This window comes from Aythya ferina (genome assembly GCF_964211825.1).
Source record: "Aythya ferina genome assembly, chromosome: Z".
In the NCBI taxonomy this organism is placed as follows: Eukaryota; Metazoa; Chordata; class Aves; order Anseriformes; family Anatidae; genus Aythya; species Aythya ferina.
In genome coordinates, this window is record NC_140299.1 from 80,539,170 (window position 1) to 80,611,258 (window position 72,089).

At 40.1% G+C, this 72,089-nt stretch overlaps 1 protein-coding gene across 4 annotated transcripts; it reads right to left on the reverse strand.

Annotated features, from left to right (window-relative positions):
• Positions 1-7,814: 7,814 nt before the first annotated feature.
• TMEM161B (transmembrane protein 161B) lies at positions 7,815-50,382 on the reverse strand. 4 transcript variants are annotated; one of them, XM_084503018.1, is made up of 13 exons: positions 48,811-49,125; positions 44,528-44,823; positions 41,940-42,043; positions 38,173-38,253; positions 33,447-33,544; positions 31,999-32,155; positions 25,746-25,897; positions 25,191-25,251; positions 23,354-23,494; positions 19,934-20,047; positions 19,078-19,252; positions 16,845-16,941; positions 7,815-15,993 (listed from the first exon to the last, which is right to left on the reverse strand). In XM_084503018.1, the coding sequence occupies exons 3-13, from the start codon at positions 42,011-42,013 to the stop codon at positions 15,716-15,718; spliced, it is 1,428 nt and encodes a 475-aa protein (XP_084359144.1). In that variant the 5' UTR covers positions 42,014-42,043; positions 44,528-44,823; positions 48,811-49,125; the 3' UTR covers positions 7,815-15,715. The 4 variants fall into 4 exon arrangements, with proteins under 4 accessions (XP_084359144.1, XP_084359146.1, XP_084359143.1 ...); XM_084503020.1 differs by lacking the exons at positions 44,528-44,823; positions 48,811-49,125 and adding an exon at positions 50,275-50,382; XM_084503017.1 differs by lacking the exon at positions 44,528-44,823.
• Between the last annotated feature and the right edge of the window lie 21,707 nt (positions 50,383-72,089).

Here is a 72,089-nt window from a genome sequence, read left to right on the forward strand (position 1 = left end):
TAATTATGTAAATACAAAACTCTTATTAAGAAAAAAAAAAAATAGTAAACTAAAATAGAATAAACAAAACTAAACTAAACTAACTTTTTTTTTTTTTTTTTTTTTTTTTTTTTTTTTTTCCAGAGGTGTGAATGTGACTGAAGTATATTTTAGCCCCCTGAGCAGTTTGACATTTTTGGCTATTATTCTTTATTAGAGCAGGCTTTTTCTTGGGCTGCTCGCTGCTGAAGCACAAGCAGATGTTGCCAAGTGTCTGCACTTCTGCATACGCTGTTACTGCAAAAACTTCTCATGCCTCTGAAGAGAGACATCCCGCCAAGGCTTGTTATAATGCAGCAGCACAATGTGGTACCCAGGCACCCTCATGCCTAAAAGATCCGAAGCAACAGGGATCGCTGCGAGGAGAACTGAGCACCCTGCTAGGACTGGAAGCAGAGATTTTTATTTTCTTTTTTCCTTTCCAAACGAGCACAGTGGGCCAGCTACAAACTAAATGGGTGCAGCAGCTCAGAGGGCACACCATGAACCCAGGGAGGGCTCAGACCCCTGGGGAACTGCTCCATGTGGTGCAGATCAGTTTCTAATGGGATCACCCTTGTTATCTACAGTGAGTTTGAAGCCAGCATTTCACAGTAACATGGGGACTATATTTTACATCAAATGACATGATAAACCCATCACTAAATCATAATAACTAATAAAGGTTTCAATTCAAGTTTCCTTTTGAAATTAACCAAAATCCATTCCTTTTGAGTCAGCAAGGACTGAAAAAACACTGACACCTGGTCTGCTCACAAACCTCCCATCTGCCTAGTGTGTAGAGCTACATTTTTTTTTATCAGTGAAATGCAGGAAGCTGGTGCCAGAGCATGCTGTCGGTGCTAATTCACTCAGAGCACAAGAAAACCATGGGAAGAAGCACGACCAGAACAGGAATCCTGCAGGAGACTGCCTAAGAGAAAAACAGGTGCATGACTGAGCAAATAACATTCATCAGGTGTCCCAAGAGTTTAGAAACAGTGCTGAGACAGGCAGCTGCTCCAGGAATCAGGACAACCAAAGTAACTCTGACACAGACGTGGGGGATTTCATGCCACCACCCCCATCTTGACCATGAGGTGTGTGTGGGGGGGGGGGAATCTGGCATCTCTTGGGCTGTTCCTCGTCCTTGGGGCAGTGTCCAGCCTGAGATAAGGGGGTGGATTTTGGTCTTAGCAGCCTTGGAAGTCACCTTGGGGAGAATTGGAGCAGGAAGCTGGAATGGGTCTGACACTGCCATGCCTGAACATAGGACCGATCTGTGTCTGATCTCCCACATTATGATCTGGGTATATACCCAGGTTTAAAAGTATTGCAAATTGTGACTGGGCCTCAACACAGATTTACAGGCTTCTCCCGAGGTAGGCAGCTTTGACAGCTTTGCTCTGTGCATCTCTGTCTTCTAGCTATGCAGTGGTCTAATATTTGCCCACTAAAAAATACTATTGACATTGCTAATTCAGATTAATTGTGAATGGAAACTTTATTTTCCATTCACAGCAATGGAAACTTTATTTTAAAACTTTTTTTTTTTTTTTTAATTGAATGCCATGATAGAAGTATATTAAAGCATGTTAATTATTTTAAAATTTTCTAAAGGAAAAGTCATTTGCATAGAAAGGATTTTTCATGTGCAACAGCAGTATTGCTGGTTCCTGTCCAGCCTGGTGTCTAGCAGGACCCCAGGTCCTTTTCTGCAGAGCTGCCCTTCAATGGGGTGTCCCCTGGTGCCTGGGGTTGTTCATAACCAAACACAGGACTCTGCCCTTCTCCCTGTTAAATTGCATGAGGTTAAATTTGCCTCCATGCTCCCTTTCCTGCTGTAGGTGACCACTACACTGTAAGTGTCAAATTCATTGCCTCGTTGCTAATCCTGGAGATGAAATGGTGGTGAAGATAAATACGTACATAGATGTAAATTATTACACATGACCAGCTAGGAAAACTCCTCTGAGACAGAAGGTCACTTACAGACACAAAATTAAACCAGGATATTACTCTTGTACATGCAACTTCTGTATTACTTTTCCAGAGGCCTTTCTTTGTAATCCCAAACCATGAAGCAAGCTGCATGTCTCGCTACAGTGTGATGTCAGCTCTGGGGGCTGCCTCCTGAGAAGAGGTGTTTTGACTGTTGCTCACACCAGCAAGGATTTGCAGGAAAAAAAAAAAAAAAAAAAGAAAAAAAAAAAAAAGGCTGAGGAGCTGTCTTTGCCCATGGAGATGCTCCAGCATGTGGCTAGATTTCAGCCCACCATCCCCATCCTCTTCACTTCATCAGCAATTTACCCGTTCCTCAATTAATTTGTATTCTTCAGGCTTTGATTTTCTTATGTTTCACTTACAGCAATCAAAATATGCTTCCCTGGTGCTGCTTCTAAAATCCAGTATTTTCACGCTGGTGCTGCCACATGCCACTTGTATCTGAATACAGAATGATGAAACCACCAGTAAATAAATATGTTCAGTCTCTACCAGTAGCACTTTCAACTACAGCAGAACATGCTTTGAAACACATAAGCACTATCAGGCAAAATTTATTTCAACATTTTGACATTTTTATTTTTTTTTTGTATTAAGTATACAAAACATTTGTGTGAGAAAAGCTTACTGTAGTCATTTTCTCAGACGTAATCGTCCTCTCACAGCAAAGAGCTTGCAAAATAATAACAATAAACCTTTTACACTTTTATGCAGTTGAATCAAAAGAAATAAAGTGGAAGTAAAAACAGAATTATAGAGTGACTAAAATAGAAGGATATTTGATGTAAGTAGCACATGCCCTGACCAGTTCAAAATTTATTTCTCAGTATTCTGGAGGAATTTTAATGTAACATGACTTGTTCGTTAAGAAGCAGGAATGCTACTGAATTAGTTAAGCAAATCCACCAATTGCCAGGGCAGTTTCTGACTTGCAAGGGCTACTTCCTTCTCTGCTCCAGGTCTGCAATGGAGAGAAAAATACCTACAACTTTTCTATGGTGCCAACTACTTTGGAGAGCACATTGAAAACATTATATTCATCAAAATCTTGTAAAAATAAAGAGCATCACTGAAGGCAACTATTAGTTCTGTCATAAGACAACTTATCTTTTATCTTCTATAGTTTAGAATAGCTTTCTGTTTGCACAGACAAAATCAGGAACTTTTGGCATGGACAGACTGAAGGGTTTTACAAAAGGCAGCAACATGACTTCACACACATTCTCAAAAGGATAAATCTGTGTTGCAAGATGACTTCAGGACGTTTTGAATGTTGCAGCAGCTCTCTTCTCTTCCATGTGTAAGAAAAGTGCCTTCTCTAGCAGGAGTAAAGAGAGGATAAATAACAGCACCACAGAAAGGAAAAAGGAATCAGAGAAAGCCACAAAGCTGGAATTCATCGCCAGGCTTGAAGCAGACATAGCCATGCAGCAGCATGTGGCAATGAGGAAACATGAAGAGCTACAACAGGTAGGCTGGGATAGAACTGAGAGAGCTAATGGTATCCCCGGGACATAGAAAATCAGGACAGAGTAGATATTGCTTCATAGGGAAATTAAACAAGCTACTGGGCTGCTCCTTATCATTTTTGTTTATTCTTCACAGTGTCAGGCCAGAGCACAGAATAAAGACTATGGGACACCAGCAGGCGTTACATGCAGGTTGTAGCCAGGAGAGTCCAAAAAAGCTCCCCTGGGTGCTCACAGCATCACCTCTATTAGGCCTCCTCCAGAAAGCTCATGGAGGCTGAGCAGCTCCATAGGGTTGAAGGCAGGGAAATATAGCAACAACTTTCAAGTGTGGGGTGACACACAAAGAGTCACATGGATTGTCAACCTGAGAGGGTTCAGCTGCAAGGGAGCTAGCATGGCTTTGCCAAGGGCAGATCATACCAAACCAGCCTCATGTCCTTTCTTGACATAACTCGCCTGGTAGGGAAGAGGAAAGCAAGAGATGCGACCTTTCTTGCCTTTAAAGTCTGTGAGGTAATCCAGCATGAGATTTTCTGAAGGAAAATAGAACATATGGATTAAGAGCATGAAGCAAGTAAATGTTTCAAAAGGACTACTGTGAACATTTTGCTATTAAGACATGGAGTCTAGAATGGGGGTGGTGTCTATATGTAAAAGTACATACCCATGTACATACACGTTTATATGCATAAATACATAGAAGCATGCACACACATACATGTATGCATGTATATGACTAATACACATACGAATATAAGTCATGATATTTGAGTTTCTCGAGCATGGTTCTGATGAAAAGATGGGGCTGCAGGGAGAGATTTGAGGGCACAGATCCAAAGTGGAGTTTCTTGACAGTGGAACAACTGTCTCAGTAATATAGCCAGTAATATAGCCATCAAAAAGCAAATAAGCCATACAGTAATTAAATAAATTATTATTATTAAGAGCAACAATGAAACCGGGGGGTGGAGGGGAGGAGGGGAAAACAAATGTTTCTCACCTCCAGGTTTCTCACTTCCACTTAATAGAAGCGGAACCTAAGTTACCAGATCAGATTTGAGGTCAGTGACCACAACAGCAATACCTGTCCTGCTAATGAGGTCTGCCATGTAGAAAGCCCCAGAAAAATCCAGCTGGAATCTAGGTGCCAGTCCTTGGTCACTCGAAGATCAGAAACTCACCTGCTCTACTTTTAGCTGAGAAGTTCAGGTTGTAAGATTGGAACCTCAGAACCAAGAGTCGAAGGCTTACACTTTTAATGTTGTAAAGGAGATGTTCTGCCTCCACTCTTCTCATGCAGGAAGATTCAGCACCTTTTAGAGGAAGAATCTCCAGAGAAAACATTTTCTATTCTCAGATACCAGTATCCTACTAGAGAGACAGCATGCAATATACATATGGCTGCACATATTCTGTGTTTCAGATGTGTTAAAGTAATACTAAATCCACATGTCCCCTCTCTGCCCTGTAGCAATCGCACTATAGCAGTGCCAATGCACTGTGGCAATCCCAAACTGTAGAAGAAAACCAAACATTGTTTTAACTGTCTCTTTTACTTTTGTTGGCTATCTCTGCATGGAGAGCAATAACTTGCTCACCCACTGCAGCTCACAGAGGTTGTCCAAAGACAACCCAGTGGAGAACTGACCTCTGCCGGTCGTGATGTAACTAGTGATGCTGCTAAAACAGCACTGTTTACTGTTATAATTTATCTACCATCAGGTTCTAGTCTCTGGCTCCCATCTGTCCCCTAGGATGAAAGAGTTTTTACTCCACAGCGAGGTGTTGTAACCCCTTGGACTCCTCCTGCATCCCACAGGGAGCTCTCCCCTCTCTGAAGGCTGCGCTTCCCATCCAGGCCCCTCCATCTTTGTGCAGGCCGCACCTGGCGCAGCCACCTCCATCTTGTGGGTGGAACAGCACGTCTGAGGCAAGGAGGAGAGGATTGCAGGGCCAAAGCTTGCCATTACCTCCTCCTAGATCAGCTACATCCAACCCCAACTAAGAGCCTACCTCTTTTTAATTTCTGACAAGTGTAGGACTATTCATACCATACATACCCATAAAGATGTAAACCACACGAGTTACACCCTCATGGAAAAAAGTGTGCTCGAAGTCGACAGATACAAAGAATACTGGGCATGTGTTTGTTATCCAGAGTGACATGAATTTCATAATTCAAGGAGGGTGTTTTATCTTCCTTTCAGCTGTCAAGACAGACAGAACTGGTCTGCGGCCCCACCTTTCAAGAATGGAGAAGCCCGTCCCCCAGACTTTCCCCACCAATGCTGCACAGCTAGGAAGTAAAAACACTAATCCTCAGCAAACCATGCTTTAGAGATGTCTTCAAACACTTAGTTCCTTTGAGTGGCACACAATATCGAAGAGTTCACTCACTTCCAGAGCAAGGACAATACATTACTTTCTAACATGAGACATAGATTAATTAACATGAGACTCAGGGAAAGGAAAGGGCCCTCTCCTTCTCTGGAAAGGTGACTTGGTAACAATGTCTTAGAAACACTGCTTTAGCAACCACTCTGCCAGATAACATCCAGAAAATGAATGCTGTACACGACTGCAGCATTTCAATTAGTGACACACTTGTCACGGCCATTGCCCTTTGTCTACATAGATCATTTCTCCCAGTTCATGGAGTTGTGTAGTCCCCCAGCTGTTCTGTGATGAACAGTCCATGATGCATGCTCGCTCGCACTTTACAGCAGGAGTCAGCTTTGCCCACTTTCCTTGCTGAAGGCTGTTTGGATCAGCTGGTTTTCAGATATATTGCAGACTTTCTGGGTTCAAAAGCAGGACTTCACCAAATGCTTGAAACCACAGGTTCCCTCCTGCTGCAGGAACGTGCTGCCAAGACTTGGAGAGCTTCTTACTGCCGAGCAGATGAAGAGCTAGAAGAGCAGAGCACATGCCTTCACAAGACCCAGGGCTGTGTCTAGCCGATGGATGGGAGGACTTTCCAGACAACTGCTTGGCTGCCTGAGCTATACAGCACTTGAGCACTTATCGTGGTCATAGCACACAGATTATTTGGGCTGCTAACTCTACAGCATCTAATCTGATTTTGCTCATGTCAAAAGGACATTTCAGTCCTTTTAAAGGTTAAATACAACAAACTTCATAGGGCACTGAAACCTAGCCTGGAATAAACCTTGAGAATCACATACCCTGCACTGACACCCGCTGATTAACTTGAACTTTGAAGTAGCAAAGTAGAATCAATACACTCTCTGAACTAGAATCACAGACTATAAAAACTGTTGAGTTTATACATGCCAGACTAAACAACCATTCTACTGCAAAGCTTAAGGGACTGCAGAGTCTCAAGGCAGACAGCTTCAGGCTGCATGGAGAAAACAAGTGGCTGAGAGTGCTGTTCTCAGCTTGTGCAAATAAAACCAAACCAAATAAACAAATCCCACCACAGCTCATTACCTTATCTTAACTGTGATTTTAACTCATCCTACTATCTGTAATGGGTTGATCACTTTCAGGAGGAGGTCCCACAGCTCAATTATCTTAAACACTTTCAATCCCCACTCCCAACCCAAAGTTTAAGATTTTGTTCCAATTTTTCTCTTTTCCAAAGCTGCTGGCAGTAAGGTATGACAATATGACAATATTACAAAATTGCTAATAAGACACATGGCTTTGGGAAATGGATAGAAGCTTTCACAGTCTGCCGTGCATTTTGATGCTTGTAAACTATAAAAATATCCTTGCTCAATAGGCAAGGTTATGGCTTGTCCTTGGGACTGTGCGGCACCTTCCTTTCTCTGCAGCCAGACTTTCCTTTATAATACAAGTGGTTGTGTTTGTTTTTTAAATACAGTTTTGCTTGTACATGAGCAGTTTTTGCTTCATCCATCTACTGTGTAGCAATGTACATGCCCAGAAAGAAAAGCCATGCATAACCAAGATAAATATTCCAAAAATCATTTAAAAAAAGGTTACTAAACACTTTTTTTTTAGGCCTATTGCTTCTTAGCGCTGTTAGGATGGCACAAATAGAAAAGACCATAATAGTTTTAGAAAATCTGTAAGTGGTTCTTTGTCTTAATCATATGAATAGCAATTTACTCCCAGTCTGCATTTATACTGGAAAAAAAGTGATTATTCTGCTGTACCCCAGCAAGGAGGGGGAAACAATCAACACAAGTATTTCTAAAAAAGATAATATAGGCTAGTACAAAAACTGGGTGGATAAAGTTTGGTTACCATGGTTCTCATCAAACCTGGAGATATTGTACAAGTTCATAACAAATGGGATGTATTAATCAAAATAGGAAAAAAACACACTGGTAAGACAATAAACATTTATTGATCTTTGGCTTTAGAAATTGTCCTAGTTTGGATGTGGGAAACACTATATAAAATAATGGATTTGGTTTTTAAATCTAGAGTAAGTATTGTAAAACAATTTATCCTTCTACAGTCCACAAATGCAAGACATGCAGAGTACACGTAGGGATACTAAAATACTATATCAGCATCACTGTAGTAGACAATAAATGTCTCATATGGATCAATGCTTTACAAATGCAAGCAAGTTGATGGGGCAGTTGATATACAGCAGGTATCACAGTTCCTCTTAGATTTGCTGTGGTATTACCACTAGTACCTCATAAATACAAATTTATCAATGTGTGCATTACTAAAAAAAAATATGTAGCATTTCACCAGAATGACTAGGGGAATAAGAAAGTATAATCTTTTTTCACTTAGCAGCATTTATTGATGTTAAAGGATTTAGGTTTTTAGATGACAAACCAATTCTTACTATTTTGACATTAATAAAATGCTGCCGCATACATACTAAGACTTACCAAACAAGACTATATAAAGACAGCTTTGTAAATGCTCCACAGTCAAATAATAAGCAACAATTTCTTACACACAGTGTAAGGAAGCGTTTAGCACACTTACTGGAGGAAGCGTTCCCAAACAGTGTACTACATACAGTATAGGTTGCTAAAGCCACTTTTTAGAGCTAAAAGCTCAAAATGGTTTCATAAGGCTTCCTTGGAGGAAGGCTTCCTTTGGTAGATTTAAACCAGTAACACCATTTCAGTTTACAAGCACTTCACATTTAGAGTGCATGATCAACGCAGGGGTAGGCACCTACTGTTCCTTCACTTCCCCCCCCTCCACCCGCTGAATATGACCAGTCTTGTCTCACCTTGAGTGCTCACCATGCTCAGAGGCAGGGAAGTACCTTACAGGTAAGGATGACTTTACTACTCTATACCCCAAAAGCACTCTATGAAATTGGTACACGTAACTTGTGCATTTTCTTTGCTCGGTCCCAGACAGCCACGTTACAATGCAGCAGCTTCTCTTGTACTCCCTGCACCCCAGATCCACAAGGATGTGGCGAACCTCAGTGGAGTCTTTCTGAACTCAGGCAGAACTACTTACCTGGCCAAAGTTTGCTGCAGAATTGGGGCATAAGTAATATCAAGGGTGTCACTAAAAAAACTTTGTTATACTGTTTCAAAGATGAGCACGCATCCCTTCCTTCAATCATAAAAAAGGAAGAAAATAATGCATACGTGGCAGTGGGGTGTTACATTACCCATCAGGTAGTAGGCAAAGCTGTTAGAATATCACTGAAGTAATGCAAATGGAAAAGATTTCTACAAAATCTTATTTGCCTCCAGTGTTTAATAACGTTTACAAACACATAGACATTCTACATAACAAAAGCTTTATGGAAATAGTTTTATAGTATATCCCCTTTTTAGGACTAACAGTCCTTGCATTTTCTTTCCAAAAGCTGACCTTCTATTATTTAGCAAAAGAACCAGAAAAGTAGATGCAACAAATTTTAAGCATGCCTTTTACAGACCACCCATGTTTAGGCACTTCAGTCTATGGTGCACAAAAAGAATGCAATATTTCTGTACACTGTTTATTATTTGTAATAATTGCACCTAGGTATTATCCACACTGACTTTAAACAAAAAAAAAAAAAAAAAAAAAAAGAAAAAAGAAAAGGAAAGGAAGAAAAAAGCCAACAAAACCTCAAATACTCTTCAGCTTTTCCAACTTGTGCTGCACTCTCCTGTCCGTAAGTCCCAACGAACCCCTAATGCACACAGCAAATGCAATAATTTTTGACGCAGGTGATGCAACACTGGTCAGGAGGTCTATGTAATGCAACTGTCATCTAATACCACCTTCAGTGTGAAGCATGCCAATCATAATACTTACAAAGCTCTAACTATAAAAATCACCTTGTATCAGTAATTTAGCAGAAGTAGGAAGCTAAAACGTACATAAATAATACCAGAGCCTCGTCCATTTGGCAAATACTGAAATGAAGGATGGGGAGTCCTCTGCTTTGAGGTTTGTTGTAGTGTAGGCAGTATTATGTGCTTTTCTCTTAAAGACTCTTAACAAAGCAACAGCACTGAATTTATGTCTGGTCCCAGCAACAGAGACATTAATTTAAAGTATTTACAACTTGGAGGATGTTCCTTGTGCAATCTGTAACAAGTTTATCTATGAGATTTTTTAGGCTTAGATAATTTGATAGCATGTTTATATTAATATTTGCTCACATAAATGGAATGACTGAAACATCAGACAAAGTTTCCTAAGATCACTATTACAAAATATTGCTCCATGTATTCTTCCTAGAAAACCTTACAGACTAAGAACATGTAGAGTGTTAACAACAGGACAAAGGAATGACTGAAGACAGGGAAAACTAAAAGCATCTGTTAACATGTCATGACATGGGTGTGAACCGTACTTTATGAAGTAAAATTTTTGGAGTGTTTTTTGTTGTCCTGGCTTTTTATCAAAAATACTTTAAATATGCATTCTTGAACGTTAAAATAGACATGGGAAGCAGAATTTGATTTGTGAATAGAGTAAGTGAGCAAAGGAAAAGAGAACAAAGGCTGACTTTAGCAGAAGATACTTTAAGCCAGGTTTAAAAAAAAAAGCTCATAAGCATAATAAATAAAAATGGCCTACTACTAAAGAGTTTCTAAAAAGCTACTTGTAAAACCTAGTTGTTTTTTGTTTATTTGTTTTAATAGCAGAGTCACAAGGATAATATATTGAAATACTGCAAACCTGGACTTCCTCCCTTATTCTGGATTGATGTTGTGATAACGTGAAAAAAAGTTTGGTATTTACAGGTGGATTCTACAAATCAATATAAAACTGCGTATGTGTTAGCACTCCAGCCTGGACACCAAGTTTTTAAAAAAAAAAAATGAGTATAGAAGTATTTGACTTCTAGTTGCAGGCAATGGTATTAATGACAAATGAAAAGATGTTCCATGGTAACAGGATTAAAAATAATTTCCATTAAAAATGCCACTGAAACCAAAGTAATAAAAACACAAATAGAGTGGCATGCAAAACAGTGTGCAGCACAGCGTAACTTTGTAGGCAATCCACAGCGAGAAACCTGAAAAAGTTCAGCATATACAGACTTCAATAGCAGCAGCCTTTAAATAACATGCTGGTCTCACTATCTCTTCCAGAGTGAAAACTCTTCTGTCTGGTATTGATTACATCCTCAATAATTAGATACACCGTTGATTTTAGTACGTGCACTGCCAAAGACACAAAGCATGGCAGACCTTTCAAGAAATCACTCTGCAGCACAGACTGACTACTCTGCATCAGCTTGCTCAACTAGATCAGGTATTTGGTTTCAATACTTGTTGTCTAGATGCTCTTTGGAGCAACTAATAGTGAGGTCAAAATATTGTTCTTAATTATCATTTGGGATTTAGGACTTGGGCTGCAGGTACTGGAAAAAAGTCTTGTTTACTCATAACGGTAAACATTTACTTTTAGTATTTCACTTAAAATCCAAGTTACCTGCTTTCACCCTCCGCTGCTAAGATTTTGCTTAGCCATAAAAGAAAGATTTCTCCAAGAGAAATCCTATTTCCTCTGGCCTTACTTCCCTTCATGATTTCCCATTTTTACTGCGCACTTAGTTCTTCAGTCACAGCCAGAACATTCTAGTTACTTTGTAGGGACAAAATTATCTGTGGGATGATTTTTTTTGTGGCTAACATACACAAATTGTGTCACATGGCAAAACTGAAAGTATAACTTTTCAAAACCATCCAAAATCTCTCATGAAAAACAAGCTAGTGCTCAAAAGAATAGTTGTTTTTTTTTTTTTTTTTTTTTTTTTTTTTTTTTTTTTAAGAATAAAAACATACAGGGCATTTAACCTTGTAGGGCCTTCTGTAAGATTCCTATAGGTGTTAAGATACTTTAAATTTTCTATGCACTAAATCCAAGACCTCTGCTGCCATTTAGCTGTAGTTAGCCACAACACAGTAAACAAACTTGTAATTATTGAAGTTACTTGAAACCTCTGTACTTACTACCCATTCTGCACATTGAAATTATGCTACCTAATTGTTGTGCTGATGTACCTTGATGGCACTTTTGTTTGTTGGTGAGTTTGACTTTACAATCCAGATAAGGATACATCTCTATTCACTTGTCTTCCAGTATTTGCAACTAACAGAAGGGAAAGAGCAATTGCCACAGAATTTCTTGTGTTGATAACACCTGTTTCTCCATTATTACTATAGCTGTTGATTCTCTTGGAAGAGAATCAACATGAAGGAAGGAGAAAAAGAAATAAATACTTTGCGTCCTTCAATACCTGGAAAATCCCAAAGCAAGAGAAGGTATCAAAGGAGGACAAGTGCTGCCTGAGAACATCACCTGCAAAGTGGAAGAATAGGCTTGTTACAGTCCTATCTCCTTCCTAATCAATTTCTCTAATCTTAGAAATAGAGCAAGTTTCACTTGGAATAGAGTAGAGTTACACTTGGGTTTCCCTGAATCTTGCTGGAAGACCTGGATTTAACACTATCTTAACTTTGTCTAAAGGGATTTCCATCACAGAAGTGCAGTGTTTAACCAACTGGTAGCAAGTTTGTTTGTATTTCAGCTGGACTTCGGAGTTATTTAAACTATTTAAAGGGACTTATCCTGCAATGATAAATAAACTTCAAACCAAAAGAATAAAAAATCAAAATACAAACAACATTAACTAATTTAGCTAGATCATTTCTGTGTGGGTAATGTAGGAAAAAGCTGTGGACAGATGGAAAGAAGTGTCAGGCCAAAAAGTCATGGTAATGGAGTGATAAAGGGAGTTCTGAATTCAGGAAAAAGGAAGAAAAAAAAAAGTTTACTCTTTGTGCAAAGAATCTTTCCTTCTAAAATCTCTCAGAAATGTAGTAGACAGTGAGGAAAAAGCAAGGATTTAAGAATCCTGAATAAAAACTACTAACCTCTCTGACAGGTTTTACCTGCTTTTCCATTTCTGTAAGCTGCTTTTTTTACCCCAAGCCGCTGATAAAGCTCTCCAGGGAGCGGGTATGGGGACTGGAGGAACCATTTGCCAGCTGCTGATTTAAAAGAGCTTCCTGAACAAGTGAGCAGATACTTCTTGGAGGTTCAAATAACATTCATGGAGGTGAGGACTATCAAGACTGCTGTTTTACTTTAAAAGTCATTTTTTGAATGTATCAAGTAGTTGCAAAATGCACTGCTCACAACTATGGCAATATGCTCCCTCTAGCTTCACTGTCACGTTTCAAAGATGTTTATTGCTGTATGTTAGTTTTTAGTAAACCTCCTAGACTTACACAATGATTAAATGAAACCAAAGACCACCTCCTGTTCAGATTAGATTGCTGACCAGAAGGTTGTCCTGTTCTCTAGAACAACAAAATGTGGAACAAGGGACAGAAGTGCTGATTCTAATGCTAGCAACATCCAGGTGCATATTTTCCATGTGATCTGTGCAACATCTGAAGAGTAAGACAGTGTGCTTCCTCAACAAAAGCTCTGCTGATATAATTACAGTTCACTTTTACGAACTACACGCTTTGAAAATATGTAGCTATGCCAAAGGAAACTGTTATCTAACATTATTTTTAAGTCTCCTCCAGTACTGGAAGTTCATTCCTGTCATTCAGATTGCAGCAATAGGATACATCTCATCCACGTAGTGAGCTTTTTGGACCAAGTTCACAATCAGAATCAAACTGCACTGTATTGTTTTAGTATTCTCTGGAATAAAACATCAATATTGGATGCCTACCTATAAATTAAAAAGCTGACCTTACTAATTTTCATATTAATGATATATCTTGAACTAACAGATACAATACTTTCCCCAGTGCTATGATTCGTTATTCTATTCATCTGAATGACACTTCCTAGGAGCGTTTCAAGACCTGAATCTATGAAGTCAAATGTTTTTTATGCTAATTCACACAGTTGAGTCTTTGTCCCTGTTAATTCTGAAAGGTCGGTGTGAAAAAACAAAGCTTGCAGCACCAATAGCACTGAAATACTACACTGCAATGAAACCGTTTGAATCATGCAAGGTGTTTCAAGACATCCCAAATGCATGCAGTAGGTACTAGCTGGTGTACATAAATCTTCTCCTAGTAGCAGTAAATGCAATTTAATAAACTAATAAATAACTTAAAAGGCATTCAACATAGCAAGACAATTTATCACCAGCTTAAATTCTGAATTTTCTGCATTCATGGACATTTCGCTTTCCCATATGGCAGGTTTGCAACATATTAAATATTTAAGCTTTTCCATTTATAAATGCTTATATGCCAAAGCACAAATTCAAGAGAAAAAGAACAGTAACAGAAAAGTAGCCAGTATTAGTTAAAAAAAATAAAGCACTGAACTCTGCAGTGTAATATTAACATTTTAAAAAAGCTACTACATATGAATCCCCATTTTTGTTCTCCAATTACACAAAACATCTAAAACATTGTAATTCATTGTTTCACAACAGTTTTGATATGTAGGGTCTAACCCTCCACTGAAGCAAAACTTTTAAAGTTAATGCTTTGCTCCTCCTCACAATAACTGTTTATTACACAGAAAAATATTATTTCTGAGAGATATCACTTGTTACTATACGGCCAAGTTAACACAGATTACACTGGCTAAAGGAGACAATCTGACAGAGCTGGTATTTCAACGTTAACAGATGAAGTTGATCTCTTCTTGCAAAATAGCTTAAGTTCTTTAGTATAGCTAAGTACCTTTGTAGAGGCACCAAAATCAAATAGCCCTTTCAACTGAACTTTCAACGAATTTAATTTTCATTTCAAATGGGATCTTGAATTAACTAGATACACATGTATACCTCTCCCATGGCCTTGTAATATACATTCAACAATTTAAAATAAAGGTTCCGTATTTTGTAACTTCATATATATTATATATTTGATATATAATATATATTTATATGTACATTACAGATACATACACTCTTAGTCAGCAGGATTAAAGTGTTTTGAAATGTTTAAGTGGTGTCACTAATCTACATCTATTATTTTGTGAATTCAATGGAATTTATCTATTACCTAAAAAGAAGAAATTTAAAAGATCCAAATGGAATCTGTGGATCAATATTAGCACCAATACAGATGGCCATTACTTCAAAATGACTGCAGGGACTGTATTATATATATATTTATATATATATATTGTTTATTTATTTTTTTTTTTTTTAATAATTCCCCTCTCACTGTGCAAGCATTTCTGCATAATATTTAGGCAGCAATACCTGCCAGGTCCACACGTTTATCTTATGTTAAATTTAAATTTTATACAACTTTTCTTACTGTAATATACAGTATCTCTGTTGTCCTGTTGGATTATTTCATTTTTCATGGAGAAAAGTGATCAACAGCTATCCAACAGAACTTTTTAAAATCCCCTTTCATATTCCATTGTATGGCTCAGTTTCAAGATTTTACTGAATAGGCAGCCATCATCAGCATAACCAGTGCCTACTTCCACAGTTCAGTCACTGACAGCTGATTCTTAAAACACAAAGTGTTGAGGGTGACATCTTCTCAATGGAAACCAAGATACTCGGAGGTTGTATCTTTTCAACATGCCACCAACACCTGCCACACAATAATGTCGGTCTCGTTACTGTAATTGAATTAGTTACCTACCATCTCGGTAACAAAAATAACAAACCCAGTTGTAATTTTAAACATTTTAAGAATATTCACCCTGAGAACACAGAGGAAGAGTTTTTTAAAAAATCTGATATGTTTTCTCTTCATATATAGCTTTCTTCTTTTATCTTCATCTCCTCTTGGGCACCTGGGTTTGTATCTAGAATTTGACGTTGTACTTATCAGTTGATCTGTTCATGCCACAGTCAGGTACTGGTGATAGAAAAGCCCAAAAAGGCTTGTAGAAAAGAGACAAGCAGCAACCCACCAGGTAAGGAAAGACAGGAGTCCCCGGAACAGGAGAGGAGTGAAAATATTCTTTAGGCTTCCCAAAGCCATTGTTATTTGTACTACAGTTACTTTCATCTTTCCATCGGTGGGTGGAGATTCAGAATAAACTGAATTGGGAAGCAGATTGTTTTCTACTGGAGTGTCGGAATTCAGTTCCGGGTAGATGCCCCAAGAATAATTACCTGTTAAAAAGTAATGAGTAACAGATTTTTGTAAAATTACATTCAAGTTCTGCTCTAACTGTATCTCTCTATACATCATCTTAAATATGCTTCTACACAAACAAAATTGTAACTAAGTAAATACTAACTGTATTCATCCACATGACTTCCTGATCTAGTAAGCTATTACTTCCATACTAGTAAGCTATTAGGGTAGAATTCATCCTACATTTTCACATCCTAACATCTGCATCTGAAACAGTTGTCTTGGGACCCCTGTCAGTGCTGGGTATGATTAATCCTACCATATGTAGATGTCTCCTTCAAGATGGGATGAACTGCAGCCTAATAAAGTCTATTTCTGCTGAAATTTTGCAAAAAGATTGCTATGATTGCACGGCAAGCTGGGAAAGACATCCCTCATAAGAAACACAGTGACATCAGGTATCCCAGAAATAAAACAAACTCTGTATCTTACATTTTCTTTTCAAAAAAAACTGCTGATGATTGTAGAAATGGAAAAAAAAAACAAACCTTTAACAGATATTCATATTCCAGTCAACAGTGCTTTATATAGCTCATTCAAAATACTTTGAAAAAGGTGAATATTTCAATGGAAATAAACAGCTTAGTTTGTTGTATTACACATTTTTTTCAGAAATAAACAAATTACCATATCATTGACAGATGTCAAAAGCTGGAAGAGCAGAGGACAGCTTAACAGCCACATACCAGAAAACTTTAAATGGCTGGAAACCACAACCGATTTCTGGATTACAAGTACCCAAACAATCTAACTCTCCGCAGTAAACTGAAAATACAAAAGCCCTGTAGAGGACAGAACACGTTTTTGTTCATCATATTTTGCCTACCTAGTGTTTTCAGAAGCAGAGTTGTGTGAAGGAGCATCACCAATGGTGCAACATACTGCAGTGCAATTACACAAAGGTAATAGAATACCCGAGCCACCTGGGAACATAAAAGTTATTGGTGAGTTCTGGGTGATCAGACCAACCCTTTATGAACACATTCAGGAAAAACAAGCAATTTATTAAAAAACAATGCTTATGCATAAATGCTGTCATAAAAGTTTTCTAGCTTATTTCAGTACATGACATATTATCTGAAAAAAGACCTAACAAACCCCTAGCTGATGAACTGCTGTTTCAGGACACATCAAATCCTGAGATGGCACACTGAAAGGAAATAATTAAAAGCATATGTTCTGTTAAAACTAGCAGAAACAATTTTGCCTATGAGCACTGCATATTACTGTTCAAATACTCCTATTTCAATACACAACAATCAAAACTAAATATATGATTAATTTTTGAAGTCCCCAGTGCTTTACAGACTAAATCCTGCTGTATGAATGAAGTAGTAGTCACAGTCCAAGACTTCAACAAAAGTAAATGAAAATTTGGTAATCATTGCAGTTCCTTTTAAAAAGCAAGTTCTTCTAGTTTTAAAAACAATGACAAGAGGACTTGTCATTAGTAGATGATCAATAACAAAGCATTTAAATGGAAGTTCTTTCGGATATACATTACGGCTCTTTGAAACCCACTGAGAATATTCCTGCACCCTGGTCCTTATTTCTTTAGACTGTTGCATTGCATATTTTATATAAGCTATTGACCTAAAAGACTAGATCAAATAAAGAAGGGAAAAAGTCATAAAATCAAGCGATCAATGAAATAAAGCTAACTGGATTTTAGAGAAGAATAGAATACAGGGTGGCAAAAAAAAGATGAAGGTAGATCTGACAATTTTGGAAATACATCAAAACCTCAAAAGGGCTCTGAGATGAGCAAGCATCAAAAAATTAACATGAGAAGAAAATGTAGCAAAACACTGACAGAAGAATCATAAGAAATATTGTAAGATATCTGACAGAATATGATAAAAAAGTAATGATCAGTGCTGGAAGACACGTAGAAAAGACTTTACTGACAAGAATTACAGGAGAAGAGAAAGCAAACTTGGCTAATAAAACAAGACAGAACTTAATTTAGTAGCAATGTCTTCTCATGAAAAGAAGACACAGACGTATTGGATAAACAGACTTAGGAAACACCATGTACGGAAGACATTATTGTTTTACAGATAGGACTAAAGATCCCAAAACTAAAGCTGTGCATTCACAACAGCCTTCTGTCACACAGTTCTGTCATAACCAATTGTTGCTATCTCTATTTCCTAAACTTTCCTCTGAAGCCAAATACTGGTCACTGCAACTACAAATCTGAAGATGATACAGCACCGTCTTCTTATGGGTGTAGGATATTTGGCAGAGACAAGGATGGGATTATAGGTAACAGTGACAACCCTAGAAGAAAAGTCTTTGTCTTATGACATATTCCTCCGGGAATAAAACCCCAAATCAGCAAGATCATCAAGCAGCACTATCACGCAACACTAGAAATCTAAAGTTTACTTCGCAGGCAGCATGCGACACCTTACAAATTCTACCTTCTTAATTCATTGATGGTTTATTTTATTATTTTTTCTTTAAAAAATCCAATCTTTCCTATTACTTGCACCAGTATCAAGATGGGCAGTTTTGTAGCTAGGCTAGCTCATTTCAGGGTGGCCTTACAGAACTAAATGTGTCTTATTTAATCCTGAAATATAACTAGCCTATCTTAAATTTTGCTGCAATTTAAAAAGCACAGTTTGATCTAGGTAACAGTATTTTGCCCTTCTATCTAAACCAGACTGTCCCGGTCTTCCTCCCCTTATATTGTAGCAACAAATCGCCACACACTCTGTGCACTCACTCCCCAGTTTATTCTTATGCCGAACAGTAATACACCGAGAAGCAAAATGCTTGCCACAGTATTGTAAAGAACACTTCATGAAGAGGTATCTTCCAACAATGGATGAATAGCTTAAGACAATGTGTTTGCATAAAACAGCTTATACATCTCTCTATATTTCGGTTTACAGAATTTCTCAGTAACGATGCTTTTCTGATAGGAAATATAGTCTAGGCACCAGAGCTAAATATGAATGAAAATTCCAAGGAAGACACAACAAACAGGAAAAAACAGAATCTGAACAGAGCAATCTCTCCATTCCAAACCGTAGTCCCACTACACTTACCATTTTTTGTAAATCAACTGTACTTATTCTGCCAGCTTCCTTTTTCATCTGATCCACACTTTTCTGGGCTAGATTCAGATAGGCCTGCAAATGACTGCGCATCATAGCCAACCGCAGAGCACACAACAGGATTATAATCCACAACCTCATGGTGTCAAATGTATCTTCTGACATTCTGTAGATTAAAAAAAAGGGCAATGCTGTTTTCCAGAGGAAACCTACTGCTGCAGTTATTTGTTTGTACCTTCTGTAAAGACAGCTTCAAGCATATTGTCAAAAATACTTAACGCACATGTCCACAGTTATGTAGATCATGTGCAAGTAATATTCACTTCCACCCCTGCTGATCTCTTTAATGTTACTTCTTAGTGGCCCTTTTACCACATTAAATCCAAACTAGTATCCATCTGTTTGTAAACAGTAACAGCTCTTAAGTACTTGAATTTGAATATGAAGACAGGACACTACTAAAAGCAAACTCTTTCATGTAACTGCAGTCTTTGAGATGCACAGTTCTATACAGCAAATGTGTACTTCAGATGCCTTAGACACCTTGTCGGAGCACAGCCCTAGGTGGTATTTCAGCCCTATGAAGAACATCGCCTTACTCTGCCAAAGAGGTGTGAGAAGACAGCAGCTCTTTCAGAACCACCACCTTAGCATTCAATACAGTGACTCATTTTCTTCTAATACAACAGAAGCCTTTTAGAGCTCAGCAGTAATTTCCACAATACCTTTAATGAAGGATGCTATTCAATTTTCAGTCTTTCACCTTGCTAAAACATTCACAGGGCACTACTTAGACTTACGGCTTTGTCCTCAAAACCCCAGAAAGAACTTTTAAAGGGAATCTTACAAAGGTATGCTCTCTTTGCCCAAAGGCGGGTTCATAATGTAGTCCTTAGTGATTGGTTTCACCCACAGAAGAACCATAACTAGAGGCGCCAAGAAGTTTATATGTAGCAATGTTCTGAAATAAGAAAAAAAGGGGGGATGTTATTAAATGAAAACCATTACCATACTGTTGAAACTGGTGATAGATTCAAAAGGATTAATCCAAACTTTAATATAGATGGAAAAGATAACTAATAAAATTACTTCCCTATATTTAGAAGTATGACATATTTCAAAAAACAGTAATATTACATACTGTGAAATCACACTGACTGTGATTTTAAAAGTTCTCTTTGGAATAAATTTCAGATATCCTAACAATCTAACCAGAAGAACTACATGCATTTTATTATATCACACTATAGTAAAAGACAGTTGTTGAAAATTTCCATACAATAGCATAATGCCAAACTGCAGTAGCTATTAGTTTTAATCTAGACAGCCAATATCTCAGATGGATAATTATGAAAATATGCTGCTATATTAAGATTTTTTTATTTATTTTTTTTTGCTTTATTAAAAAGGCACTCGGATTAATTTCCATTATCTATGCAGACCAGGGGAAAAGTTCTCAGAGGTCAGAATACCCAGCTTAATGAAGAATTTTTTTAGGAACCTTGACTAAATGAAACTTGGTATTTACATTCAATTAAAGATACTCCTAAAAAAAAAAAAAAAAAAAAAAAAAAAAAAGCTACTCCATTTAACAGCTCTGCATGAAACCACACTGTTAATGTAAAAGGAGTTCTCTGAGTACAAAATAGACAATAGAATTTAAATGTGAAAAGTAGAGATTTTCTGGAGTTTTTCTTGAAATTAACGACCTTCCTTAATTCCTCCCCTAGAAACAGTCTGAACCCCATTATAGTAAGTTTGCATTATTCAAATAAAACAAAAACAGTTATGAAACTGTTTACAGTGTTGTAAGTCTGGTAAATTTGTTAATGCAACACTTTCTCGCTAACAGAATCCAAAGTTATTCTGAAAACACAATACTATTGATTTCAAGCAATCAAACTTCCTAAACCCATTAAAATGTTTGTGTTTCAGAAGATGTCACCTCACGATTTAAACCATTAGTTTCAGATGAAGAAATAAGCACTGAGAGTTATCCAGTGTTGCTAGGGAACTCGACAGCACCTAAGAGGAGTCCAAAGCATTTCAGTAAGTTGTGAAAGGATTTCACCTGAGCTTCTAGTTACTTAAGGCATCCTACTGGGTTAATGGATTGGAACGTGCCAAATGGTGGCATGAACCCTGATCTGTTTATCTGAGGGAGAAAGGCTGAAGGACTCTCAAAGTAGGCTCTAGAGAATGAGTGAACGTGTAGGAAAATGGTACAAATTGATTAGGACAACTCCAAAATATATACAGGGAAGCATATTTCTGCTAAACTAAAATCAAACTGCTAAAATTAAAAGTGTCATCAGACTATTTTTCTTCTGTTCTTCCCCAACATTTACTCCTTCTGTATATACAGAAGAATCACGTTAATCATTTTGACTACGCTGTTGAAGTAGCAGTTCACCATTTACATTTTTGGGGGGTGGGAGTAAATGTTTTCTCTAAGTTTCCCATTCTGTAATTACAGCTTGTCCCCTGTGTTTTCTTTGGCAAAAGTATAAGCTTATATTTTACTGCAGAAAAAGGCATTGTTTTCCTGCACCCAAATTAGAGAGCTCTGTATCAATGACATGTCATCCTCATTTACTGTTCCCCTTTAGTCACTGCCAAACAACTGCAAACAGTCAATAACCTACCCACTGCTACAAACACATTGCTAAGGACAAATACTGATCTCTTCAGGCCCATTCGAAGGTACCTCTCAGGGATGCTTCTTTGTTTCTAATTGCATTACCTAATCACACTGATGTCTGACCAAGTTTTAATCCATTCAGTGGAGTGGTTTGTTTTATATTGTTCCACTTGAACAGACAAAGTATTGCTAGACTTTTGAAAATAATTTGCTTTGTGTTGCACAATGTTATCTTTAATGATCAGTTGAATATAATCCTGTCTTGTTAGACAAGATTTATTTTTCACAACCCCATACTAGTGATTATTAATTAACCGTTTAGTTGTTGATTAATGATAAGACGTCTTGTTTCAGATATTTCATATTTCTGCCTAGAATCTCATGTCCACAGATCAAGGAAGACTTTGGAAAATTATAGCATAGTCACAGAAAAGGCACAGAAAATTTTAAAATATTTATACATATAAAAATGAAAAACTGAGCACTTTATTTAGCCAAAAAAGAATAGATTAAGAGCTAACTTGGTCACAGCCTACACATAGACAGAAATTTAACAGCAGCTAAAACAGAAGCCAACAGCCTGCAGTTCTAACTGGACGTATTCAAACTACAGTGAGCTTAAATCCACCAAAGGGTACTTAGTTAACAATGCACCAAGAGAGAAGGACCCACTTTAAACAAAGATTAATTTTTTAAGCTGGGCACTTTTGGGGAAAAAAAAAAAAAATCTAAGTTTATGCATAAATAATTTTCATTTCAGAAAATATAATCATTTTCTTAGCAGTGGCCAGACTAAATAATCACAATAACCCATGCCATCTATTAAATATCAAATGTCAAGATCCGTGAAAGGCATTTGGAGTTTTCACTCAACCAGAGAATGCTGAAGAGAAATAGTTAATTCTGAGAAAACATTTTACTACCAAACTCCAGAGCCGTTGAAAATTAAAATATTCCTTTAAAATGGTATTAAAGTCTGACCCTTATTAAATATCCAGGTCATCATAATGTAAGAAGCCCAGAAATAATGAAAAAACAAATTTTAATTTACTTTCATTTAAAGTTATAAAAATTCAACAAATTTCTGTATGCTGCTGTGATTTCAAACTTTATTAACAGAATTTTCATTGAGATTTAGATTCTCTCTAAACAGCTATTTTTTCTTTCATTTTTTTGGGGTTTGCGTGTTTGTTTTGCCTCATATCTTTCTTGTCTTCCATAAATTTATTAACAGAAGCATGATGCCATTCTAGTTGGGGAGGGGTAGGAATGAAAAAAAGTCTAGAGCTGCATCCCTTTTTCCAGGCATTTATCTGAACTTCCAAACAGACATGATGGGGGAAAGGCATCAGTAAACAAACATTCCTGGTGGAGCTCTCACAGGAGGAAAGGAAAGGAATGATCCTGTAACTGGGACTCTAGTTACGAGGCAAAGAAGTTAAGACTGGCAGAGCACAGGTTGACCAGAAAGAGGCAGGTGGCAAGTCTGCTGGAGATACAAAAAGCAGGCAGCAGCAGAAATCCTAGTCCCTACCTTCTTGTTGGAATAGTGTGGAATGTTTATTTTCAGACATTAAAGATTTAAGACTGAGTAGCATATACCTATGTGCATATATTTTCTCTTACTGTGTTATTTTTTCTGTTGCTAAATTCAGAGCATCCAGATGCATTTGAGCCAGTCGCAAGCCAGGGAATGTCAAAAAAGCACCAATAAGTGAACACAGAACAGCCAGGAACAATTTGAAGGTTAGTTTAGACACAGGACCCCTAAAAGAAAAGAAAGGAAATAAGCATTTTCTTGGGGAGGAAGTTGATGGGCGGGGTATCAGAGATTACTTTCAACTCAACAGTACCTAATATTTAACCAAAAAGTATTCTACAGTTTTACTCTAGAATCACTACAACCATTCAAGAACTAAAATCAAAAACAAGCAAGTCACCTGTTTAATAACTAAAGTGAATAGCAAACCTAAGGCACTTCCTACAAGATGTTAACTCTGTTAGCAGAGCAAAACAAAAAAAAAAAGAGTAATTTGTTGTTAATTAAAATATAAAACTGTGTAAGCTACTGGAATGAATTCAGTGGTTATTTTTCTAAGAGAGGAACACATACGTATTACAGGTTTAAATGATCAAAACCAAAATTAATATTTTTATGATATACTACCTGCATTCTGCTTTTATCCATTGAAAAGCTCTGTCAAAATTATTGCTGCAGTTTTCCACAAATTTATAAAAAAAAAAATACGTGTCCAATTAACGTGTCTCTTCCAAGTGACTGTTTGTTTTAATGAATCATGCAGTAAGTACCAATTACAGAAGAAAAGTACCCAGGATGAAATGGATTATGGAATTAATAAACACTAGATTATACACAAAAACCAAGTGACTTATAAATGGATTAAAGAGAAACAAAACCAATTCTAGTTATCCACATGAGTTTTAGATTGGTAGTTTGCCTACATCACTTAAACTACCAAAAGACACCACCATGAACTCAATCACTGCTGTAAGCAGCCGAAGCACTGCAAAAAGTTTAAAAATAAATGAACACTAACAGGAAAATTAATACAGAAGTTAGAAAATTTGCAATAGCTTAGGAAAACCAGAGTGAAGAAAGGTTATGAAATACACAGGATTCAGTTAAGAGTTTTTCATTGGATTACTTGTATCTAGAAATGCTACCTTTTCAAAGTAGGCAAAATTTGAAACTTCTGTTCTTCAGAAGTAAAGAAACCCCATAATTCTGGCATGGTACTTGAGAACTTCCAAGCAAGAAATTCAAAGCTGAGCTCCCACAGTAGTGACATACCCCATAAATGCATGTTAGAGCTGTTGTGCAAGGACTGTGTTGTAGCAGAAGTTCATTTTACAACACACACAAGCTGCCTACAACAGCAATTGTATATAGAAGCAACATCACAAGCAACGGCACCTTTCTGTGACAGTCTAAACAAAACTTGGATATGCTATAGCAAGCAGATGTATTGGCGTAAGATGAAAACACTATTAGAACTTGAAAATGTGACTGAAAGACAAACTTTACTCCTAACACCAGTTTTACTGAAAGCTCCACCTGAAGCTTTTGCACACTTACTCTCTTGCATACCAGAGGAACAGCAAAAAGGTGTTTATCTTCTGTTTTAAAAAATCTTTGCAAAACTGGAAGAACTGTCTAAGAGTGAAAAATTGAAAAATGTTTACAGTTTTATTTTTTTTTTTTCCTTGCAAAGTATCAGGGTAAACCATTTCCAAATTAAAAAGAGAAAACAAAAAAGTAACAAGATACTTATGAATACTAAGAGATAGTTTTCACTAATAGTTTTCACCTCTTCACATTTTTGGAGGGATTGTAAGCATGTACCAGAGCAAAGCATGCAAGACAAATGCTTGCTAAGAAAATCCAAGTGGTTCAGCTATAAATGCAAATATAATGCAGATAAATGTATTTCCAAAAACTTACTGTGATTCCAAACCCTGCTTTTCAAGAAACTGCATAGCACTTTCCGAGAAATTTGAGAATCCTGCAGAGACACATACATGTATTTTATAACAGCACAGACACAGAATCCCTTTTCTTGAAATAAAATGCTACATAACAGGACATCTTTTGAAAAGTACTCATATATTAGCATAATTCTTTCAGTCTTTGAAAACATCTCTTAATTCATGCTCATGAACTGTACAAATATCAACATCGACAAACTAAGTACTTTTTTTTTTTTCTGTAGAGGATATTCACTTTAATATGCAAGGCAAAACAGGTCAAAAATAAGGCAAAGAAAAGGAAACAACCTTGCCTGGAAAATGAATATAAACAAACAACCCACCATTATCACAATACTTAAAAGAAAGAAGGAAAAACATAGAGGATATTCTTAAGAGTATGTATTCCAAAGCAAGTGCATCACATACTGAGTTAATATTAACATAGTTTTTCAGAAATTCCTAAGAGACTTGAAATTTTTCCAGTCATTCAATGAGTAAAGCCATTACAAACACTAAAGAAAGGAGTTACCTGATTCCAGCCCAAACTCTAGATAGTTTTCTGTCACAATCAAAATTGCCATCGCTTTCACAAAGAAGAAAAAGCCAAAGGTGACGCAGACTGATCTTTCACCTCCTTCCTCCACTTTGAAATAATGGGTGGTCAATGAAAACAGTACCTTACTACACAAGAAAAAGGTCAAGGAAAATTAAGTTTGTAAAATAACTACATTTAAGAATTTTAGAAACCGCAACACATTTAAGAAACCAAAAATAAAACAATTGTTATTTTCAACATAAAATATCAACCCAAGTGAAAAGTATTCCTAACTACATAATTCAAGATGTAATACGTGTCAATTTCAAAAAATCAAAATCTTACTTCTAAATGCAACAACTGTAATCGCACAGAAGTGAATAAATATGTTTTTAACCAGAGATGAGCCATAGATGTTCATCCAGGACACACAACTCTACAGTGTACATGCAAACAGCAAGGAACAGGATGCTCCAACAAGCAGTTCTATCAATAATGGGATAAAATTTCTCTCATTTCTAAAAGGATAGAATTTCTACTCATGAGGAGTAGGTGTTTGTCTTCTGCCTTACAAGAAATTGTGACAAGTGCCACAGGACTGCTGCTTATATTGTGAGGTGACTTTTACTAAGCAGAAAAAAAACATGAAAAAATGACACGTTTCTCAACTTCCACATGCATCTGAGATTTCCTAAACAAACACAATAAAATAACAGTATATTTAGTAGTTATCTATGAAAGAAAAACCTGTGCCAGTCTCATTTTGAAAAAAAATCTAACAAAACTGGTATATTTAGTCTTTTCATGTATCCCTAGTGTCACAGATATTAGTATCTAAGAAACTACCTGCTCTGTTATCAAACTGGTTTTAGTGTTTATTGAGCAACGCATTTCTAAACATAATTAGTTCCAAAACAAAACAGTAAATAACTAAAATTTCCGTAGTATATTGCCAACAGTTATTTCTGCAAGCTAAAGCCCATTATATTTTTTTTTTTTCCTCCAAGTGATAAATATTATCCAGGTCATGCTTAAATAAACTACTGAGATCACTTCAGACATTACTTACTTAGAAAAAAAAATAGAGAAAAAAAAGACTTCAGTCTTTCATGTACTGTTGTTTTCCACTACACAACAACAATCATCTGTATTTGCATTTCTTTAAATCCTGGAAATACTTTAAGATGTAGATTATGTGAAAATACACTTCAGAGTTATCTGTTCAATACGAGTTATCTGTTCAATACAACATTTAAACAGTTGTGAGTTAATACCTCAAAAAAAAAAGGTAATTATGCCATATTGCACTTCATTAAACAGCACGTATTTAACATATATGCCATTGTATTTCATTATTTCATTCATCATCTCAATATGAAATAATAAAATGTAACAATGAACTCATCTAAACACTACGGTGGCCTAAGCACAGCATCTAACAACTCTTAAGTTCTGAGTAATTAACTTAAGCTCCCTTCAAACTTTACTGGTATGGTATCTCATACCTAAGTCTAAAGGAAGACCTCATCCTAAAAAGACTTACAGAAGACTTAACTTACACAGACTGTTTTAGAAAGCTGTCTTTCTTAACAGTGATCATTAAAAGAGCATCAGGATGATTTTTAAATATACGAGTTCAAAAGACAATTCGCAACCCTGTAAACTTTTTGTCCCAAAATGCAACTTTAATATATTTGACCAAAAATAATTCTTAAACCAAGAGTCATTTTATGGGTAGGGATATTCAGCATAATTTGAAAATATACTTCTCAAATCTCTGTTATCCAAAGTGCTTCATAAAGTTTGTAATAAAGAGTACTGACTTATAAATAGATTTTAAAACACCCTGTTTCATGTTTTTAACTATGGCTCTGCATAAAGTATCTGGAAAAAAACAAGCAAACAAAAAAAATCATCATGATAATAAATTTCAATTGTACTGCAGATTCAATTCCCTGTATGTAAAATTAAGGATTATGCAAATTTAAGTGTGACTGAAACGCTCTGTTAGGCAACAGTGGTGATTATGCAACTGTTTTAGGAACAGAGAAAATCAAAGAATTACAGAACAGAAATCTGAGGTCTATTTAAGACTTCCTTTCAGTGCTCGCCCTATGCTTCAGGACCTACTGAACAAATAATTCAGAATACTGTGCTAAATTAAGAGATTCCTTCTCCCCTCTGATTTCTTTATTTTGGTCACAAAAGACAACATGCTCGTAGACTTGAAAAATTATTTTTTAGAAAAATAAATTTATCTTTTAAGTTGATAAAGTATCTTTTAGTTGATTCTGGAATTTTCAAAATTATTCAGTCCACTGGTGTTTATGAATGTAGCTGAGGAGAAAAAGATCCACCTTCAGTTCCTAATAAAATTCATAAAATTTTTGGATTCACAGGAGAAAAACAAACATGTATTATTTCTAACTGCATGCATATTGAAAAAAAAAAAAATTGCAGTTTCCAGAGGTTATTTCAAGGTCTGAGTTTCTCTACATAAACCTTGAGTCGAGTTAAAAACAGGCTGTTGCTTTCCTTTGATATGGCCACTGGTACATTTTCCGAAAGAAGCCAGTCAGGTTTCCTAATCTACAAATAAAATTGCGTTATTTAAATGTTTTCTAAGTTTTGCAGCTGAGAAATATCTCATTTATCATATACCGTATAAATTCTCCTAAATGCCTTTCGAGGGAAAGGCTTGAGTACAACACCTGTTTAAAGTTTTACAACAATTGAATAATCTGACATTGCCAGTTGTTCTCAACAATGAATTTTAAATACCTGTACAAGTACAGCAATTGAAACATGGAATTATTAAGGTCTCTCGACCCTGTCTGTCTTACTCTACCCTCACCCACATTCTGCCACCAATGAAACATAAACACAAAACTATAAGTACGCTTGCTGCTTCTGCTGCATTTACAGTTGTGATCAATAACTCAGTTCACTAATTGATTATTTCTTATGACAAAAGCCACCTTCACAAATTTCAGAATAATGGAAATTGTTCTAGAATTAATTCTTGACGTTACATTGACTGTTATCAGTTGAAAGTATGGGGGCTACCAAATGATGATGGATCATTTCTGGTCCTAACATACTGAATTGCTAACTAGTCATGTAAGTTTTAAAGGATTTTCAGCATACCAGAGGCCTGATGTCATAAAACAAGAATCAAACAGTCTTCTGAAATCTCTTCTCACTCACCTAGCTTCCAGTGATCACAATGGACTGTTTCGTTAATACCTCTACCACTCTTTGCACCAACCCCCTTCAACCAAAAAGCTTTAATGCCAATAATAAGTTATAACAACATGTTTATGGAGATGTTAACTCTAACATGAAGCCAAGTTTAGACAGAACTCAGCCTTCTGCATTGCCGCTAACCCCTCAGACCGGACAGGATCACAACATCAGCCAGAAACCACACAGGCAATTAATTAAAGTCAAGCCACTTTAGTATCAGGGAACAGTGACTTTACAAGGATTTCTACAGCACCACCTACTCTGTAAAGAAGCCTACCATTTGTTTCCTTTGTGCAATTCATGAATTCATGCACCTACCACTGGATAACAAATCACACCTTCTGTTGCATCAGCTCACAAACTATCCAGTCAGGTTTCCTAATCTACAAATAAATACTTGTATCCAGTAAGTTCCTCACTTAATACATCCTCGGGTACAATACTAAAAAAATTAAGTTAACTTTTCAGTTTGTTAAATATAATTTAGCTTCTAGCATACGCTTTTTTTGCTTTTAGTATAATTGTAAGATCAGATAGAATAAAGAAAGTCTGAGTACTTCTATACATCATGCCAATGCACACATTAAATTTAGTTTTCACCTAGTACAATTGTCCTTTTATACTGCAAAATGATTTGTTTCTGACAATGGACAAAAATCACATCTCCATTTCCACAGCAGACCTTAAATTTGAAATCCCACATATAATTATGGGATTTGATAATCTACTTGAAGAGTTTTAGAATCAGAAATATGCTTCACATCAGTGTTTCAAAGAACAATCACATGTTATTTGATATTTGTCTTAAATTCTAACACATAAACATTGTGCCATTTCCTCTCTGCCATACTTCCCTTTCAGTCACACAGGAAGGCTAGTGAGATAACACATGTAATGTGCTTCCAACACACTCTGTTACAATCTCCTTCAGGTCCGAATGCTCAACTGGATCTCAAATGCTTGAAACAGAATAGGACAAACAAGAAAATGTTGGTTTGGGCTCAATTTACGTGAAAACAGCAGGTCAGAAAGCAATCAGAAAGAGACCCCAACAGCCACTTGCATGTTCATATTACTGAAGCAGAAAGCTGCCCTGCAACTTAACGCTTATAAATTTCTCCAAGTGGTTTTGCTCTGAATGAATGACTAAACGAAAGCAGTGATTACGACTGCATTGAAACACCACTGTAAGAATGAAGTCTACCTTCCCACATAATCCATGCCAATATATAATTCACAACTCCACGTCACGCAGAGTTGCAACCACTGTAGTATTATTTAAGTTGGTTACACCCAAGATTTGAAAGATGAAGCAAACAGATCGTTGCCACCAACAAAGTTAAGAGTGCTTGTCTTTAGTATCTGAAGTCTTCCATTAGTTCATTAACCTCCTCCTCATTCTCAAAATTGGAGTCAAAGATGCTGGGTTTCATTAATTATTTCTTAAGCAGCATCTGCGTCTGTCTCCCTCTGTCTCTTTCTCCCCCTCTGACTGTCTGCCAAGATTAAACCATAATTCCTGATTTCATCCAACCAAATGAGAAAAGGCTGCCTAATAACACAGCTAATATGTCATTAAAAGATGCACAAGAGCCAGCAGTGACCTTCTTGTCAGTACAGAGCAGATCAGAAAAACACTTTTTGTGCCATGGGTCTTCCCACTAACAAGTAAGAGTCAATGGAGAAATACTTCGTCTGGAAGCAAGCTACTGCCAAGTTGCTTCTTTCCAGAATTTGTATCAACTCTGTCATCTAAGAAGTTCTTACTCATTACAAGGAAAATTCTGCATACCATTAATACTCCAGGCTGGTCAGAAAAGGAGTATCTGCCCCTATTGTAAAGTCAGCACCTATTCTAACAAATATCAAAAAGAGAAGAGTATTAAGCATATCCAGAACTGTCAGCCAGATATAACCTAGTCATATCTGAGAGTTATAACCAAGAGTTCAGGTTTTACATAAATAACATCACTAGCTACAGCTAACAGAAGGAAAAAAAAAAAAAAAAAGAGAAACAACAAAAATCACTGTAAGGCTCTGTGTTGAAAAGACATTTCCACAGAGGGATCAATTTTGAATATTCAAGTGTTGTATCTTAACTTGACACTTCAACCACTCATCAGCTGTTAAGGGAACAGAGAAGTTGTACAAATGTATTTTCTAACTCGTCTCCCCATAACCTGCACTCCTCCAGGACCTTACTCAACTCCTTTGTTTCATCATCTCTCTCATATTTAAAAGGCAACTTTCCTCTCCAAAGCCTGGCTTGGTCTGTGAAAACAGTTCCTTACTGTGCAAGCATCGACATCAGATACTGCTTTATCCAGTAAAAACAAACATAACAGTTGCTTCTCTTATGGTTTGATATTGCCTGTTTCCTAAAACACACTGCTTTTGTTTCCCTCATTTGCAGAAGCAAGTGTAGCTTTCCACAGATCACTGAAAACACAGTACCATCTCCACTCCTACAGTTGTCTACAAGTTGTATTTTCTATGGGATCTAAGAAATAAAAATCTGGAGTTATGAATTCATGCATGAAACTTTACACTAAATGACTACATACATTATTTAGTTAAGGCAGTATCAGACTAAACATACCAGAAAAGCGGGCGGTAAACTGCACGCTTCTTCAAAAATTATAAATACTATTTGTACAGAAAATGCATTGTAAGGCTGGGAAAAAAAATTGTATTTGTTAACATGTCTTGGGTTTACAATAGCTACATACTGTATACGAGTATGAATTTTATGTTAACGTACATGTATTTTTTCCATAAACGGTTTGGAATAAATGTTTACAAGCAGCTGATACCACCAAGTACGAAGAGCATGTACAGCATATACATTACCTGACGATAGCATTAGCTTATACAACCCTTTTTCCAAACGATAAATATTGATGTATTCTCCAAGCCAACAGTTCAGAGCATTCTATGAATTGCAAAACGATGTAAGCTATTTGGAACTGATAGAATGACTTAAGAAAACAGAAAAGGATACACTGCAAACGCCAAGACAAGCAGACACCACACTACACTGATATTCATTTCTTGTGAGGGCTTCACAATACTGTAATAGGCTTCAGTCACCACATACACAACTGTAGCTGCAACAGTAAAATCCACCAGCCACTGATACTCCGGAAAGTAATGCAATGCTGAAAAACACAAATTTGCAAATGTTATAAAAATGTGATATTTTTAATTTTAATTTTATTGACATATGTAGTGATGATTAAAATTAGTTTTCAAGTAATTGAGGTCTAGACAGATCCACATCATCGAAGTTAAGAGCATTAACAACAAGTCACGTTTTCCATTCAATCATCTCTCCTTTTAACCTGAGCCTCTCTCTTCACCTCTATTAATTGATACTGGGTTACTATTCAGCTATTTTTAAGCCTACAAGATTTTTACAATTTTATCATCCCAGCCTTTAGACATTAACCTGATAATTTCAAAGAGCATACCTAATTCATATCTCAACATCACAATGGAAAACGGCTCTCTGCTTAATTTTAGCTACAGTTTCTATGTAAGGGTTATGATTCTCATGTTCAAGATTAAATGTTCACTGGCAATTGCTTAATGTATAAACATACTTCCTCACTCTCGTAAAAAAAAAAAAAAAAAGTAAAACACTCAGTTTGCTCAAGACACTTAATGCCATCATTTCAAACAAAAAACAGTAACTGAAACTTCCAAGTACTTTTTTTTTTTTTTTTTTTAGGGAAAAAAAGGTTCAAAAGAACTCTGCATTTCCGTTAAAGTTTTTTTCTGTGCTGTGTTGGATAATTTAAGCTGAGAAATCTTCTGCACAGCACTAAACTTCCTTTTTATGGTTATGCATATGCTTACCAAAATGTAAATAAGAAAACACGTAGCACACATACAGAAGAGTCATATGGATATCTATGTAACAAATTAGTTATGATTAAGGAATCAAAAATAATGGTTTTCAAAAAGCAGCAACTATCAAAGCATCTAATGCTGCTAATTTCTCCACTTTCACTTTCGGTGTTTAAGCATTTTGTGTGGGTGAAAGGTCTAGGCTTCACTACAACACTATGTTTCCATTTTAGACAAGCAGAAAGCCTTTGTTCTACCATCTGCCAACTGTCATTTTCTTGTACAAACCTATGATCTGTTTCAAATACAGCATGATGCAATCCTTTTGGTGTTGTCTCATATTGCTATGGATGTCTGGAGCAACAATACATGCACTTTATGCTGGATTTCACCTACTCATCCTTTCCCATAACAATGCAATTAAGATGTCACCCATGGAACAACAAAGGAGACTTAGATCTAATTCTTGGTGTTATCAATTGCACTTTTATATTTTCATTGTCTATAAAAAAGATACTCCAGCATTTATCGCAAATAAACACTTGACAGAAAACATCAGGATATATATTTGTATTATTGTCTGCATCTGTTTGCTCTTACCTATAGTGTCCCTTTCAGTCACAGACTTTGTTTCCAGATGAAGATCAATGTCCTTTGGAATGGTTAGAGGTTTGTTTTCAATATGACCATTATATTTCCTAGAACAATAAGTAGATAAATACAATATACATAGTTAACACAATAACTTTTTTTTTTTTTTTTTAACATAATGGCATTTCAAATTTAGAAGACCATTCTTCCTTTAAATGCAAACATTTTTATCTAGCTAGCTAAAGGCATTAATTCAACTTCAAATATGCAAATATCTCAAGAAACAACAAGGCATGTCAATAATTACTAGCTTTATCTCTGCAAGGCTCTGACATACTACTGTGGCTACACACATGGGTCTCAGTGGCTTCTATATGCTGGGTCCTGAGTACGTAGTAGAACAAGACCTGGTGAGAATCATCTACTCCAGACTAATTTTCTCTGAAAGGCTGCTTTCACTGTTCAGGCTGCCAGGGAGCTATAGAGTAGTCTAAGAAGTTATGCCAGTCTCAACAGTTTTGTGATCCGAGTACAGCTACAGAGCAGAATGTACCTTTCCTGATAAACAAGCACCCTGATGAAAATCAAAGCTAAATTAAGACTCTGCAGTTGAGGTCTAGGCCAGGTTCCTCTCCACACTAAAATAAACAAACAAATTTCCCAAAATAGTATTAGGCCCATTAGGGCCTAATATAGTATCAAGAGTGTTGCCTCAACTGGACTAACCTAGATCCTTGAAAGCTGTATCTTACCAGCCATCAAGCAAAGTGAACTATAAGACAGTTTTCTAATCTAAAAGGTCATGTACAGAAATACTATAGTCTTATTTCAATTCACATCCTGGTTATGAAAACAATCAAAACCAATTATCATAGTATTATGAGCAATCCCAGACATGCAGTAGACCTTGAAAAGCAATCATCCATCTTTGGGAAGACATACAAAGCTATGTGTATTGTGATGCAGAGCCAGGGTTCAAAGCTGCACTCCACGTTTTAACCACTCTTGCAGATACACAAAGGCTTCAAAAGGAGTTGCACACAAATTTATTTGCTCTCATCATGTGCGTAGCGGTGGACAACTTATTCATATGAAGAGAAAGACTAAGGAAAGTAAGAGGTGATCCTCACAACGCTAAACCCTTCCTGGCTTCCAAAACTAAAGCAACTGGGGGATAATCTGAGACAGGGACTGCATCTTCTGAAACCACCATCTTTCCTAACTGACATGAATTTGTCAAAATCCTTTCTGAATCAGCCTGAAATGTGTTGACCTGTGCAGTGTCTCACGGCGGCGTGTTGTATCATTCACGTCCCAAATGAAAGAGTCCTGACACATACTTTACTAACTTCATTCAACACCTCCTTGTACAACACAGCAGTGAATTTACTACTCCCTATCCACTCCCTGTGCATAGTGGATACACACCTGTAGCTACACTCTCCCTCAACCAGTGCCCAGACTAGTAAACCTTACACTTCTCTTCCTTGTGAGGAAGCCTTACTTAAACATCATCATTCCCTTTTTCCAGTTCTACAGAATCAGATTTCAAACATGCTATAAACAAAAATGTGTCATATATAATATGAAGTTATGTTTCTCAAATTGCTAGTTAGAAGTAACTGTTTGAAAGAATCTTCCCCCCCGCCCCTTCACCCCAACAATAGACAAATAAACAACAGAAAAGATATTCAGAGCAACAAGTGCATGTTTATCTGGAGCTTTGAAACTACATTAACATCATAAATCTTTAAAATAAGCCATACCACTACACTTTAAATTGAGGATGCTTGTAAAAGAGCTTGAAAAAAGTTAAGTTACATAAAATGGGCTGAAAGAGCATCATTAACATAGGTAAAACTTTCTTCATCACTATATATATAAAAAAATAATAGAAACAGACCAAAAAATTCTTTCCCAGGCTAAAAAAAAAGAGAAAAAAAGAAAAACAATAACTACAGGACTCAAAAACCCCAGAATTGCTAGAACAAAACAGCATCCTTTGCCAGACTTTAGAAGAGCACCTCTGAAACCAGAAAAAGGAGAGGGATTTTCCATAAAAAGAAGAGCTACTAGGATAAGCATTAAAAAGAAAATCAATGGTGAACGTACTTTTAAAGAATAAGATCCTCCCAGCTATCGTGTGAGCTGAGAATACAAGCAGAAGGCAACAATAAATACTATTTTTTCAGATGATACTGATATTACTATCACCTAAAGCACAAGAATTTTAATGTACAAACTGCAATATAAGGATGGAAATACAAATCACTAGCCCAAAATTTCCTGTACCCAAGCCTAAACTAGAACTTGCTGCACTGCCCAGCTGCTTGAGTGCCCAAGCTTGTGTGTGCTTCCCTGCCCCGGCTATACTCATGTTCTGCTGCGTGCCCCCAGGAGTACCATCATCGTGATGAAGATAAGCATTTGGATAACTGAAGTCATTTCAGATCAACTAAATTCCTACACTTCAGTCATCCCAAGGGACCCATAATCTAAGAGACACAGAACATACCCAGGATGTCTAACAGCTTTAATTCTAAGTAATCCATAGTAGCTACGGACCTTTTCATTAGCCTAACAATTTAATACAAAACAACTCTGAAACAAAAATCCACCTAATATTCATCTGCTATGATAACCTATAGCATAATATTCTGAAATGTAATATGCATTGAGTAAAACAGACTAATAAAATACAAGTTCACACAACAGCTGTTTCCAAGGCTAATTTTCAAACAAGTTCCTTGGATCTCCTTTCACCATTTTTCTTCTTATTACTTCAAACTGAAAAATTACTGAAGGAACAGGCACTATATTTCACAAAAGTAAAAGCTTGATGAAAAATATTCTTTAACCTGAAAAGACAAGAAAAAAAACAACAAAAAAAAATGTGTTGTTATTTCTCCTGCTCTGTTTCACATCTCCTTGGTTCAACAGAGCACTGCATTCCAGTTGGTGCAAACTAAAGAAGTATATCCAAGCCAATTCAATAGGAACAGTTCCTATTTTAACAGTAGGACAGTAGTTCTCCAACAGCAGCAGCTTCTTTAGATGGAACAGAGGTATATCGATTGACTGAAAAGTAAGGATATTTTTATTTTACGAAGACAAAGCAAAACAAGCAGCATTTAAGCCTCTGTATAACCCTCCTGCTTCCTCTGAGGTTTCCTATCCACCTGTTGTTAATGACATTTACCTTAACACAAGCAACTCCCTATTACAAATGTATTTTCTTGGTTACATATTAAGGTAGTATGATAATTATGTCAATTATAATAATAATTGACACCAGCAAGATTTGACTGCCTAGACACAAAAATATAACATCACATTTGAAATATTAAATGCAACGGCTTAATAGTTGAAAAGGGACTTAACATATGTGTGGGTGGCTTATGATACAGGTTCCTATTATGTTTCACAGTAAATTTTCCAAAGACTATGAAGTTTAAGATTACATGAACTTGTCATGCTTTCACTCCACAGAGCATGCAATTGCTCTGTTGAAAGTAAGAACACGGGCACATGCTTTGAATGGAAGACTGGCAATGCTAAGGAAAGGCATTAGCAAAGCAGAATTATTTTGTAATGTGATTTTTGTTTAAGGCTCCTATTCATGGACTTAATATTTAGTTAGGTAATTAAAAGTTATTTTACATATAGATTAGTATTTACATATAGATTTAGTATTACAGACTAAACGGACAGTTACAAATTTTATTCACAATTTTATGCACAATATTTTTTTTTGTTTCAACTTGTTAACAGAAAGCTGATAGATGAAAGTGAGGTCTAATAACGCAGGTGTCAGGAATAGTAAGAGAGCCATTCATACTGGAATAAAAGACAAAGGACTGCAGAAAACCTCACAGATCACCAAAAAGAAAGACAGAATGTTTTTGCATTTTGTTGTTTGGTTTTAACACAGCCAGTTCAGAAATTCCACACCACAGCAAGCTCTAACAGACCAAGCTCCACCTCCTCCAACTGCTCTTGCTGCTGTTGTACTTTTGGTGAAGCTGTTCCAGATCCTCACGACTGAACAGGAGAAACCTGTTTGCACCTGAAGTTGAAGGACAGCTCTGTCATCCCTAGGTTAAGTAAGCCAAGCTCTTCTAGCCTCCTCTTGTAGACAGGCTGTTTCATGGATGATCCCTGCAGCCCTTCAGTTCACCTGTTCAAGTCTGAATTCAGTTTTCTTGAACATGAGTGATTAGAACTGTTCACAGTAATCCTGGTCAAGTTCTATAAAAGTGCCCTGTGCAAGACGATTAATATTTTCCTCCCTTCTCCTAGAATATACCTCACCTAATACATCCTAGGAGCACATTTACTTCTTTCATTGCTATCTAGGCGTAGTGGCTCAGTATAATCCTGTATTCAACTAGTACACTCAAACCTTTCTTCTTTTGCTTCAAGATGAAGGGCTTCAATCCTACAGAAGATTTGTTTTCCTCAGTCTCCATGAAATGAATAGATTCATTAAAAAAGTCCTTAGCAATTTTACACGCTACTTTTAAGGACTGAGATTCATCTGATCCTGCACAATTTGGACATGTTTAACACTCTCTAAACTGAAAAAAGAATTCAGTACAGAGCTGTGGAAATGTCAGCACTGTAGTCATATGCAACATGAAGTTTTAGAGCCACAAAGACATAAGATTGACAGCAAAGTTGTTTTATGAATCATATAAAAATATGGGGGGGGAGGTAGGGAATGACAAGTATTTACCTATCTTTTTTGCTCTTCCCTCTTTGTTTCCCTGCAAGAATCCGTAGTTCTTCTTCAGTAGGATGTTGATACCATCGTAAACTAATGAAAAAGAAGATCTCATGTAAAACAGTGTCAGCATTAGCAACTTCATGATTTTAAAAAAATATATATATATTAAGACAGATCTACATGTATATTGAAACAACAGTCATTTGCAACATCTAAGCAAAATACCCTTATAAGTGCCAGCACTGTCTGACCCAAACAGCCACAGCTAAACTTCCAGGATGAGTCACTAATTAGATACCATTAGAAAGCTTTACCATTATCCTTCACAGCATGCCCTTCACTTCTCAAAACAAATAACTATTATCAGTCTTTCTTCTTACACAGACCAGATTATATCTGTTTTTCTGTCCTAACCAACACCCCACCACTGATAACTTCAATCTAACTAGAAAAAGGAAGAAATGAACACCATGGCTTACAAAAGCACAGATACTTATAAATTAGAAGTATGTAACTGTAGCCTAGAAAGATGTTAGCATATTTCATTTATGGATTTGATGCTTAAGTGTTACTTTAAAAAAAAAAATCACTAATTTTCATGTATCTGAGCTGTAAGACTTTCCTCTTTCACAAGTCACTGCACCATTCCCTTATTTAAAAGACAAGTGGTGGCAAGGGAGTTCTGAAGAGAGATGGTTCAGTCTCAAAGATTTATCCTTATTTCTATGGAAGAACCATGGTAGCTGAAGTAAGGTCGTTCCCACGTGGTAAAAGTGGGCTGCCCTTCACATTTAGGATGACTGTCACTCTGATTTCCATGCTGAAATGCTAAGGTAGAGGAGCCTAACTATAAACAGCAACAGACTTGGAAAATTTATCCAAATATATGTGTAAGTCCTTTTCTGGAGAAAGCCGCTGTTTTGTGTTACAGGTTAACACAGGGTAATAATCAGAAACAGCCATAACCATCACTGTTACTATGGTTTAAAAAAATCTCATCGATTAGGACCACTCAAATCTAAATCAGTGAATTTGAGATTAGTATAGCCAAAATTCTTTACCTGTTTAAGTATCCTTGATTGGTGTTAGTATACTAAACAACAACTTGGTCTTAATTACCCTACAAGATTATGTTGCAAGTGATTCATAGTTACAACTAACAGGATACAAGAGGGTTCTTTTACAAAATAAACCTTACAGCCTCCGATTTAAATGTTAAAACCAAAAAGATTTCAAACATTTTCATAAAAGGTAGAGCTGAAAAAATATTTAGTTTGTATTGGCATTGGCTTAAGCATGTTTAAAGCTGAGACAACCCTGTAACTTTGATAGATTCGAATTCATCTCAATAGCAAAACCAGCACAGATATGTCCTAGTTAATTTAAATACTGTCATTAATAAATGCAGAACAGAACACCATTTTTCTCCTGTCTTCCTACAGTGGTGTAGAAATAGAAGAACAGAAGAGGCTGAGCAACCTAAAAGCAACATTTTGGTAGAGACAGTTTTACTAGTTAAAAATGCGAAGGCTGATGCAGATACTTGGGCCGCAAACTGATTTACTTAATAAATGTGAATATTCATATTCTGTTCAAGCTCTGAAAGCAGCATCATTTGAAAGAGTTTGCATTCCTTCTCAAATATAAGTGAATTGTTTTTCAACAGTCAATACTTGTTCAGTCTGCAACCAAATAGATTTCTTAGGGTGGATACAAGGTGCTCTTAGATTTTGAAATACCTTTCTTTTGTTTAATGGACTTTGAACGCACACATGCAGGCACCTTGAGACAAACTTTTCTTAGACAACTTAGAGATGCTGGCTTTACTGGTAACGTGTTTATCCTCCCTCCCCTTTGGGGAGAGCTCTCTCTTGTAGGTATTTCTGATGACTTCACTTAGAAAAGCCTCCAACCTCTTTGGAAGAAAAACATTTAGGCCAAATAACTTAAAACCACAGATTAGCTGAAATATATTGAATATGAATATATATATGAATAATAAGGAAGGAGGAAAAGGTGGTAACATTTCCGAGGAGAGCTGGACTGCAGCATGTGTGGTGTACATGTACATGTGTATAACACTCTCCACTGCCCCACTAACACAGGTCTGTCAAAGAAAACACTTATTTGCAAATGTTCAACTCTACGGAAAATATGTTAACGTAAGCTTCTCAGCTAAAGTAAGAAAAGAGCCATTTTTCCTTCTGACACTTAAATTCAGATTCCTGTTTCAGCAAAGCTTCTGGCTTGTTTTCATTTCTGGAAGACAGAAATATTTCTGTCTCTTAACATAGTTCTTGGATTCTGAGGGTTATTCACAATGACTGAAACTACGATGCACTAAAATAGTTACCAGATAAATAGAGCACTGAAAAGCAACAGTGATGAGATTTTCAAGGTTACTAGTATGAAAAGCAGTAACAATGCTCCCATTGACTTCAGTGGGAGCACAGCTACAAAAAAAAAACTTGCTTTATGTACTTATCAATCTGTAGGTGTGCAAAGATAAAGAGAAAAGGATGACAAAACATATTTGAACATCAAACCTTTCCCTTTCACTGGCACAAGGTATGCCTTAGAACAAGAATCTGAAAATGCCAAGAAGAATGAAGAACAAGGGTTTAATATTGAACAAGTCTTTTTAAAAAAGACAATATTTAAACTCTGAAATAAAAATTTAAACTAATGTTTTAAATGTTAAATAAAAGTAGAAAATATTGTTTGAATTATCATTGATAAAAACTCTATAGTAGTAACACACCATAAAAAACAAAGGTTGCAGTTTCACATTACTAAAAATTGTCAAGAGTTCACTTACAAAGTAATACTTCAACAATGAAATTTCTCGTAACAATTAAGAGTATGATTCCTCTTTGTATCATCTGCCTGCCAACAGATCTGTTTTCTATTCCAACTAACAATACTTAAATCACATTTAAACAAGAGTTATTTTTCATTTCCCATTATCTTTGTGTTGAAAAGAGGAAAATTAAAAAGAAAAAAACACCACTAATTCCAAGATGCAGAGGTAAAAGGGCGGTGGAAAATTGCACAAGACCAGTTAAGAATCCTGCGGAGCACATTATTATTCAAAGATATTCCTGCAGAACTCAAAGAGCAGAGATTTTGTGTTCTCAAGATTTTAACAATTACGAAAGACAGCATACTACCTTCTAATCATACAGAGTGTTTTTCTTCCCAGAAGAAAAAAAGAAACAATTTTTTTTTCATTTTTATTTTTTAATATTTAAGATACTGATTTATATTCAAAACAGCTGCTGCTTTTAGTTATTATGGATACAAACACACAGGGAATGCTCCCCTTGCAACTCATTATATCTGCTTGATCTATTGTTATGAAAGTACTATACTGAAATTTATACTAATCCTGTCCTATGAAGTATTAAAAAAAACAGGATTCTTAATAAATGCCTACATACTCTGTATATTAGCAGGTGCATTGTTAAGAATATATTCTTTAGAGCTTTGTATTTAGCTTAGCTTCTCAGTATGCAGCCTTTGTCTTTAATAATGTAGAAGCTGGACAACAGCTAACTTTATGGCTGATACAATTAACAGCACAAACAAGACTGCCCATTTCCAGCAGCACCGCTGTTACACCTTAAACCTGTAAGTCAGGTGTCACAGTGCTGTGTAAATAAAGTTCAAGAACAGCAGATTGCTTTCTTGGAAAGTAATTAAACTAAATTGGTACATATTCACAAGCAGTGTAGCAACTGTGGTTTTTTTTTGTTTTGTTTTGTTTGTTATCTTACCTGCCACTGCAGAGAAGCCATCGAGCAAGAGAATAATGAGGTATGATCTTCTGTATGACACTAGCCATTACCATGGTCACCACCAACTGTACACCTATCACACCCTGTAGAGGAGTAAGTTAAACAACAAGTGAGTATGTTTTTAAAAAGTGCTGATGAACCTTTTTGTTTGTTTTTACACATTAAAAGCACCTTCATATCACAGGGATAACATTTTTTCATTTCCTTTTAAACTAGACAGGAAAAAAATACATGCTGTACCAGTTTTCAATAAATCACATGGACCTTGCCATCATCAGGTATGTGTATCACCTAAAAAAAGAGGTGTTGGTGGATCACAAGGCTAGTAGCATCAGCAGCTCTCTGACAGATGATGCTGCCTGCACCAGAGTGCCTCTGCTCACCAGGTTGTGAAGCTACATCGTGACATGGCACTGCGCGGTACGCCACACCTCGATGTTACATCACCGACTACCATCTTGCTTTTTGTGGTCATTTCAGTTCTGGCATGATTGAAGAGCTGACATCAAACAAACCCACTGGAGCTAAGAATTTACAACACCTATGTTTCAAAATTTCAGCCTTCTGTTAGTACAGAGCATTTGCTCCTTACTGCAATGAAGGAGCATACGGTAAAGGGAGGGGAGGGTGCACAGGAATGGACGTAATTCAGTTTATCACCCAAATCTTGATCAAGATTTGGCACTTGAGCAGGGCCAGCAGTACTCTCGCCCCTCGTCACTCAGCAAGCTGTAATTCTGCCTGTTAGCTCTTGCTCATTTGTTGTTGCTTTATTAAGCAATAATAAACTTCTCAAGCATAACATACAAAAATATGTTCAAAATTATATATTGATAATATATATTAAAATGACAATAACAATATTGTTATAGATATATAACAATATATTGTTATAATAAAATAACAATGAATGCAACGTTGCATCACATTACTTTAATCCTGCACATGAAATTCTATAAATTAATACCATGTTAAAAGCATGAAGTATGTACATTTTATTTTCTCATACTTCCAAGACTTTCAAACTTAACATATAACAAGCAATAGAGAAAGAAAAAACATCCAATCGATATGAGGAAAGTTCACCAAAACACAGCTCTGAAAAGACACAAAGGATCAACCAAAGAAGCTATTCCCACTCTTTCAAACTATTTTGGGGAATACTTTCTTGTGAAATGGAGCATACGTACATTTTAAATTATCACACAAAATACTACATTTAAGAAATGGTATGTACGTGTTTTTATTTCCATTCATTCTTAGACATCATGTTTTGGATATTGCTAGTTACTAACAATGCCTTGAAGAGAAAATATTTCTGGCTGCAGTTGTAGAAGTTGGGAATTACACTTCAGTAGCTCTCTATTGACATAATGTGTAATAGAAGATCAAGAGGTACAAATATTTCTACATACAGAAGCAGTATGCCATTAACCAGTGGCAAAGAAGACATAGATGGGCTCACTTTTTAAAAAAATCTTTTTTTTTTTTTTTTTTTTTTTTTTTTTTAACATTTAAATAGAATATTCTGTATTGTGCACATTGCCTTTTGTCCTTTCACTGAGCACCACTCTTAAAAAGCCTGGCTCCACCTTGCTAATTCCCCACCCCAGCTCCCATCAGGTATTTATACCCCAGGACAAAATCCCTCCCGAGCTTTTACCAGGCTGAACGGTCCCAGCTCCTTTAATATTATATATAAAGCCCCTTTTGATATTTCAGTCTCCTTGTTGCAACCTCATTTGAAAGAGTAGGACTGAGTGGTAGTCCTCACAAGGCTTGGTAGCCTCTTCATTACATCACAAATGTGAGCCCACAGCAGGCAGCAAACCTCTCTATAGTGTCCAGACAGCAAACAGGCACATCAGGGCCTCTGAGCAAGTCATCTCCAGTTATGAAAACCCTTTGCATTTTTTTGGTGGTACTGGTCCTAATACAGGTGGTTGGTTGGACCGACTTTGTAAATGACCTGACCCCAATTCAACCTCTTGCTTACTTCCTACGCTTGAGTTTTGCAATGAGCTGTATGTTCACCCCCATGTTTCACGTCCTGCGTATCAGCATCGATTGTTCTTGAGCTTGAAGGAGGTGATCCCTGAAAGTCAACCAGCTTTTACACGCCCCTCTTCTCTCCAACACCACGCTCCACAGGATTCTTCCAGCTGAGGCCTAAACAACCCAGAGCCTGCTGTCCTGAAGACTAGCTGTGAACCTGCTATTTGCCTTGTTTCCTTCTCCCAGCACCCTCAAGCCTACGGGCTTATCTTCTATGCCTTTGTGAATAAGATGTTTGTGTACAGCAGACACTTGCACCACGCATGTTGCTCAGCCCTAATACAACTCACCCCTAAGCTCTCAGACAGCTCACTCCTCACCCCATGGTACACCTCCACGCATCCCTGCTGCTCTCAAGCTGTGAGTCTCCCTCACATCCCAGTGAAATCACAGCCACACCAACCCCTCACGTCCCTTTTGTTCCCCATGCTGCAGGCATTCCTGTACAGTCGCATTAGGAATGCACCAATCGCCCAGAAGAGGTATGACAGCTTCTCCCCCTTAACGCTGACCTCGTTACTTGTGTACAGGTATTTCCTTATTTATGTACATCAGTGGGCCCCGTTCTGCCCCGATCAGTTGTTTTCAAAGACTTTCAGACCACCACTTCTTCCTCTTGATTTGTGAGTCACCACCTCTTTCCTCCATCAGTGCTCAACTAAAGGTCGCCTCACCCAGTTCACCATCCTGTTTTTTACCCCCACTCGATCAGGTGGATGCTGTTCCCTCCTCACAGTCTTCAATCTTCAGACAGCAGTCATAAAAGTCTCCAGCATGGTCATGAAAGTCAGGTCCCTGCCACAGACACCTGCTACGTAACCAGCGGTTAACATAATTTTTGTTTAAATAAACCACAAATTGTGTTGTCAATTCTGCCTTTATGAAAATCATAGATCAGTTGTTATAGGCGATGTCCAGCATCATCTTTAATGAAACGGGACTGAGGAAGATCGATAGCATAAACTACCTTTTTCCATTTGCAATCACTTAGAATAAATTTTATCAAACATTTCATAATGAGGTTTCAAGTGCCACTTAGAAGTATTTCCTACGTTGTTGTAACTTGAAATAAAATGTTTGGGTTTTCTTCACCTATTAAAAGTTCCTTCAGTACTCAAGCCTCTCTAGCACCCTTGAAATTCCAGCTGCTCCTTTGCATTACTCTCATCACGTACTTTGAAAGACCTTACTTTTGCTTATGATCCAGCTTAGTCCTGAAATCTCTGTGTATTATTTTAAACTCTACATTTTTATTACGGATTCTTGGCATCTTGAAGCCACGCAACTAAAATGACTCAAAATCATTCCCTACCTAAGGGGATGTATAACTAAAATGAAAGGAAATGTTATTAAAATAAGCTGCCTGCATGATATAATCGGTATGTTTAAATTACTATATTGCTTGTCAACGATATATCCTTTTTACAAAAAACTGTTTACAAAAACCATACATGTTTACATGTATGTTTAGATACTTGTTTAAGCTTGTCTACAAAACCCTACATTTCTAAAACCAAGCATTTATTCTGACCATCTTATGATAAGCCTAAGCGTTTCTCACATTCAGATAATGGGACAGAAACACCACTGTCCCTCGACCACGCTTGCTTGCTTAAGTCTTCAACTAAAGACATCTAAGAGGAGAGAAAATGATGCATATCAAGGCAGTTGTTAAAACAAAACACAACACCACCACCACGTAGGAGGTCCACTAGCTGAGTTAAAATGTTTACAAATCAACAGATTATTTAAAAGTGCCCCTAGAGAAACCCATTTCTTTACTCAAGTGAAGGCTGCAAATCATAACCAATCCCATTAGGATCATTCTGTCCTAAGCAACTGAATGCCTCTCTGCATCCTCCCCGCTCCCTTTTGGCAGGAATTCACCATGCTCATTCCCATAAAGGTTGCTCCTGTGTTCCTTAAAAACAGAAGGACCTAAAACAATATTTCATCTTGCAGCTGAAAACATCCTAGCGGGTTTTTAGGAATAAAAAAAACAAAGCACATAAGAGCAGCAACAATACTGCTAATTCCAACTTTACGTTAGACTTTGAGACAGGTATAAGCCTTATGGTATCCTTCTACGTTTCAAGCAATTAAAAATGGATATACTCACTCATGCAATCAGTGCATTTTTCTCTTGATTTCTGAACGTGTGTAATCAACCAAAAGCAGTAGGTTACCAGAGAGAAGCTGCCACATGAAATTAAAAAACGTGAGTGGGCAGTATGCCCATTCAAAATAACACAACATGTGCAGAGCACAACACTGTGCCAACTCTTCTACCTGCACATACTTACACACTACTCACTTACACGTGTACTAGTACTCTCTAGAAGAACCCACACCATCCCAAACCATCTCAAATCACAACATGAGGTCACAGCGCTTCTCCCGCACAGAAAACCACAAACTGGAGAGCTCATTCACACGAGGGCCTGTCTAGAACAAATCTCACGCATGCTTTTAAGCCTTCCTATTATCACTAATACCAGTTTAAATACACAGCCACTCATTTCAGGAATATAAATGCAGACTGGGTATTGGTGGGAACCAATTCCCGATTCTCTGTTGACGCACTTTATAGAATTTAGCATTTTGCCAGAAATCCACAACTTAAAAAACAAACTAGCCCTCCTTAACAGGATACGACAACTATTTGAAGGAGATGTTGTTTGAGGACAAACCAATTTTACAAGAAAAAGTCTTTCATAAAAGGCATTTTAGGGATGAGGAACTCCTGCACCGATTATGTAAATCATATGAAGTAACAGAACAGTTTGTGGAAAATGGAAGAATGTGAGCTCATCTCCTACAACTGCAGCATCCTCTGATTCCACACAGATCCATGCCACTGCCGTGCTTCAGCTCTGCAGCTTGCAATTTGGAACCCAAATTCAAGACACTGGAGATGTAAGTCAGTATCTTACTGATCAGAAAAGCGTTTCTGCCAATCTGAACAGGGCTGAGAAGTGCTCAGCCCTAAGGAACGACCGCCCAGTTTCTCTGCAAAAGAGAGGCCGGCAAGCAACCCCAGGGCCAAAGATGAGACTGGAACAGAGCAACCAGCGACTACAAGGTCTAATAAATTTTAGACTTGTTGACATTTTCTTTCAGAGGAAGATCTTGGTCAGAGGTGCTTTAAAAGTCTCAAGCACTGAATTCCAGGACCTTGAAAGAAGTATGGATTTTTTTCTTTCGCTTGTGCAACATCGCATCGCGCACATTTTACAAGAAATTTTTAATAAAACATAACAGAGAATGCCAAAGTGGCCTACAAGAGAGGTGTTAGCAGCTACACTAGAAGGTAAAATAGCCAGGCTCTTAAAGCCTTCAAAAATGATGGTAAGCCCAAAAGGCAATACGGCAAGTTTGAATGAAGTATAACCTAGACTTTGGCCTTCACAGTCTGTACCTCTAGCACCATGTACGTCGAGACGCTGTTGGTGATAATTAGGAGAACAAAAAGCAAGAAAAAGTAATAGTGATAACGTTACAATACTCTTATCTACAAGTGATGTGTACCTATAATACAACTATGGCTCTCTCATAATAGCACCAAAAGAAAAGAAAAACAAACGTTTATAAAAGTCGTACTTCCAAAGGACGTTTTTCTATTCATCATGAACTTATTTACAGAACATGCAAAACAAAGGTAACCGAGGTTGATGCCAAGGCATGACTTCAGCCTCATTTTGACCTTGCCCAAGGTTATTCTTGCAGCACCATGTCGGGGTTTTACCTCGTCTGCTGCCCTCCAAGGCTTTGTCTCATCACACCCCTGCGTACTACTAATTCAGTGCCCAGCTTTACTCAGGACCTTAAAGCTACTTGTCTGTAACAACATCCAACTCCAGCCCTGCACAGCAGCCTGGATCTGAGAACGGTGTACCAGCAATAAATACCACTGCATGTCCGAGAGTGCAGCTCGGAGAATCCAGCCCACAGCTTCACATTCAGAAACGCAGTGTCAGCCACTTACTCCTTGAAGTGGCAAGGCTTGCAAGAGCAAGACTTTTACATGACTGCACTGGAGTATCCTACGGATGTTGATGCAGGTCACAGCAAACTCTCTGTGTGGTGGCACACAAACTTACTTGAAAATCCATGACCTTTTTGGCAAGATGTGGAAAAGCTTTTATACTGGCAGCAACCGGCAAGATTTCTAGGATGTAACCAATACTCCTGCCTCGCACAATTCCAAAAGTGCGATGGTATTCGTGATGCCTTAGAGCTGAATACAATATATTTGAAATGCCATTTAATCAATGACACGTTCTGGCTCTTACTATTAGATCAGACCTTTCCACAGGCAGAGTTTTCTCCCGATGTATATACACATGCTCAAGCTGAAGCTTGTGTAAGAAGAACAGTGCTTCGCAGAAATGGAAATACAAATTAAGATTGCTTGTTAAGCACCATAAAATACTGTATGGGATGCTCACAGGAAACTGAGTTCACTGTACAAAGCCTTAAAATGTACGCTTCCTATGACAAAGAGAGCTTTTACAAAACGCCTGTCAGCCAGGCTGCTGTTTTACACAGTTGGTAATCTCAGAGAGCGAATATCTTACCACCTGTAAATATCAAAAACCCATGAAGCTCATTTTAGGAAAGGCATCTACATTGAGAGATCTCCTTAAAATCTGGATTTTTTTCCTTATGACCAAAATTTCCTGAAATTGTATTTTCCTACTCCTGCTGCTGTATCAGCAACACAGCAGAAAGGAACAGAAGATGAAATGTTGTGAAACGTGTGAGGAATTCCAGAGGCTACCAGCAAAGAGCTCACCTTCATGGGTCTTTCCCACCCAAGAGGTCAACTCTGCCTCGATCAGTGTCTCTCCCTGCGTTCAAAGGAGAGTCACAAACTGGAGATGGGAGCAGTCAACAGCAGCACCACTGCCTCTGCATCACGGTGTGTTTCCTCACCAACCAACTCTGTGTTGGTCTCAGGGGAACAAGAAGCACGAGCACGCTGTGAGCATCGTGACTACAGAACCAGCAACCAGCAGGCAAGCCAAGTTATTGCTGTAGAAACCTCACGACCAGAGCCAAGGCGCCTTTAAAGTCATAAAATTATCATTATTCCTGAAGCAAGCGATAGAGAACATCCCTGAGGCAGAACACTGAAAACTGATCTGCTACAATGGAGGAAAAAAATGATAAAATCCAAGGTTAGATCATATCGCAACTAGCAGATTCTTGTAATCTAGTTTACCCGTATTTCCCTAGTCAAAACACAAGCTGGAAACTTGCAAGATCTCTCACCAAAACCTTTCTTTTTTTTTTTTTTTGGCATGACCCGTTTAGGCGGGTTTTGCAGTTGGATTTTCAATGTAACCACCCAGAGCAGGGCTGACGGCTGGGAGCCCGGGCAACTGGCACCGCAGCCGCCGAGGTGAGCGTGGGCACAGCGGGTTCAGTGTCTGTATCTGTACGCCCCGCTGACCCAAAATAAAGTAAAATAAAATAAAAATAAAGTAAAATAGAGTAAGTAAATAAAGTAAAGTAAAGTAAAATGAGTAAAATAAGGTAAAATGAAAAGAAAAATAAAGAAAAATAAAGAAAAATAAAGAAAAATAAAGAAAAATAAAGAAAAATAAAGAAAAATAAAGAAAAATAAAGAAAAATGAGAATAAGTAAGAAGAATAAGAAAAATAAGTAAGAAAAATAAAGTAAAGTAAGTAAAACAAAGTAAAATAAAGTAAAATAATGTAAAATAAAATGAAGTAAAAATAAGTAAAAAATAAAGTAAAAATAAGTAAAATAAAAAGTAAAATAAGTAAAATAAAAAGTAAAATAAGGTAAAGTAAGTAAAATAAGGTAAAGTAAAGTAAAATAAGGTAAAGTAAGTAAAATAAGGTAAAGTAAAATAAGGTAAAGTAAAATAAGGTGAAGTAAAATAAGTAAAGTACAATAAAATAAAGTAAAATAAAGTATAATAAAATAAAGTAAAATAAAACAAATAAAGGTAGATAAAATAAAATAGATAAAGTAAAATAAATAAAGTAAAATAAATAAAATAAATTTAAATAAACTGTTTATTTCAACATTTCGCTACTAAAATCATTAAATAGCCTTTTAAAAAAAAAAAAAAAAAAAAAAAAAAAAAAAAACACGCGGCAGGTTTTACCTCTCTACCTGCCGTTTACCTGCCCGCGCTGCTGGCGGTCTCCGCCCGGCCCCGCACCCCGGGCTCGGTGCCCCTCGGTGCCCCCCGGTACCCCCCTCCCCTCCCCCCCCCCCCCCTCACCATGCTGCTCCCGCCGCGCTGCTCCCGTCCCGCCGCTGCCCCCGGCCCGGCGCGGCCCCGCCAGGCCCCGCGCCGGCTGCCGACCGCCGAGGTCACCGCAGGCCCCCTCCGCCCACAGGACCCCGCCCCAAGCGGGGCTGCCCGCCGCGCTGCCTGCGCAGAAAGGGAGGAGGAGACAACACGCGGCGCCGCTGCGAGCGCTCCGCAAGACGCCCCTTAGGGTAGGTGTGGAGGGTGAATAGGGGAGGTGTTGCAGCGTTGCGCAGACAGAGCCGGGACCCGGCCGCACGGCCCGACAGGCGCGGAGGGCAGCCACAGCCCTGTGAGGGGAGCGGGGCTGGGCGGAGAGGGCTGCTGCGGCGCCTTGACGCATGCGCAGTGCTCGCCGCCCGGCGCGGCGCACAGGCGCGCATGCGCCGAGGGCCTGCGGGCCGTGAAGGAACACGCGCCCCCCCCCCGCGCACGGCCCCGCCCCCCTCTGCGCACGGCCCCGCCCCCCTCTGCGTACGGCCCCGCCCCCCTCTGCGCACGGCCCTTTAACGGCCGCTGGCGGCGCCGTGAGGCAGCCGCAGCCCTGGGCAGAGGGACCTGCTGCTGCCTGCTGCCCCATCTCTTCACGGGGCTCTTCCTGCTCCTGGGGGTTGGTTGCAGCTGGGACTTTGCCAGCACCCCCACGCTGAAGAGCTCTGGATGTGCCGGGCAGCTCCTCCACGTCGGGGCCTGTGTTGCTGTTGGAGGGCGCAGGGCTGGTGCTGGTGGCTCCCTGCATGGAGGCACTGGGCTGAGAAGCAGCTGCAGGGCTGTGGGGGGCGGCGGCGCTGCCTGCCTGGAGGCCCTTAGGTACAGGCACTGCAGGAGGGGAGATGATGCATTCCAGGTAGTCTTCCTCTCCCCGCACGGAAACCTTGATGGTCCCCATGCCCGTCCTGCAGAGTGGGCCGCTTGCCTTCAGCTTCGCCCAGCGCTGGATGCAGCCCAGGCAGAGCCGGTGGTTGCAGGGTGTCACATTGGCCACGTCCCTTCACCTCTCCCGGCTGACGGGACACGTCCACGCCTCCTCTGTAGCCATGGTCTTCAGGCTGGGCTGGGGAGAGCTGATGGTGATGAGCTGCTCCCCTGCACCGACACTGCAGAAGCAGGTATCAAACGCGCTACAAGGAAGAGAGAGGGTCACTGGCTGTGCCCCAGCCCCTCAGCAGGAACCCCCGGCTGCAGCCACAGCCACAGCCCCACAGCTGGGCTGTCCCGTGCACCCCGCGGGCCGCCCCGGGGTGCATGTCCCCGCACACCTCACCTGCGCTGCTGCGAGCACGCCTCACTGGGCCCCAGCTGCCTGAGCCAGGCAGGGCCAGGGAAACACGGGCACTGGCTGCGGGGACGGGCACCGAGAGCAGCTGCCAATGGCCCCACAGCACAGCTGATGGATGGATGCCATAGATGCCATTTCCAAGCAGTTGGAAGAATCACAGAATGGCAGAATATCCCGAGCTGGAAGGGACCCATAAGGATCATCGAGTCCAACTCACAGAATCACAGAATCACAGAATTTCTAGGTTGGAAGAGACCTCAAGATCATCGAGTCCAACCTCTGACCTAACGCTAACAGTCCCCACTAAACCATATCCCTAAGCTCTACATCTAAACGTCTTTTAAAGACCTCCAGGGATGGTGACTCCACCACTTCCCTGGGCAGCCTGTTCCAGTGCCTCACAACCCTTTCAGTGAAGAAGTTCTTCCTAACATCTAACCTAAAACTCCCCTGGCTCAACTTAAGCCCATTCCCCCTCGTCCTGTCACCAGGCACGTGGGAGAACAGACCAACCCCCACCTCGCTACAGCCTCCCTTGAGGTACCCATAGAGAGCGATAAGGTCGCCCCTGAGCCTCCTCTTCTCCAGGCTGAACAAGCCCAGCTCCCTCAGCCGCTCCTCATAGGACTTGTTCTCCAGGCCCCTCACCAGCTTCGTCGCCCTTCTCTGCACCCGCTCAAGCACCTCCATGTCCTTCTTGTAGCGAGGGGCCCAAAACTGAACACAGTACTCGAGGTGCAGCCTCACCAGAGCCGAGTACAGGGGGACGATCACTTCCCTAGCCCTGCTGGCCACACTGCTTCTGATACAAGCCAGGATGCTGTTGGCCTTCTTGGCCACCTGAGCACACTGCTGGCTCATATTCAGCCGACTATCTACCATCACTCCCAGGTCCTTCTCTGCCTGGCAGCTCTCCAACCATTCCTCTCCCAGCCTGTAGCTCTGCTTGGGGTTATTGCGCCCCAGGTGCAGGACCCGGCACTTGGCCTTGTTGAACTTCATGCAGTTGGCCTCAGCCCATCGCTCCAGCCTATCCAGATCCTCCTGCAGAGCTTTCCTACCCTCAAGCAGATCGACACACGCACCTAACTTGGTGTCATCTGCAAACTTACTGAGGGTGCACTCGATGCCCTCGTCCAGATCATCGATGAAGATATTAAAGAGGACCGGCCCCAGCACCGAGCCCTGGGGGACGCCACTAGTGACTGGCCTCCAACTGGACTTGGCTCCATTCACCACGACTCTTTGGGCCCAGCTATCCAGCCAGTTTCTAACCCAACGAAGCGTGCGCCAGTCCAAGCCAAGAGCAGCCAGTTTCTTGAGGAGAATGCTGTGGGAGACGGTGTCAAAAGCCTTGCTGAAGTCAAGGTAGACCACATCCACAGCCTTTCCCTCATCCACCCAGCGCGTCACTCTGTCATAGAAGGAGATCAGGTTCGTCAGGCATGACCTGCCTTTCATAAAGCCATGCTGACTGGGCCTGATCGCCTGCTTCCCCTGCAAGTGCTGCATGATGACTCTCAGGAGGATCTGCTCCATGAGCTTTCCTGGCACTGAGGTCAAACTGACAGGCCTGTAGTTTCCCGGGTCTGCCCTCCGGCCCTTCTTGTAGATGGGCGTCACGTTTGCTAGCCGCCAGTCGATTGGGACCTCCCCTGATAGCCAGGACTGTTGATAAATGATGGACAGTGGCTTGGCCAGCTCCTCTGCCAGTTCCCTCAGTACCCTTGGGTGGATCCCATCTGGCCCCATCGACTTGTGCACATCTAAGTGCCGTAGCAGGTCACCAACCAGTTCTTCATGGATAATGAGGGCCACTTCCTGCTCCCCATCCCCTTCCACCAGCTCAGGGTACTGAGTATCCAGAGAACAACCGGTATTGCCGCTAAAGACTGAGGCAAAGAAGGCATTGAGCACCTCCGCCTTTTCCTCATCTCTTGTAACTAAGTTTCCCCCCGCATCCAGTAAAGGATGGAGATTCTCCTTAGTCCTCCTTTTTGTGTTGATGTATTTATAGAAACGTTTTTTGTTCTGTTTAATGGCAGTAGCCAGATTGAGCTCCAGATGAGCTTTGGCCTTCCTAATTTTGTCCCTGCACAGCCTCGCAACATCCTTAAAGTCCTCCCTAGTGGCCTGCCCACTTTTCCAAAGCTTATAAACCCTCTTTTTTCTCCTATGCTCAAGCCACAATTCTCTGTTGAGCCAGGCTGGTCTTCCCCGCCAGCTCGTCTTTGGGCACGTGGGAACAGACCGTTCCTGCGCCATTAAGATTTCCCTCTTGAAGAGCGCCCAGCCTTCCTGGACCCCTCTGCCCTTCAGAACCGCCTCCCAAGGGACTCCACCAACTAGTGTCCTAAGCAGCTCAAAGTCAGCCCTCCGAAAGTCCAATACAGCGGTTTTACTGGTTCCCTTCCTGGCCTCACCAAGAATAGTGAACTCCACCATTGCGTGGTCACTCTGCCCAAGACAGCTCCCAACAATCACGTCCTCCACCAGTCCTTCTCTGTTTGTGAAGAGAAGGTCTAGCGGGGCGCCACCCCTGGTAGGCTCACTAACCAGCTGCGTCAGGAAGCTATCTTCCACGCTCTCCAGAAACCTCCTAGACTGCTTTCTCAGGGCTGTGTTGTGCTTCCAGGATACATCAGGGAAGTTGAAGTCCCCCACGAGTACAAGAGCTGATGATTTCACAAATTCTGTCAGCTGCCTGGCACCACACAGGTCTACCCAAAATTTTAGACCATGTGACTAAGTGCACAGTCCAAACACTTCTTAAATTCCAACAGGCTTGTTGGAGCGACTACTTCCCTGGGGAGCCTCTTCCAGTGTGATCAGAGTGAGGTGATTGCAGCCCTCTACTCTGCTCCTGGAGGCCTCCTCTGGAGTGCTGCGTCCAGGCCTGGTGCTCCCAGCACAGGAGGGATGTGCATCTGTAAGTACAGGTCTGGAGGAGGGCTACAATGTTGTTAATGGCAGGAAAAGAGGGGATGGTTTTCGACTAAGAGAAGGGAGATTTAGAGTAGAGGTTGTGAGGAAATTTTTCCCTCAGAGGGTGATGAGGCACCGGACCGGGTTTCCCAGAGAAGCTGAGGATGCCCCATCCCTGCAGGGGCTCAAGGCGAGGTTGGGTGAGGCCACGGACAACCAGATCGAGTGCATGGCATCCCTGGCCATGGCAGGGGGGATGGAACTAAATGATCTTTAAGGTCCCTTCCAACCTGAGCCATTCTACAATTCTCTGCTTGTATGATCGTATGATTGTGTGATTGTTTGATTGCATGATTGTGTGATTGTCTGATCCTAGGACTGTCTGGTTGTGTGATTCGATGATTCTGTGAAGAAGATCAAGACTCTGACTGTGGCAGAGTCACCACTTTTATGTTGTTTATTGGAAGCCAAGTGTGCCCTGCTAAAGGCGCCGCGGGGGCGGCCTCTTGCAGGGCTGGGGAGAGTCCGGGCTGCTGTTGGCCCTCCTCTTCGGGGCGCGCCGGGGCCTCCCAGGCGAGCGGTCCCTGTCCTGGCCAGGAGGAGAGGGCCCATGGCTGCAGCCCGGCACCGCAGCGTCTTCTTGTGCCGCCAGTCCCGGCTCTGAGCAGGGCTCCTCCTGCTCTGTGAGGCTGGGTGCGCTGGGTGGGTGGCCAGGATCCCCACGCAGGGCAGCACTGGAGGTGCTGGGGAGCTCCTCGATGTCAGAAGACTCTGGGCTGCTGGAGGAGAGCTCGATGATCACAGGAGTGGCCCGGGGGGAGGCAGCAGGGCTGGGGGTGGCCGCAGGACTGTCTTCTGGCTCCCTGCTGTCCTGGGAGCCCTCGATATCCACCACAGGGCCGTTCTGCTGCTGGATGGCAGGAGGGGGTTCCAGGAGCTCCTCGAGGAAGTCATCGCTGCACATCTCTACAGTTTCGTGAATGAGCTGCTGCACGAAGCTCACTGTATGGCCCTGCAGGAGTGGCTGCAGCTCCCGAACCAAGACCAGCTCATCCAGCCCGATGCGGCAAAGGCAAGCGATGACACTGGCTTCCAGCACATCCTGGTCCCACCAGGCAGCCCCGAACAACTCGCTGGCTTGCTGGCACACCCAGGGCCTCAGAGGACCGAGGATTTCAGGGTATTCCCTGAAGAGGGCCGCCCATTCTTCGGGTGGGAGGCCGCTCACAGCAGGCTGGGGCACCGGCTCTGCAGCCTCCTGCTCATCGTGTTCGCTGTCCTCTTCGCTTTCTGCATGGCGGGAGGCCCGGACCTCCATAAAGTCGTCTTCTGACCAGATGGAATAGCGGATCGCGGTGATCTCCTGCCTGCAGAGGGGGCAGCTGGCATTTCTCCTGGCCCAGCGCATGATGCATCCCAAGCAGAACTGGTGCCGGCAGGGGATGACGACGCTGGGCTCCTTTGTGGTCCCCTGGCACACAGGGCAGGTGACATCAGCCTCTGTGGCCATCGTGCTGTCTCGCTGCAGCGGGCTGGGGAGAGCTGTGGATGGGGACCTGCTTCCCCTCGCTGGCGCCGCTGCGACAGGTGCTGCTCGCTGCAAGAAGGAGAGAGGCCAGGGTCAGTGGCTGTGCCGGGGCAGGCAGCGGCAGTGCCCCGGCCCCTCAGCAGGAAACCCCCCGCCCAGCCCCAGCCCCAGCCCCAGCCCCACAGCTGGGCTGTCCCGTGCCCCACACGGGCTGCCCCGGGGCACGTGTCCCCGCACAGCTCACCTGCGCTGCTGCGAGCGCGCCTCACAGGGCCCCGGCTGCCTGAGCCAGGCAGGGCCGGGGAAACACGGGCACTGGCTGCGGGGACGGGCACTGACAGCAACTGCCGATGGCCCCACAGCACAGCTCCACCAAAGCCTCGCTCAACACTCCAAGCCTCGCACACACGCTCAGCGGGAGTCCAGGCACGAGCCAGGCTGGGACGGGCTCTGCCGGCGCCCCAATATAAGCAGCGAGGGCCGTGAGGTCACAATCCATTGCTGGGTGACCTCACAACCAGTTTCTGGGTGACCTCAGGATGGGGAGACAGAACGTTGTGCTGGATGGCAGCTGGCTGGGTTTTGGTTATCTCCAGAGAATGAGACTGTCCCAGAATGAGAATAATGGTTAAGGAAAACAGGACAAACACTGGCAGAATCGGCAAGAACATGAAGCTACAAAATCTTGGGCCCTTCCATTTCCAAAACAAACAAACAAACAAACAAAACCAACAACAACAACAACAGCAAAAATAAAGTTTAGTCAAATAAAGCTGTATATACAGGGCATAGTCACGAGTGTAGGTTGTGGGCCTGTAGTACTCAGCCAGTGAGGAAACGGGAGGAATTAAACATCAGGTGATAGGGGATGTAAGGTAATGATAGACTTTCACTGTGCACACCCCTGTTCACAGGACACCCACCATTGCAATTGTGAATAAATTAGCTTCCCAGAAGACCTTGTCTGAGAAAATTATTGAGATACTTCTCACACCCATAAACATGGGAAGATCTACAATCCTAGGACCTATGTGCAGAGAATGTACCAAACTCTCTGTGTGAAGGGAACAATGAGAACGAATGTTAATTACTATATGTTCTGTTTATTTTTAACTTTTAAAATAGCCTTTTTCTGCTACATGGATTTTCATCTCATGATCGATGGATTAATAATGCAAGTTTCTGTCTTAACTGTTGGCCTAGCTGGGGCATTTGTGACCACAGAATCACAGCATGGTTGAGGCTGGCAGGGCCCTCAGGAGCTCATCTGGTCCCACCCCTGCTCCAGCAGGGCCACCCAGAGCAGGCTGCCCAGGCCTGTGTCCAGGTGATTTTTGAAGATCCCCCAGGAGGAGGCCCCCCAGCCTCTGGGGAACCTGTACCAGTGCTCTTTGCACTGTCCCTCCAGGTATTTATGGACCCTGATGAGATCCCCCTGAGCCTCCCCTTCTCCAGGCTGAGCAGTCCCAGCTCTCTCAGCCTCTCCTCACAGGAGAGGGGCTCCCATCCCTTGCTCGTCTCGGAGTCTTTCCGGTATGTTTAGGTCTGCCTTGTACTGGGCAGCCCAGAGCTGGACCCATTGCTCCAGGTGCAGCCTCACCAGTGCTTAGCAGAGAGGAAGAATTTCCTCCCTCAGCCTGCTGGAGATACTTTCCTCCTGCCAACCCACCTCTCCGGCCTGCTGAGCGCACCTGGATGGCAGCACAGCCCTCTGGTGGGTCAGCCACAGCCCCAGTTCCCTGTCATCTGCAAGTCTATTGAGGGTGCACTCTACATGTCATCCAGATCATTAATGAAGTTGTTAAACAGGACAGGCAGTCCTATTTAACCAGGACTGGTTTAACTCATTGTTAAACCAGACGCAGTCAACTCCTGGGGTGCTCCGCTTGTTACTGGCCTCCCACCAGGCCTTGCACCATTGACCACGACCCTCCATGCACAGCTGTTCAGCCAGTTTTCGATCCATCTCACTGTCTGCTCATCCAGCCGTCCATCAACAGCTACTTCATGAGGATCTGATGTGGGACAAATGTCTTAATGGAGTCAGAAAGACAATGCCCACAGCCCCCTCAGCCATCGGGCCGGTCATGTCATCTCAGAAGCTCATCAGGTCGCTCTGGGATGACTTCCCCGTGGTGAATCCATGCTGACTACTCCTGATGATGCCCATCTTACACCAACAACCTTGAGTTATAGAATCATAGAATCACAGAACGGTAGAATATCCCGAGCTGGAAGGGACCCGTAAGGATCATCGAGTCCAACTCCTAGCACCACACAGGTCTACCCAAAATTTTAGACCATGTGACTAAGTGCACAGTCCAAACACTTTTTAAATTCAGACAGGCTAGGTGCATTGACTACGTCCCTGGGGAGCCAGTTCCAGTGTGCGACCACCCTCTCGGTGAAGAACCTCTTCCTGATGTCCAGCCTGAACTTCCCCTTCCTCAGCTTAACACCATTCCTGAGGGTCCTGTCACTGGTGTTACAGAGAATAGGTCACCTGCCTCTCCACTCCCCCTTGTGAGGGACTTGTAGGCCACAATGAGGGCCCCCCTCAGCCTCCTCTCCTCCAGGCTGAACAGGCCCAGTGCCCTCAGCTGCTCCTCATACGTCTTCCCCTCAAGGCCTTTCACCATCTTTGTCGCCCTCCTCTGGACACTTTCCAACAGTTTCATGTCCTTTTTATACTGTGGTGCCCAGAACTGCACACAGTACTCGAGGTGAGGCCGCACCAGCGCAGAGTAGAGCGGGACAATCACCTCCCTTGACCCACTAGCGATGCCGTGCTTGATGCACCCCAGGACACGGTTGGCCCTCCTGGCTGCCAGGGCACACTGCTGGCTCATATTCAACTTGCTGTCTACCACGACCCCTAGGTCCCTCTCTTCTAGGCTGCTCTCCAGTCTGTACGTGCAGCCAGGGTTGCCCCCTCCCAGGTGCAGGACCCAGCACTTGCTTTTGTTAAACTTCATGTGGTTGGTGATCGCCCAGCTCTCCAATCTGCCCAGAGTATTCTGGATTTTAATCCCCAATTTATCTATCATATTTTGAAATGATGAACAAATTATTTTACCTATACATGAAAGTAATTATTTTCATATATTGGTCCCCGCAGCTGTGCCACACACACGTATGCACACCCACACACCTGTAGGTATGTAAACTCGTGTTACAAGAAACACATGCTGCTCCAAATGAGGGGACAGCAGCCAACATACTCATCAAGCTACAGGATCCAAGTCTGGCACTTAAATAAACTACTCCTAATCTTGTCTACTCCGTGTCACCTCCCAAGTGATAACTGATCCATTGTTCTGTTAAACTAACTTGAAATGCACTTTATGATAGTGAACACGCTTCCTTTTTTTTAATCCTACAAAAAACCCAAGCCATTAAGCAGCAAGAGCATTCTTGCTGAGCAGCGTGACAGAGGCGGTAGGGCCAGCGGTGTGCTGTGACTCCACTTAACCACCACGTGCTAAAAGAATGCGAGCAGCAAATGCCTTCTGGCAATGGTATTTCCTTTTTTATTATTATTTTTTTTTTTTTATTTTTTAACACACTGAAGTGTTTGAAACTGTTGTAACTGCAGTAATCAGAATGTAATTATACCAGCGATGGGTCGGTATGTGCTGCAGCCTTCCAGAACAGCATCCAGGTGTAAAAAAATCATAACACGAGTGAGCGGACGGCAAATTGGCAAAATGTTCCAGAAGTGTAGTGAAGAAAAAAAAAAAAAAAAAAGAAGAAAAAAAAAAAAGTGAAGTTACTTGGTACTTCAGTATCGGAGCTGGTAGCAGATGATGAATGGTTCGCTCATATCAGCAGCACAAGTAGGGAAAACATCTTGTGCAGATTTGCAGGCACTGGACCACTGAAGGTCTTACGGGTCTGAAGGACTGTTTAAATCAACCCGCTGCTTCACAAGAAGGCAGTGTAATGAACAACGTAACCCTGGCATGTTTAGAGGCTTGCGAGCAAGCGAACAACCCATCAGTAGCATTCTTCAAAAGCTTTGGGAAATTGCCGTAGGCCTCTCCACTCAGTGTCTGTGGTCCTCGGGCATCCAGAAGTGTACTCCAAGCACCTGCAAGTGTTACTGTGTGTCTTCAACTGATACTCTTTGTACAAAACAAAAAATAAAATAAAAGCCAACAATAAAAAATGTCGCATATAACACTCCAAAAATATTCTTATCCTTTATTTTTATGAATCAGACCAAATAAGCAGTGTTTGTAATAATTAGGAGTCCTCCACTCCCTGTTTATTATCCAAGCGCATGCCACTGCGTTCCTCACCAGAACGATGATTTGCAGAGCTCATTCCTTGAAAGGGGCCCCGGGATGAATGGCTGTGAGTGGGTGGGGATCGGGCAATGACTTTTTCTTGTTCTAGTCCCAGGCTGTCAAAGGGAAGGCTAGGGTCAGGAGACAAGTCTTCCCCCGTCCCGGACCCTCTGCCAGAAGAGGAGATCAAGGTCAGCGGTGAATTTTCTACTTCCCTGTCTGCCTGGGAAGGCAGGAGGGAGGCAGGACTGGCTTGGTGAGCGATGCATGGAACAACAAGGGCCGCTCATGGAAAACCAAGCAGCTCTTTGTGCTTTATTTTATTTTATTATTTTTTTTTTGTCTGCCTCGGCTACCTTTTTATGAGAACACCCATGCAAACCACGTGTGCATTCTTCCCTTCAGCAGAACCTCTTGAAGGCCAGCAGCAGGAAGCGCTTTACGCCACGGGGGATGAAGAAGTTAGCTGAAAGCACCATCACCATCTAATGAGTGGGAGTTAATAAAATGAAACAGCAAAACACCACATGAGTTACAAAGACCTTCCCTCACAGGCGGGAGTTGTCCAGTGTCCCACAGATGCTCATTATGTGTTGTTTATACCCAGTAGTAAAGTCCTGCGCTGCTTCAGAGCCATTAGCTGGAAATGATGTTCTGTGATCACAGAATAAAAGCTGTTGAAGAGTTTTTGTTGCCTCCACTTATTTGTCTCTGTGTTTTTCTCCTTCTCTCCTCTCTCTCTCAGTCCATCAGAGTGTTATGTATAGGAGCAATAGTTATGTCTAGGAGCAATTTTGTACTCAGTTTAAAATAAAAGAAACCTTGAAAACATCTTTATATTTATGAAATTATAAATTCTATTTATATTTATGAAATTATAAATTATTAAATTATGATATTATGAAGAAGTCTGGATGTTAGTATAATGGGCCAAATTAATCCCCAATGTAAACACATTTATTTCAGTACAGCTACACTACAGATGAATCTGGGTTAATAAACTCTCTAAAAATGAATGTAGTCAAGATACGAGGCTCAAATTAAAAAGTGGAGCAGAACAAAACATCTGTTGAGTGCTTTCAACTCTGCCCTTGTGTGCCTTGTTGTGATTGCAAAGCATCCCCGAGGTACAAACATGGAGAACTCTGCCATCCTTCTGTAACACCAAGCATCAGAGTTAGCATTAGCTCTCCGCTATGCAAAGATGAGATCAATGAGTTTTGTAGTCTGGCTCCGGGTGAATGATGCTAAAGCAGTCCATGTTTCAGTGTTAACTGGGAATACACAGCTCTGAATACCAAGACCCTGGAGTTTGGGGATGTGTTTGAAAAAGCTGAATGTTTTCAACCAAGCCCTTTTAGTTCTCTGAGATTAAAAAGAAATAAAAATTGAAAAAGATTTACAAAAAAAAATAAAAATAGTCCTGCCGGCATACTTTCTGGTATTGAGGTGCCTTATCTGAAACAATCCTCTAACAGCCTGCAATATTATGGAGCATGGGAAAACACAAGCATATTGGAAGCAAACATGTTTCTCAGTCTTAAACATTTCAGCCTGTTTTCCTGATAAATTAAATTGTCTGTAATCATGCAATATTTGCGTGTGAGCATGCACACGATAGTGTTTCATAGTCATTTCATCCCGTACTTTACAGCTTCTTGGCCAGCTTCCATCCAAACCTATCTGTAAAATATAAGTTTCTGCAAGGTCCCTGAAAATGTGAAGCCAGCATACAGAGAAGACCCCATTTACTGCTACCAGCAATGGTAGTGCTGAAATGTGAGCTCAACCTTTATTCAAATCTAGATGGAAGAGCAAGCTAAATGCAGGCAAAGCATCGGATGACCATCTTGTCTTATTCCGGCATTAGCAAACCCAAGCACACGACACTAATACAAAGGAGATCAAGCTGCATTCACTGTGCTGCAGATGTGGTAGTTGTAATTGAGTAAATCTGAGTCTGTCATTCAGTAATGCCCTGGAAAATAAACTTTACTGTATAAAAACCTTTCTTATAATTTATGCAATGTCCTGTATGCAATAGTATTTTAACCGTTCTTTGCAAATATTGGAGGCAAGTCTGCAACTGGCCTTGCGGTTACTCAGAAACAGAGTGATGGGCAGATAGCTGAAATGTGTCCACCTGTGTGTGAAAATATGTATATGTATTTGTGTGTGTCTCTACTGCATCTGTTTATATTAAAAAAAAAAAAAAAAAAAACAAAAAAACAAGAAACAAAAAACAAACAAACAAAAAAAACACTAGACAATGTGCTTACTGCCTTCTTAGTTAAGTTTTTGAGAATGGGTGTCTAAATTTAAGGACTTTATACTTAGACTAGAGTGTATCTTTGAAATCCAGGCCACTTAGGTGACAAAAAAAATGGATTTTATCAAATAATGTCATGTTATAGCTCTTGCACAAATACTGATTCTCAGACAAAAGGACCATATCAAGCAAGTGCTTTTGTTTCCTCCCCTTTCACCACCTCAGTTCCAGGTAAATAGAGGAGTGGACCTCTACACAGGGTGAGAGAAGTCCAGCATGCCTTTGGCATGAGAGTGCTTGCCAAATAAAGGTGTGTTTTCCCAGTTACAACCCAAAGACTATGTCCATACATGTCAAATGAAAAATAAAATGAGTTTGTGAGACTTCAAAATCATGAACCCGCTAGTGGCAGAAGGCTCTCAAGAAAAATACCTTAATTTTTCATGTCTATATTACCCAGCATGTATATACACCTATGCCCTCTCTTGGAGTAAGTCTGTTGGGAAACAACAGGTTAATAGTAATTCTCTAACAAAACCGCACTTGGCATATTAACACTGAAGGATTCTGAAAGGGTGTTTCTGCAGAAAGTCTTTGCTGACTATGAGGAGAAAAAGAAAAACTAAGACAACGCTTAAATACTTCTTGGGTTTCAAAATGCTCCATTGTTATCTGTTACCCATTTGAAGCTTTTTCCCCTTTGTGAGTGTTTCATAATTTTTTAAAAAAATTTTCAAAGCATTTTCAATTGGTTGTCTATGGAAGGGAAAAAAAAAAAAAAAAAAAAAAAAAAAAAAAAGTTCCCTATAAAAATACTTGAACTCAGCCTAACTACTTAACAAGGAAGCATTCATAATGGGATATTAGTTTAGAAGTGGTTTGCAAATAGCAACTTCAGTTATACAGAAATGCTAATAAGCCCAGAAGACAAATAGAAAATACTTTAGTCATGAAAATAAGCAGATGTAATTGTGAATACATATGCATTTACATGTGCATAATAAAATCTACCCATATAAATCCTGAAATATTGTAAAAGAGACGTGAACTCCAACAACAACAACACTCTAGTACCAGGAACACTTGTGTCAATACTAAATTGGGAGGAAACAGTGGTTGTGCCATCTCTTACCTCTTTAAATCTCTCTTCAAATCATACAAAGCAGTATTGTGAGACCAGGAGATTCCATTGGAGAAACATGTATATTGCATCTTTCATCACCTAAGAAAGTGCTGCAGATACTTCGACCAAGGCCTCTTGGATGTGAGGGGATTTTTGAAACAGACCATAGCTTAGAAAAGTAAACAGTGTTGGCTTTCTTGTTAAGTAATATCATATTTAGAAACTGTATTCCAGTGCACAGAGGGGAATTAGAATATCTTGCCTCTGGCATGGCTGAAAACATGTAGCTGAGGGCATTCTCTCACACCACTTTTAGTCCTATTTTATTCCTTTGCCCACCTGCTGAATGATTTCAATGGTTGCTATATTTGTAAAACTTCTGTAAACTTCTGTAAGTTTCTGTAACTCTTACCAGTTGCGCATCACTTGGAGAAAAATGTTGAAAATGTTGCTGGTTTTGTTATTGTTTTTTAGGAACATAACTTCAGGAACATAACTGCTTGCATTGTGCTGAAAGTTACAAAAACTTTAGACCTTGCTCCTCCACGTTTCATTACAACGTCTTGAAAAAAGAGACAGAATCACAGAATCACAGAATTTTCTAGGTTGGAAGAGACCTCAAGGTCATCGAGTCCAACCTCCAACCTAACGCTAACAGCCCTCCACTAAACCATATCCCTAAGCTCTACATCTAAGCGTCTTTTGAAGACTTCCAGGGATGGTGACTCCACCACTTCCCTGGGCAGCCTGTTCCAGTGCCTCACAACCCTTTCAGTGAAGAAGTTCTTCCTAACATCCAACCTAAAACTCCCCTGGCTCAACTTTAGCCCATTCCCCCTCGTCCTGTCACCAGGCACGTGGGAGAACAGGCCAACCCCCACCTCGCTACAGCCTCCTTTAAGGTATCTGTAGAGAGCGATAAGGTTGCCCCTGAGCCTCCTCTTCTCCAGGCTGAACAAGCCCAGCTCCCTCAGCCGCTCCTCGTAGGACTTGTTCTCCAGGCCCCTCACCAGCTTCGTCGCCCTTCTCTGCACCCGCTCAAGCACCTCCATGTCCTTCTTGTAGCGAGGGGCCCAAAACTGAACACAGTACTCGAGACCTAATAATTAATTATTGTAATATATCAGACAGTAGTTTTGGGGACTTGGTCATAGTCTCTTGTGGGCAGTCAGAGCTTTAAGCTTTCTCCTTCTCTCTTTTTATGTCATAAACATATTTTTTTTTTTTTTTAGTTAAAAAAAAAATAATAATTTTCTGTAAGAAAATGGATACAAACAAAACAAACAATAGCCTGAATGTTAGGCTTCATGTAGGAGAAGTAAAGATGACATGCCGCCCTTTTGATATGTCTATTCAATATTTACTGTCAACTTCAACTAACATTTATATAATATTAATATTTTAAAACAAGCTCATTATTACACCAAAATACTTACTTGAGTAAATATGCTACAAACAGCTCCCATGTTCTTTTCTGTGCTAGCTATTTGTCTGCAATGAAAGAGCAAAAAATCAGGAAATAATGGAAAATGAAATCTCTTTGATAGCTCTGATTTGTCCACACTGCTCCTTCATAGCGAGAATCATTTGTCTTTGCTTATTAGCAGTGTCCTGGATATTGCCATAATGGTCAGAGTTGGCATTTTACAAAATGTTACGATCATTTTACAGCATCTTGTATGAATTTTGACTAAGACATTTTGGTGTACAAAGAGCAAAAGCTAAAGACTGTGTAGAACCTGTCCTCGAACAGCACGGTGGTCGTGTGAATGACTGTGGCAGTGTAAGTGCATGGCTGTGCACTCAAGACAATTGCTGATACTCAGAAGAAAGATGAAACTATAGATGCTGAAGGTTACAGCATGTACCTAAAATGATCTGATGTGCTGGCATCTCTTTATTCCCTCTTGTCTTGTATAGGACTGACTTTTTGTGACTAGGCAAAGGGTGGATGGGTATACACAGGCTTTTAGGCAATGGTTGGCACCGAGTGTTACTCCTGCTTCTGCACATCCATGCCTGGGAGGTTCCTGGCCTGGGCTTCATTATCACAGATCATCCTGGCTTTTCCCTTCTGTCCTGCATCCTGCAGCTTGCCAAGCTTTTCTGATGTCTGCTTCAGTATATATCCCTCTCTGGGCTCGACCTGCAAGGAGAGATGAGTTTAGTACAGTTTCTGTCCACAGAGATTTAGCTTTAAGAGAAGCATGATTCCTTTAGGAGCAGCACAAATTCCTTTTCAAGGGGTCACTGATCAGGAGCAGCCTCTTGAAGTATTTCTCTGCACTTATAATGGAACCTCTGTCAACATTTTTTTGCCTCAGTGAAGAACAAGTACATGGTCCTTCACATGGAAGGTCATTAGCTGATACTAAAAACAAGAGGAAGAGAGGAAAAATAGAAAGGGAGAGGAAAAAAAAAAAAAAAAAAAAGAGGAAAACAGAGAGGGAGAGAGAAGGAAAGTGGAAAGGGGGGAAGGGAAGGGAAGGGAAGGGAAGGGAAGGGAAGGAAAGGGAAGGGAAGGGAAGGGAAGGGAAGGGAAGGGAAGGGAAGGGAAGGGAAGGGAAGGGAAGGGAAGGGAAGGGAAGGGAAGGGAAGGGAAGGGAAGGGAAGGGAAGGGAAGGGAAGGGAAGGGAAGGGAAGGGAAGGGAAGGGAAGGGAAGGGAAGGGAAGGGAAGGGAAGGGAAGGGAAGGGAAGGGAAGAAAAAAGAAAAAAGGTGTTGGGTGTATAGGGAGGAAATGTTATCTGTTTCTGCTCGGTTCAGGAAGAAGATGGGAGGCTAGCTCAAGCTGCAAGGAGCAAGTTCACCAAGAGTCTTGTAGGAATGGGCATAGGGTAACTTCTAGTCTTTCCCCTACAGAGGAGAAGACTAACTAATTTATAATCTGTTGAGCAGTCCTAGAAATCTGTTATCCCACCACCTTCTGGATGATGGAGGGAAGAGCTGCCTGTGTGCCTTGCCAAATGGATTTAGGAGGCTGCCAGGGGCTGGTGACTCCCTTACTCCCGTACATCTTTGCACATGGCGTTGTTCTTTCTGTCTGGGCACAGCAAAAACTGTTGTGCCGTGTTGTTCACATCTGGCAATTGTGAAGCTCCGGCAGCTCACCATGAATTGCTGTATGTATTTTTAAGTTTCTCATGTTAATGTATTGTTTTGGAAACAAGTGGAGCTCCCCCCGCCCCCAGCTCTTCAAAGCTTATCAGTTGCCAATGAATGAAAGGCTTTTAAAAGCAGGAGGGAGACTGATACCAGAGCAGAGTACAACACAACAGGTGGAAAGTTCAGTGCAAATATCCTTTAAAAAAAAAAAAAAAATGCTGCTATTTTCAGCAATTCTAATCAGTTTATACAAAGGTTACTGAAAAATCAAGTATTCTTGCGACGAGGGTCGCGGGGGGACCCTGCCCGGGAGTGGGGCTCCGGGGGTTCTCCGGCTGTGGACAGACGGACCGGCGGACGGACGGACACTGTTCTTGGAAACGTTTCTGGCCAAGGGGACGGCATCCCCCTGGCAGGAACCTAAGCACCGCGTTAATGGCATTATTGGGGCTGCGGAGTCGTGCTCGAGTCCAGGGGACACTACAGGGAACACACAAAAACTGGCGGATGTCTCCATGGTCTTGTTATTTTATTTTATTTTATTTTATTTTATTTTATTTTATTTTATTTTATTTTATTTTATTTTATTTTTGTTCCTTTTATTTTGTTTTATTATTTTATTACTTTATTACTTCATTTATCATTTTACTTTATTAATACTTAATTTTACTTATTTTTGTTCTATTTTATTTTATTTTTGGTGGCCGCTCGCTTTGCTCAGCACAGGGCTGGCTTTGAGCCGAAGGGACGTGGCAGTCGTCTCGCCGGTGGCTGTGATTTGGGAAGCGATCGTGTGCGGCGCCGCAGCCCGCCCTCAGCAATCAGGCTGCGGGCTGACGAGGCTGTGATTGTAGGAGTTGCCTCATTTGCATTGATGAGGATGAACCAGCTGCTGGGGCATGCAGAACTGCACCTGACACAATCTCCGGGCTCAGGATTAGCGCGGGGAGTCAGGAGTCCACCGCGCCGCGTGGCAATCTCAGACCTACATTAGAGTCACTCATGCAAAATGACCCAAATCTGCAATGGGCGCAATTAGCAATCCAAACATGCATGTTAATTTTGGAGATGACATTTCCTTGCGGTTTACTTAGTAAATATAGCGGTTACGTGCAGCTTAGTGTGAAAGGCTGAGAAAGATGAGCTTTTTTCACTCCTCCATGATACCCACATAAAACTGAAGTCCCAGATATTTAGGACAGGGAGTAACTTTTGTACTCCAAACACCAGTCCAGAGGGTGGTGCTGGGCGGGTTTTTGTTGTTGTTGTTCCTTTGTTCTTTATTTACACAGATGGAGAAGAAAGACTTAGATTTTTTTTCCTTTTCATTATTTTTTCTTTTACTTGCTTCTTTTCTGATTTGTGATCGCTTCACATACGAGACAAAATGTTGCTGTGTTGTGTTATACAGCCCCCAACTCTCCCAAAATGTTCGAAGCACACAAACACACAAATTACCCACCGCTACTCTCCCGTGTAATGGGGGTGTTTCACCGAAGTTAAACTGCCCAAGTGAGAATCTTACAAAGTAGTTTCCCTCTGCACCCCTCCGATCCAAAAGGTATTTGAATTTGTGATGGCAATCAAAATATGAGATCTATTTTCTCATAGCTTCTGTGTTTATAAGAGTTGAAACTCATCTGTGAAGAAAAGAAAGAAAGAAAGAAAGAAAGAAGGAAAGAAAGAAAGAAAGAAAGAAGGAAAGAAGGAAAGAAAGAAGGAAAGAAGGAAAGAAGGAAAGAAGGAAAGAAAGAAAGAAGGAAAGAAAGAAAGAAAGAAGGAAAGAAAGAAGGAAAGAAAGAAAGAAAGAAAGAAAGAAAGAAAGAAAGAAAGAAAGAAAGAAAGAAAGAAAGAAAGAAAGAAAGAAAGAAAGAAAGAAAGAAAGAAAGAAAGAAAGAAAGAAAGAAAAGTGATAATTTGGAGCAAAAGCACGCAGTTCAAAAGCTAAAGCTCCCATTGGAGAACAGAAAATTTAATGAGCTTTTAATGGAATGCAATGCTCAGAGTAGTAAATTATTTGTTAGTTGACGATGCAATCAGCATGCTGATTAAGGTTGCTTGGTTTTTTACTAAACATTAACTGAATGAAAACCGTTAGTCCTTGTTGTTCTGCTTGGGGGGCTTTCAGGAAGCAAATGGACTTCCACAGCAGAGATTGTCAATAAAGGTGAGTGCGCTCCAGGTGTCATTTGAATATGCTGATAAAATACTCCTGATAAATATTTAAAAGCATTTTAAATCCACAGTGTTAGTCTGGTGTATTGTGAACTCTATTTAAAGAAACAGTGGGCCTAGAAGGGCCTTCTGTTGATCCCTGTTTCTCTCTGGGACGATGGGTAGATAGATTGCATTCGATTTATTTATTTTATTTATTTATTTATTTATTTATTTGTAGAATGACCATCAGAATGCACGTTTGGACATAAATATGTGCGAGTTTTGGAATTTGGAGACTAGGTCTGCGAGAGAAAATAAAAACTAACTAGCAGAGAAAATACTATTCCTTGGCTAGGTTAGAAATGCAATTAAATCTCTTCTAAATCCACCTGCAATACTTATGCACTTAAACCGTGGATTTTCAATGTCAGAAACCGCTGGGGATCTGCGTTTTTGTTGTTGCTTATATGTTTTTACGACGGGAAATCCCTTATTTTTTTACCCTGGAATGAGGTTTCTTTTTACTTTAACGGACTCGAAGAAACGCAACAAAACAAAACTCCAGTGGCATTAACACCACAATGGGGAGGGAGGGAGGTTATTGTTCTTTTATGTACGTTGACTGTAAATATTTAGCCTTTTGAATCCTTAGACAAGGCTTGGGTTGAACAGATCACTCCACGTATTGACTGTGTACGCGCCTGTTTTAAGACAATGTTTATTGTTTTGGTCACCTCTCTGCTTTCGTCTATAGATTTACGAGAGGCAGAAAGGCGAATTAAAAAAAAAAAAAAAAAAAAAAACGGAGAATTATAGGCTAAAAGCTTGGCATTTCGTGTTAACGACTGTGAAGTTCCTGTTCTATAAATCCCAATTAGTTAAATCATCGCGCTGTTCACCCACAATGATCAGATAGCTTTAAAATCCGATAAATAACTATCTATGTGTTTTAACTATTCCTGTTTATGACCCAAGAGGTTAAAAGCCTTTGACTGGCATTTGACTTCTGACCTCATATAAATGTTATCTTATCAGTTCCTGCTTGTTAACTTGTATTGAGTGCTTGTCCCTGATGGCTTTTAGATAAAGGGGTTTTTATTATATTTCCTATTGAAACTGAACCATTTGCTTTGTTCTTCGTCTGTAGTCTCAGCCCACATAGTAACCTCGTAACCTAACAATTTTGCTGAATAGGCTAAAATGCAAACTATTTACAGTTCATACGAAGCTTTATTTTCATCTAAACTCGATGGATTTAATCTAATATTTTGTAATACCGTTTGTTTATGATTAAGCTGGCGATCCAACGTTGAACGCCACTTTATTTTATTGGCGTCATTTTTAATATTTGTAGATTTTGGCCAAGAAACGAGGAGTTGATAAGATGGTATAAAGACTTTTACTCTTTTTTCTCTCTCTTTCTCTCTCTCTCTTTTTTTTTTTTTTTTTCCTTCCCCGAATCTGAGAAGGCTCCCTAAAAATATGTTTTAAATAGACAGATACATATTTTTTTCATCTGCTGAAATAATGTAGTTTTAACACACATCTACCCCAGTTCTGCTTTTGATATTGAAGCGATCTTTTATCTTACATATTCGCCTGAACCTTCCTGTCCTTCTCACGGACCCAAACTTGTGGCCAGTAGCATAGTGACTGAGGTGTAGTAGGCGTTGCTTCAGACAAACACATAATGAACTATTATATTTATACAGGCTGAAGCGGTTTTAATGCATTGTATTACTGCCTGCATACGGGTTAGGGGAACGCACTGTAGTTCCGTTGTTTGATTTGCTAAAGAACATTTTTTCCATTAATTTTTCTATTGAAATTGACCATAATCATAGAGGAAGAATGAAAAGGCAGCCATCTTGTGGGAGTCATATTGCAGTTTTTCTCCTTGGTTCTTTCCCTTGCAGGCTTTCTTTATACTCTCTTATTGCCATTCACTGTAATTAGCCTCGAAGATAGTTCTCGATGTGTAAAAATGTATTTTCCTCTTTCCATATACTGCAGAGTTGCTATCACTGCCTACTGGCTACAAGCAAACTACATCTTCCTTTATATTTACTCATACATATGAATGAAAGATATTTTTGTGTTGTATGGCTCTCTGTTGCAATGTATTTACAAAAGGCAAATATGTAAGCAAAACATTATTCACGCGAACGAGATTAATTTTCTGCGAACTAAAAATCAGGTGCACGGTTCGGGAATGATAGAAAGGGAAAACTTCTGGATGCCTCCTTTTCGAAATTCGTTCTGTCTAATGCTGTTGATGTTTATTGAGAGACCCATTTACTGTCTTAATCGTTCGCATTATCTCTGTGGAAGGCTTAAGAGCTTTGGTTCCTGTTTATGTCGTTTCTATCTGAATGTGTCGATCAAAAACGTACAATCCTCAACTGAAATACTTTAAGTATACCTCAAAACTACCGTTTCAAAAAGAAAATTTACCCGAAAATCTGTTTACTGTAACTTAATGATTTCATAAGCTAGCATTATGCAATCTCTGTCTTTTTTTGCCTTTTTTTTTAAGAAGGAAATCTAAATTATTGAGTTCAAAACTCTGACACGAAAAGAAAAAAAAAAAGTGAGAATAAGGGTGTGAAGTTATTTGTCAATGAAATTAATGCCGCCAGCAACACCGTCATTAGCATGCAGGCGGTCTGGGTCAGGATTAGCAGTTGCAGAGGTTATTGGTTACACCACTAGTGACAATTTACTATCGATCTATCAATAGTTCTAGAATACAGCATTTTTTTATTGCTTTGAAAAGTTGCAGGAGAACGGAAAACTGCTCCTCACGCTGAAAAAGAAATCTCGATAGGGCGAGACAAAATAGCAACACTAATTTGTGCGTGTTTCTCGAGCTCCTTGTAAACTCAAAGGGTGTCGGAAGCCTTGTTAATACCGCCCAGGACACGGGCGGTTCGTGACTGTGATGTTTCCACGAAAACAAAAATAATACATTATATATATATAATATCTCTTTATATAATATAGAGAGATATATAATATGAATTCAAGTCGGGCAGCCCAAATGCGACTTTTTCCTTCTTCGCTCCCCCGGGGGTATTTTTGGAGCCCCGCGGGCAGCACCCGGCCGGCTCC

Coding starts and splice junctions, on each gene's coding strand:
- TMEM161B (XM_084503017.1), bottom strand. Junction 32,156..33,446: donor GACTGAAAGGGACACTATAG/GTAAGAGCAAAC, acceptor TGTGTTTTTCAG/CATTGCATTACTTTCCGGAG. Junction 25,252..25,745: donor AGAGTTTGGGCTGGAATCAG/GTAACTCCTTTC, acceptor GTGTCTCTGCAG/GATTCTCAAATTTCTCGGAA.